The 72,089-nt window shown below is 37.6% G+C and overlaps 1 protein-coding gene across 1 annotated transcript; it reads left to right on the top strand.

Moving 5' to 3' along the window:
* Window positions 1–35,894: 35,894 nt before the first annotated feature.
* Window positions 35,895–46,086, top strand: MMP13 (matrix metallopeptidase 13). Its single transcript, XM_060157924.1, has 10 exons — window positions 35,895–36,014; window positions 36,103–36,344; window positions 37,028–37,176; window positions 37,343–37,468; window positions 39,415–39,576; window positions 41,017–41,134; window positions 42,135–42,268; window positions 43,226–43,385; window positions 45,217–45,320; window positions 45,986–46,086. Exons 1-10 carry the CDS (start codon window positions 35,895–35,897, stop codon window positions 46,084–46,086), a joined length of 1,416 nt encoding a protein of 471 aa, XP_060013907.1.
* The last annotated feature ends 26,003 nt before the right edge of the window (window positions 46,087–72,089 follow it).

Raw genomic sequence — 72,089 nt, 5'->3', positions numbered from 1 at the left:
TATAGGACTAGAAATTATGCCTGATATTTAGTAGACATACAATAAGGATTATTGATAAATTCATTTTTTCATACCACAACTATTTTTTTGAGTCCTTTCCATGTGTCAGGCTCTGTTCTAGGTGCTGGATATTCAGCAGTGAATGAAATAGGAGTGAATGAAACTGACAATAGGGAGCTCACATTCAAGTTGAAGATGAAGGATAGGGAAGAAGAGATAGGATGTGTGTGTGTGTGTGTGTGTGTGTGTGTGTGTGTGTGTGTGAACAAGATCATCAGTGAAAAATCTTACTTAGGTGCTAACATTTGAGTAAGACCTGAAAAAGTTAAAGAAGCAAGTCATGCCAATATCTTGAGGAAGAGTGTTGTGAGCAGAGGGAAAAGCAAGAGCAAAGTCCCTGAAGCAGAAGTATGCCTGCTGTATTCTAGGAACTGAAGACCTGAGTGGCAGAAAGTTAAAATTATGGTGGGGAAAACTATAGGAGATGAGATCAAAGAGATACCCATGGGCCAGATCAAGTAAGACCTTTCAGCCCATTAAATACTTTGGCTTTTATTTTACTCTAGTGAGATGGAAAGCCATTGAGGAGTTTGAACAGAAGTGTTTTGTGTTATTAACTTTTAAGGATCTCCCTGGTATGCTGTAATGAGGGAATCAGTTGAAGAGGAGGCAAGAGATAAATCTGGTAAATGAGTTAGAAGGCTATTGCAGTAATCTAGGCAAGAGAGATGACGAAGGTATTGTCCAAGGTAGTAGGAATGGCAGTGATGAGAAGCGGTCTGATTCTGGACATGTATTTGAAGATAGAGCTGAATGAATGATCTGCTTATATTAATTGCCCAAATTCCTAACCCTAAGATAGCAAATAAGCAAATTAGAAAGTTCAATGGAATTGATTCTAAATAGCCCTTGTAAATTATACTTATATTTTTTAAAATACATATTTAACACCAAAGAATTTTCTTAACAGATTGGAACCACCTTTTTGAGCATGCTGATTCTTAAGTCTCTGAACATTCAAAAGGAGAAGCATTAATTATTCACTCTCTCACTTCCTTCAGGCCTTTACCCAAATGTTAACTTCTCAGTGAAGACTTCTCCACACATCCCTCACCCTAGCTATAACCATCTCGTCCAACCTTCCATGCTGTTTTCTCCATAACAATTACCATCTAACATTACTTTTCCACTTATCTATTTTTTAATTATCTGACTTTTCTCACTAAAATGTAAGCTCCATAAGGATAAGGTTTTTTGTCTATTATATTTACTACTATATCTCCAGTACATAGAAGACTGTCTGGCTCATTGTAGGTATTTAATAAATATTTCAGAAATGAATGAGTGAATGTCAATGTAGGCAGTTGATTTTATGAGCTATTCAGGGGTAGCTGAATAACTGCCTAGAGATCGTAACCTCTTTACAAGTATCTACTGCCGATCACCTTGAATCTACTCCGATATGTGCCTCTTCCTTTCCTGTAGTCTCAAAAAGAGCTTCCCATCTTACTTTCCTGACTATTTAGTTTCATAATTTTACAGTGACAGTGGTTTTGATTCCTGGAAAAATAAAAACCTCTGGGAATCTAACCTATAGTTTTCTAAGTGTACAAACAGACACCGTGGTCAACTCTTGCTTTTTTTCTACAGCTGGGCCATATTAGAGTTAAACAAACAAAAAAGTATGCTCTTTGTTTGGAATCTGAGTAATTGGTCTGAATACTTTCCACCACAACCAGTGAAAGAAAAGACCCTGTTGAATTAAAATGTGAAAATGATTTTTAAATCATGCAAGTCTAAAAGGCAATATGATTTTTTGTATCTTTACTTGTGCTTGTTTCTTTCACCTGTTTCAGAAGTGAAATTGCTTTTTCCAAAATGAATGCTTCTGCCTGTGTGCTAGACTTCATTTCCTCCTGACCACTCGGTGATCCTCTTGGTCTCTTACCTGGATGCCACATTGCTTTTTAATTGCCTCCAGTCTCTGTTCCTCCTTCAACCAGTACTCACACTGTAGCCAAAGAGATATTTCTGACACATGACTAAGATTATGCCACCCTGTCCTTCTGTTTACTTGTATGGAAATTATCTATCTGTTGATCTCCTTGACCAGACTATGAACTCTTGGAAGGCTAGTATCACTTTATATCAGCGACTAGTATTGCACCTGTCACATAATAACGCTATTCAAAAGTCTTCTCTTGTTTCCCATTTTCTATGAAGCAAATTCACCTAAATGTTATTCAAAGTCCTTTACAATTTCACCCCATCTACCTTAAAAAAATCTCCATCTCTTACTTTATGCCCTCCGTACTGCCCAGCATATGAACAGGGTATTCTGGGAAATGAGAGACATTTTGACAAATATATTTTCAAAATGGCCACATCATAATGTCAATCATTATATATTTTTAATCACCTCTTGTCCCCATTTTTGGCCCTAGTGTCTCTAATTGAATATCCTCTAGCCTCGAACTTCACTTCATCCTGAGGCATGATGAAGCACATTTAAACATTGTCTGATAATTTCAAATGTGGAAAAATATTTGCCCTTAAGGCCAAGTCAAAAACCCTCTAGGTCAAATTGGTCTCATAAAATGACTCTGTCCATCCTGCTGGATACTTGCTGCTTCTTTAGCTCACCGTGAATGTTCACATTTGTACCTTGAGTCTTATTGTTCCATTTGCCTTACATTCCACTCCCTACTCTACTATTCCCTTTCTGGTTAGACCTGTCCAAACCCTACTCATTTTACCAACATAATCAAAGCACTACCTCCCCTATACATACTTCACTGCTCCCTCCTGGTAGCATCTTTTCCACTCCTGGCTTCCACAAAGAAGAGTTTTCCCTTACCATTCCTGGCCTCTTTCTCCTCCCTGACTTTCCCCCATAGAGTAAGTACCTGCTCAGTGGGTGACAGCTTTTGGTCCAGATGTCTGAAGTGGATAGAGTTAATCTATCAATGATCCTGAGGTTGCACATTTGGTCTCTTTTCTCGTTCCCTCTCCACTTTGACCAGTGGGAGGTAAGACCTGAAGTAAGTGTGTCTACTTTGCAGATTTAAACTTTTCCTCTGTTGGGCTGTTCCAAGGTCCAGACTGGAGGGTAAAGGAATAGCAAACTCAATTTGGCTTTCACACTAACCTTTGTCCTTCAGTCTACTTTCTGTTGCTAATAAAGTTGACATATTGCTTGTCTAGTTTTTTTTTTTTTTTTTTTACCTTATCTCTGAATTTGTTCTGAATGCTGGTGGAGAAGAATGTACTATCTATTAGGCTCCCTTCATTCTAGTCTTCTCTACATTATTCATTAATCTTTTAGAGCTAAGACCATGTCAAATTCATCTTGTATCTAATGTGTCTGGCTCAGGTATGAACACATGATAGGTGCTCAGTATGTGTTTCTTTGATTGAATTAAGCAAATGTGCAAATGGGAACCTTAAAACTGTGGTGAAGCAGAGACATGATGGGTTGTCCTGCTGAATGTAATGAGCACCAGCATTTATTTGTACAATTTCTTGTGTGCTTTTGACATTAATTAGCATAAAAGAGCCAGAGAGTTACCCTGAAGCAATCTATGTGTAATGTAGTAACTGACAGGGGCTGACAACTGATCTGTGGAGTTCTCTGCTCTAGAGAAGTATGGATCTGACACAATCTTGAAGGCCCAGGCTTTAACAACTTGTGAGAATACAAGAGATCACATTAACATTAATATTTGAGTTTTACCAGTACCTGGACCCTACCTGTCACTAGGAATCCAGCCTCCTCACCTTATTTAGCATGTTATCCAAGTGGTTGGATATCATAAGTACACAAGGATAAATCCACTTTGCATTCTTTGACCCAGTCATTTCAAAGTTACCTTAGCAACTTTCTCGGCTGCCTCTGCCTTGCATGAAAACACATGCCAGAGCAGTGCTGGGTCCTGTGCTGCATTTTGTCACCAAGGAAACAGTATAGAGAGAAGAACTTAGGCCAGAGGACTGTCTGCGCCTTGAAGAATGGCTGCACCTAGTGAAGAGGAGGAGGAATTAGAGGAAGATGACCAGTGACAGAGATCAAACTGGTAAAAGTTTCCACAGCTGGTTTGGCAGAAAAGCTCAAACATGTTAAAACTAGTTTTTTTAGCTATTTATTTATTTAAACATCTTTATTGGAGTATAATTGCTTTACAATGGTGTGTTAGCTTCTGCGTTATAACAAAGTGAATCAGTTTTACATATACATGTGTTCCCATATCTCTTCGCTCTTGCATCTCCCTCCCTCCCACCCTCCCTATCCCACCCCTTTAGGTGGTCACAAAGCACTGAGCTGATCTCCCTGTGCTCCGTGGCTGCTTCCCACTAGCTATCTATTGTACATTTGGTAGAGTATATATGTCTATGCCACGGGAAGGGAGAAGGGTAAGCTAGGATGAAGTGAGAGAGTGGCATAGCGATTTATTTTTAAGAATATCATCAGAGACTCTCATAAATAGGTAGCATATGGACGTTTATTCTGATATTATTTTTATGAGTCACTTCCTGGGTGCAGTTTTGGCCATCTGGTAGAACAAAGTTCAGGTTGCAGTGATGAGTGGGTGAGGAGGAAATAGAGGCAGTGAAATCGAGGAGATAAGTGTGACCGGACCTTGAGGAGAATAGCAGAAGTCTCCCGTCAGAAACAGAAAGGAAGTCAATATGACTGAGCAGAGAAGGGAGGGTGGGTAGAGATGAGGCTGGAGCATAATTAGGCAGGGCTTCATAAGCAGGGATAGGGGACTGCGTTTTAGTTTGAATGAGATGGAAAATAATTGGAAGATTTTAGCTAGGGAGTGAGATGATCCTGTTCAAAAACACTTACTCAAGCTATTGTTTGAAGGATAAATTTTAGGGGGAAAAGTGGAATTAGTGGGAATCCCCTGGTGGTCCAGTGGTTAGGACTCCATGCTATCACTGCGGGGGTCTGAGTTCTATCCCTGGTTGGGGAAGATCCCGCAAGCTGCACTGTGCAGAAAAAAAGAAAAAAAGTGAAATTAGTGGGAACCAGTTAGCAGGTTATAACAAAGGACTAAACAGCCAGCAGTCAGTGTGGATTTTACTACAACCATATTTTTTCCCAATTACATTAATAACCCTGAAATAAACATAAGATGTAGATTTCCCTCATATTTTAGGTTTTTCCCTTTGGAGAGAATTCCTGAATTAGAATGACTGAATCAGAAATACGATTTTCTTTTTTTCTTGAAGGTGGTTTGTAGCAGCACTGTTACCAACAGCCAAAAGATGGGCACAACCCAAATGTCCATCAGTGAATGAATGGATAAACAAACTGTGATATATACATATACTCAATGGGGTATTATGCAACCATACAAAGGAATGAAGTACTGATACATGCTACAAGGTGATGAACCTCCAAAACCTTATGCTAATTGAAGAAGCCAGACACAAAAATATAGCATATTGCATGATTTTATTTACAAGAAATATCCAGACCAGGTAAATCCATAGACAGAAAGCACACTGATGGTTGCCAAGGGCTGGTGGAAAGGAGGCATGGAGAGTGACAGCTTAAAGGATCCAGAACCTTCTTTTGGGAAGATGAAAGTGTTTTGGAACTCAGTATATGTGGCAGTTGCCCAACATTGTGAAGGCACTAAATGTCACAGAATTATACACTTTAAAGTGGTAAACTTTGTTTTATGGGATTTTATCTCAATAAAAATTAAAAAACAATTCATCTGTATATTTCTTAACTTTGAGAAACCTCATTTGCAGTGTTTTCAATAGTGCTTTCTGAAAGGGTGATAGCAAGTTACCCTGGTGCCAGCAAGATGCAAAAGCCCGAGTTTCACCCTATATGCCTGTCTGTGTGTTTGCAAAAAGCATTTCAGTTAAAAATTCCCATTTATGTGATTGTTTCTGAGTCACATTTTCTCATAAAATTGTCTCTTTTTGTCTTGTACTTATTTATCTACTGAGGTCTTATGCTTCTGTTATCATTCTGTACATGTCTTGTGAAATAAACATATTATTCCCTTTTCTCTTTTGTTTCTTATGCATATTTTTACACAGTTTGTCTGCCTTTTTAAAAAGTATACTTTTTAGGGGTTTCCCTGGTGGCGCAGTGGTTGAGAGTCCACCTGCCAATGCAGGGGACATGGGTTTGTGCCCTGGTCCGGGAGGATCCCACATGCCGCGGAGCGGCTGCGCCCGTGGGCCATGGCCGCTGAGCCTGTGCGTCCGGAGCCTGTGCTCCGCGATGGGAGAGGCCACAGCGGTGAGAGGCCCGCGTACCGCAAAAAAGAAAAAAAAAAAAGTATACTTTTTAAAAAAAATTTATGTCATCAAGCCTATTTGTCTTTTTCCACTGCGATTTCTTCTTTTACCTCTGGCTGAAAGACTCATCTTTTTTAAAAGATCTGACTAAATATTCAATTCTTTTTTTATCTAGGTTTTCTATGGTTTGATCCATAGTTTATTTTTAATAGTTAAATATTTTTATAACATTTTCTATGGGCAAATAAGAAGTTGTAATTTCTTACAAGAATGATGTAATTCTGAGCATGGTTTCTCAAAATTGAGCAATCTGCAGACCACTTTTATTTATTTATTTATTTTTTATTTGGGTATAGTTAATTTACAAAGTTGTGTTGGTTTCTGCTGTACAGCAAAGTGAATCAGTTATACACACATATATATATATATATATATATATATATATATATCCACTATTTTTTAGATTATACTTCCATACAGGTCATTACAGAGTATTGAGTAGAATTCCCTGTGCTGTACGGTAGGTTATTATTAGTTATCTATTTTATATATAGTAGTGTGTCTGTGTCAAACCCAATCTCCCAATTTATCCTCCCCCCCTTTCCCCTTGGTAACCATAATTTTGTTTTCTACATCTGTGACTCTATTTCTGTTTTGTAAATAGGTTCATTTGTACCATTTTTTGGATTCCACATTTAAGCAATAGCGTATGATATTTGTGCAGACCATTTTTAAAAGAAAAAAATTATCTTGACTCCAATGATGACAAATTATTTTTATTATGTTATTTCCTACTATGGATTAAATTATGTCAGCCCAAAATTTGTATATTGAAGTCCTAACCCTAGCACTTCTGAATGTGACCTTATTTGAACATAGGGTTGTTGTAGATGTAATTAGTTAAGACAAGGTCATACTGGAGTAGGATGAGTCCCTAATCCAATACCATGTTCCTATAGAAAGGGGACATTTGGATGCAGACATGCATGCAGGGACACCATGTGAAGACTGGAGTTATGCTGTCACAAGCCAAGGAACTACCAGAAGCTAAGAGAAGGACTTGGAACAGATTCTTCCCTAGTGACTTCAGGGGAAACATGGCCCTGCCAGCACTTTGATTTTGGACTTCTAATCTCCAGAATTGTGAGATATTAAATTTCTCTTGTTTAAGCCACCCAGTTTGTGGTACTTTGTTATGGCTACTCTAGCAAACTAATATATTTATATATGCACACTCCATAAACCTACAGTTCTTTTATAGCTACCAAAGCAAAACAAGTTTACAAAGCACATATATTTAAAATTATAAACCCAAAAAGCTTTAAATGAGCTACACTAAGTTAATGTGACAATCGGTATAATTTTGCTACAACTATATCATGGCTCCCAATATGAATATATTCCTGACTGCATATTCCTGAATGCAATTCTCCCAGCTTTTTTCTACTCCAGAACTTTCCTTTATACAATGCTCATGAAGTCATTTAATTTTCACTTGACCTATTCAGTTCTCCCCTGTTCTTGACAGTTTACAAACCTAACTGCAAATATGGGCCCGGAAATCAGGCCATAGTTCTTGGTTCCATGGTGGTCATCCAAATAACCCAGGATATGCTTATGCCGATCATTTTTTAGAAGACCATTAAAATTAAAATGCAAAATAAAAAATTCTCATGGGAACCTTGCAGATGTCTAAGAACACATGGCACAAACTACCAAGCATGAAGAGACTTCAGTTTGAGAAAAGTTTAATCCTGATAGACCCTTCCATCTGGTGAGGTTTACACTGGGAATGGCTTGCCCTACTCTTTCCTTTTCAGTTAATGAACTAGGTCATTGAGACAGAGACACTTCACCAGTGACCTCACTCTGGTTTGCTTCATGTCCTATTCCCTTCTCAGAGAATCCTGAAGATGCTGTGATTGCTCTTTCAAAGTCAGCTTACTTGCTGCCACTGGTCGCTAAAAATGTGAGCATGGTTTAATACAGTGTTCTCATGACCTAGTGCCAAGGTCTTTTTTTTTTTTTAATTTGCTGAATTTCAGTTCAGCAAAAAATATGAGTTGAAAACAAATCAATCAAAGACCAACAGGAAAGGGTGGATTTGCATAAGCATTTACTGGAAAAAAATAATCCCAACAATGTAACTCTAGACTGCTGTGGTCTTATTTCCCAAAATGCCCAGAGTAGGAACCGGAAAGCCAGCAAACCACTTCTCACGCTCTATAATTTGGAAGAGGAGAGAACTAGATTTCACAGTGTTTGGACACCTTTGCTCAACTATACTGTAAGCACATTTCTCTCCAAATGTCTGGGAAAACTAGCATTCCTCTAAAATGCAAGATTTTGCCCAAACCTGGGCCCAAAACAAGGCTTGAAGAATTTATTCAAGGTTTCTTTTAGAAATAAGTATCACAATCATTGAAACATTCTAAATTAATTTTACCAATGTTTGCTAGCGGGGTTAGCCCACATAGCACATGCTGATTCACTTCCTTGTGCAGTGCCGCATCCTGGGACCAGGTGAGAGCAGGGATGCCAGCAAGCTGGGAGCACTCAGGTAGCTCTCTTCCCAAGATGGCTTTGAAGTCAAGATGATTCAGGCAACTAAACAGTCTTCATAATGGGGATCCTGGAAAGAGTATGTGGCACAGGGAGAGAAAGCTAAATTTGAATCCTTGAAGACCTTAGACAGATTACTACACTTTTTTACCTCTTGTTTTCACATGTGTACCTTGAAGAAATTGACATACCTTATAGTGTATTGTAAAAATTAATAGAAGTAAAATATGTAAAGTACTCTGCCTCAGACACACACACACACACACACAGGCACACACACACAGGCACACACACACATTATATAATACATACACATACACACAAATTGTGTGTTGAATTGTTTGAAATTGTCGGTACTGACTACTTTTTGACCTACAAAAATGACAATTTCATATGGTTTGACGTAATATGCATATAAAGAGTTATGCGCAGTGGCTAAAAAGTAAGAAGTACTACCTCTTTGGGGTAAAGAAACCATATATCTATACTTAAAGACATGATGGAAGATACCTGACCCAACACAACACCCAACAGTGGGAGAAGAGAAAACTAAAAGGCAGTGTGATAGATGTGTACGTCCCCAGCATACGTTTATGAAAGAGCACAACAAAAGAACCAAACTAGGCAGTAGAGCCATTTTGGCATTTAGACGCTATGTTAACATCAATTCTTCAAAGGAAGCAATTTGTGAAGCTTAAAAATAGAATATGCACAACTTTCCAAGGCAAATTAAAAATGCACCTTGACATTGCCTTGATATTTATTTTTTATTTCCTTAACTAACCCTGAGGTGTTGTCTCATGTTGATGTCAGGATGTGAGTCATAATATTTTGCTCATTCAACTTTATTTGCTAGCACAATGGAATGGGCCAGCCTCTGAGACAGCCCCAATTACAATAGTTTTTCGACTTTTCAGACTTGCAATGAGCAATGTCCTATCAATTTGCCGCCCCCATGTTCAGTCTCCGGAAATGTCTTGTCACCCCCCAGGTTCTGTCTCCTGATTAATGGCTCAGATCTTGACTTTTCAACTGGGTGAACTTCCTACCCAGTGGTTGGATGGATTCCTGTGGCTTTGTCCAGTGAGGAGACAGGGTGACCACTAACAGGAACTGGGTTGAAATGGTGAGGATCCAGGTCAGGAGTGCTTTATTAATTGCAGCTACCAGGACTAGAATGAGGTCAGGAGATCAATTTAGTGTCTGTATTGAATTCTTACCCTTTAGGCTTAAAAAATGAAAAGCCCAAGAAATGTAACTTCACAGGGGCTGGGATGGGGGTGTGTGTGAACTGTCAGGAAGGAGAACTCCAGGGTGGTTTACACCCAAATTTCCATTAATTCCCTGTGTTCTCTGGAATTAGATGTTCAGGGAAACCCTCCCCAAATACAGAAATTTCATCAGGTTTCTTACCAGACAAACAGACCCAATGCATTGCTCAATGTCTGTATGGCAAAAATTATATGCTGTGGTGTATGTAAAAGAGGAAAACCCATAAGTGGAGGGCACCTCACCCCACAGTAAAGAAGTGCCGACTTCGGTGGGTAGCACCACAGTGGCTTCCAGTAACCTAAAGAAAAATATTATGTTAAACTGTTTCCCTAATGTGATACTTTCTTCAAAACAGAAACAGTGAAACATTTAACTCAATAACAATATTCCAGATCTTATAACAGGATCTTAATGAATCTTTAATTATTTTTTGCTTGTTTTTAATCTCTTTTTTACCTGTTGGTTCATTGTTGGTGATTTTACAGAGATGGGAATCTGAGTGACAAGCCCTCTTTATTTTGACTTGGAATTGTTTTCTGTCTGAAGTCTGAAGAACTCTGCCCCAGTAATTATATAGGACAGGTTTAAATAAAGGCTAATTAGGAGTGTTATGTGGAAATACCATATGTCATATGGAAATACCATATCCGTTTTGGAATGTTATTTTTGATCTGAGCAAACTTGGCTTTATACGACAAAATTTCTAGTAGTAAAGACATGATCAATCAAGAATTATGCAGTACAATTAAGTGTACACTTTGTTTCCAAGATGCCTACTGAGTGATTAGTGTAAAATGCTTTAGCGTGAATCAGCAGGTGAAAAGTACTGGAGTAACACCTTGGGAAATCACCAGTCTAAGACAGCTGTCATATTTTTCCCAGCTTTGTCCTTGGGGACTCTTACAGCAAACAAGTCATTGAATCACCATGTATATTGTTAACAACAAACAGAAAGTGATTTGTCTGGTTTTTGTGCCCTACTGGATCAAAGGTGATGATCAAGTATTATATAGAGATCTTTTAAATCTTTCAGTCTTGAGTGTTTAACTCTTTTGACTTCTAGCCTCAAGTTTCCTTTGTGAGATATCCTTCTTTTTTTCCCCCCCAAATTCTTTTTTCTTTTAGTTGACTTACGTTATAGGATAGTGGTTAAGGGCATGGGCTTTAGTGCCAGAAAGAGCTAGGTTTAAATCCTTCACCTACCATTTATTGGCTTTAAGAAGTGTGACTTTTCTGAATTTGTTTTCTTATCTGTAATAAGGGAATGATAATAATAATAATTTTTAAATGTAGTTATGTATTATTACATAAATGAAATAAGATTATTTAGCCTAGTTACTAAATAAATATTAGGTGTTATTATCATTATTCTTATTTAATTTCTATATCAATATGTATAATGCAGCACGGTTGTATAGGAACAAATTAGTCAAGAAGAAAGTTTCCTTAGTATAAAAGTGATTAATTTAAGGAAATTCTTTTGGGAATATCCCTTAAATCAATTAACTTTGACTATTGCCTCACTCTCTTTGCCCATCCTGCACTATCTTTTATATTCTAACAGGATTAGCTAACCCTAGGGAAGACTGTGAGGCAGCCTCAGAATTTTAGGGGAGTTAATGGTTTGCTTAGTACATACCATGCCCACAGCCCCCTGTCCAGGAGTGACTCGCACCTTTGTTACCATACTTTATGTTGACCATCATAACACCATCATGCCTATCGAATTTAACCAGGACCCTTGAAATCAAAGGTAACCATTCATAGGCTTGCCAGAAAATTCTATGGGAGGAACAAATCTATACTGGAGAGTATCTAAATGAATCAATCAGATTCTCTCTTAGAATTTTTGGGGGCGGAGGGGTGGGGGGGAGACTGAAAAACCTACAACCAAGAAGACGATAAGCAGACACTTTGAAGACATAAATAATCAGAAGCCATGAAATAAGGAGGATTGGGAGAGTCAGGAGTTAGTATAGGCAGTGGAGAATAAAGCAGGAACAAAGAATCAGAGAGGAGAAGTGAGGCACGAAGCCAGCTGTGTGCCCGAGTTAGTGTCTGGCTTTGGTGGGGGTATCACCAGAACTGCTGCTGGACCACTAGAATTGCCATTGAATTGGGAAAGAAGTTTGGTTCTCCATGAGGGCTGCTAGATGACTGTAAATATGTTAAAGCTAACAGGCCTCCATAAATCCCTTCAGCTGTTCCCAGGGAGTGACCACTTGGTGACCAAGTTCTGATTTCTTTCTCTCCATTTCTTCATTTCTGTTTAGCTAGTAGATAACCTGCCAGCACTGTGGGCTTCTGTATCCAAGCATCCCAGCAGCATGTTTTTCACACCTTCAGTCACCTTTCAGGTTGGCCTTGATTTTAAGACCCCATGCACTATGTACTCAAAGGTAAAGACTGGTGAGGAGAAACGTCAAGGAGAAGACCCCTGTGAGTGCATTAAAGCAAAAAAGAACATGATTTATCAACTGGAAACCAGCTTGTTTATCTCCATACATCTGCCTCATATGCCCTCTCCTAAAATGCCCTTTGCCTTTTTCTCTACTAGTCCAAGCCCCTCACCAAAGCCCTGCAGAACCTAATGAAAATTCACAGCCTCCTAGAAGTATTTTCCAGTTGAGGGATTTCTACCTGATCTGCCCTAGCTCTTGATTATTTCTGTTGTCCCATATTAGAATGTGGTAAGAGAAATACTACTGCTTTGTAAAAAGGATTCTGTTAATTGGGATTTTCCCTTGTTTTGTCTAAAAGATTAAATCTTCTATGTCTTGCATGTCTTCTAAAACTTTAACTATGATTCATGCATGACTGACGCTCAACAAATATTAGCTAATCTTCAGTAATAACAAATTACAACAACAATAACTGACATTGATGATAAGTAGGAGGACCTTCTTATATATCAGGTAAGGTGCTGCTGCTTTACTCATATTATCTCTATTCCTTATATTGTTATGAAAGAAGGATATTTTTCACTCCTAGTTTATACACAAGAAAAATGAAACTCAGAAAGTTAAATAATTTTGCCAAAGTCACACAGCTTTCAAGTCACCCCATGAAGATTACACTCAGTGCCTGTTTCCATTGTACACCAATGGTTAACTTTTTCAGGTGAGTGGACTCTATGGCTCAAGTACCACTGTTGCTTATTACCTGAAATTTGTTTTTATAGCTGTCTACTTTATTTTGAAAATAATTTGCCCTTCTGAACTAAGATTTTTCTTCCTTAAATGGCTTTTAAGGAAATAAAAATTCATTTATTTGTTATTTATATTTCTCTCTTTCTCTCTCTCTTTTGTGGTTATGGAAAATCCAGCAGTGATTCATACATACAGAATCAATTTAAAAGTTTTTATTGAAGGTATGCAGCACCATCTTCCCTGCCCCAAGGGCATGGCTCACAAACTCTTCATATCATTTATACTTTAATCCAATGTTAAGCCACAATCATTGTCTGGAGTTGAAGCCAGACAACATGACTCACACTATTTAGTGACTCTTGGTAACTTAAAATCTTACTAACTTACAAGAGATTGCAAACAGCTTCTTTAAACTGTATGTATTAATGTTAATAGTATAATAATAATATTTAGGTTACTAACATTCTAATTAAATAAGGCTACTTACAATTTAAACTGAATTTGGGTTTAGACGATTTTTCTGTTTAATCTATCCATCAACCAGGGAATTTTGAGCACTGAGTTCATAAGTATCAATAATTCATAAATAATTGCAAATAGCATGCAACCCACAGAAAACCTTATGAATTATACAGAGGTTAGGTTCACAGAAAATTCTCTTCAGACAACTAAAAAGAAATCTATAAGCCTCCTCTTGATTGATTATATCATGATCAGGGAGTTGCTTTTTTCATATTTTGTTGTATTTGTTTTCCTGAGACTCAAACAGGCGTGTACTGAAAAGGCAATTGCATTTCTATGGCAGAGCAAAGAGCAGATAAATACACTTTATAACAGGTAATCTGGTCTGAGATGGAAGAGTAGTTACAAAGCTCAACTAAGTTACCACCGTTAGTCTTCTTATATCTCTACTGCTCTAATATCTTTTTTTTTTTTTTGCGGTACGCAGGCCCCTCACCGCCGTGGCCTCTCCTGCCGCGGAGCACAGGCTCCGGACGTGTAGGCCCAGTGGCCACGGCCCACGGGCCCAGCCGCTCCGCGGCACGCGGGATCCTCCCGGACTGGGCACAAACCCGTGTCCCCTGCATCGGCAGGCGGACTCTCAACCACTACGCCACCAGGGAAACCCTGGTCTAATGTCTTTTGCCTTAAACGTCATCTCTGGATCATGGCAGTTCAGTGCAGACCAGAGCTATTCACAAGAAACTGACAAATCAGTGTGCCAGTGTTAATTTGGACAAAGGAATATCTGCTAGGTAAAAATATGACTATTAAAGAATCATATCCAATAATTTATGCATTCTTTTCCACTGAGATACCTATATGAGTAATATAATCAAGAGCATAGTTTTCTTGGTTTATTTGGAGACAGAGCAAAAGGCCCTGGGTGATCTTAAAGGACGGTTCCTTCAGATTTTATCTGTTACCCCATTCTCCCTCACAGACCAGATACTCCAGACAGAACAAGTAGATATTGCTGCAGACAAATGCGTCTATATGTCAATCCTTACTCTGTTAAAATTATATAAAAGAAACAAAAGTTATAAAACTCTATAAGAACCAAGACAATGCGAGGGTTTATTAACACTTGAGAGATTTCAATAAATGTCTGAAATTAACAAAATGATAATACTGGTGTTTCAGTACTTGTTTCATAAAATTCTGTGTTTGATACTCATTTTATTTTTTAAAAACATATTAAGAATTTATAAAAAACTTAAGAATCATTGAAATAAGTTAGTTAATGCATTTTAAATATAAATATTTATAAGAATATTCTAGGACATAAAATTCATTAGCACTTGTCAAATATGTATTATCTTTCTAAAATAAATTATCAAAATAAATTGTTAAAATAGAAAACAACTTATTTTCATAGTCTTTTGTTTCATCATTTGTAAATGAATTTTTCCTATACATGAACTAATTTCAATATTCTCATCTTCATACCTAAAATTTTGGGGAAATCCTCCACTTTGCTGTCATAGCTCAATAATTTGTCTCCATTAATTGTGTGAGCTTGGTCATGAGGAATAATAAAGTGCTGAATTTTTCAAACAATTTACATTTTAACATTTTTTGTATCATTTTCTGGGCTATCTGTTTTGATAGTGTCACTCTCACTGCTTTCTAGTGTGTTTTTTTGAATTGGAGAGAAAGGGGTAGAGTTTCAAGTGGTATCCTGTACAGTTGAATGTTATCTATCACAGGGGACCACAGAACATGGCTGAGAATGGATGCGTTTACATGGATCTCATCAGCAAGTCATTTTTTTTAAAGTGATTATATCATGACTTAGAGACTTAATGTTCTTTATTTTCAAAAAATTAATTATTTTTTTAAAAATTTATTTATTTATTTTTGGCTGCATTGGGTCTTTGTTGCTGTGCACGGGCTTTCTCTAGTTGTGTCAAGAGGGGGCTACTCTTTGTTGCAGTCCATGGGCTTCTCATTGCGGTGGCTTCTCTTCGTTGCGGAGCATGGGCTCTAGGCGCACAGGCGTCAGTAGTTGCAGCATGTGGGCTCAGTAGTTGTGGCTCGTGGGCTTTAGAGCGCAGGCTTAGTTGTGGTGCATGGGCTTAGCTGCTCTGCGGCATGTGGGATCTTCTTAGACCAGGGCTTGAACCCGGGTCCCTGCACTGGCAGTCGGATTCTTAAACACTGCGTCACCAGGGAAGCCCCAGCAAGCCATTTTTGACCACCGCTGGTTTTTGGGAACCATTTCCTGATTGACTGCCTAAATTTGGCGGGTGGGTCATCTTAATTTTTGAGATTGTGACCTATCTCCATTCCCATCAACTGACTAAATTCTATAAGATAATGAGTAATGGTGGAGAAAACTGGTTCAAAATCATTCATTTAATCTGGATATGGCAAAATACCTTGAAGCAAATGAAATATTAGGATGAATGTCTCTTATGCAATGTACTTGCCTCTTCAAACTGAAAGCACTCCACTCTGCAGTCATCCAAAAACTGGCGGGTATAGGACTTTCCAAGATGTGTAAAGTATTTATCATTGGAGGAAGAGTAGATCAAATTCTATATTTAACCTCTTGCTTGAGTGGTTTCATCAGCTTGCATATTTGTACAAGAAGGGGTCAGGATCTACTTAATCGTTTGTGTTTGTCAGTGTTTGGGAAATTTTGAAAAGAATTTTGGTTTTGGAAAAAATTGACACATATCCTCAGTGATGCTATACCAGGAATATGGCTCATTTCCTAACATCTGGATTATATTAATCCCATTAGCATTGGACTCATGGTTAAAATGGTCTGGCAGCAAGGTGATTAGATGAGTTCCCAAATTGAGGCAAACTAGCAGTGAGGGTCCTTGGGTTATGACCCATAGGGAAAATTCCTCCCATCCCTACAGTCCTGTCTAGTTCTGTTAGTATCTTTGTATTTAGGTGTCTGGAACAGACTCACTCGGATTCTTGGCCACCCTCTAGTTAAATAAGAGTCAAAGCAAAAGGACAGTGCTTGGTCCTTTGTTGTTTCAGAATAAATGCCATTTTCTTTCTAACCCACCTCCCTTCCTCCTTACCTTTTCTCCTTCCGTCTTTTTCTATTATGTTGCCCCTTTCCTTCTTTACTCTCCTTCCTTCCTTCCTTTTTCTTCTTCCTTTCTTCCTCCCTCCCTGCTTCACTCATTCTCTCCCTTCCTTTCTCACTCTATTCTTTGTTTCCTCTCTCCCTCCTTACCTTCCTTCCAATGTCAGAGGGCAAATTACAAGATCCCTGTTGCTCAGCCAATTTTAGTGATAAAGTCCTCAAAAAAAAAGAGCAAAACTTACATTCTACATTTAAGGCAACTAAACAAGGAGTGAAGCCTTTGCTTCTATCCATAAACTTTTACTTTGGACAAAAGAATGGGCTATACTTGCTCTGTCCCTGAACAGAAAAGAGTGCAAAAAGAAAATAGTGATAAATAAATCACCTGCCAACATTTTGATCCTATAAAAGAGGCTCAGTGAGGCAGAGGATCAAAGTATCCCCTTCCATACCCCCACCCTCAAGTGAAGGTCTTCAGAATCCCAAGCAGCAGAGGCCACCATATCTGTGCTAATGGCCTTTCTGTTCTGGAATCTCGATGTCTGCAGGCCCCTATCAATCCCACATCTATTATACTTGTAGATAACAAGATCTCCTCACCAAGGCAGAATTGCTTCTCACAGAGGTGATATCTCCTTCTCTTTTAGTTTTCTGAATTTAGCATGTAGTTGTTACATTTAATGGGTATAATTGTGTGCTTTATTTCTAGCACTATTTGAAAGGCTTTTATCAACTCCCCTTGAAATGAACACATGGGAAGAAGAGCTCCTGGGGAATAGACTTCAGCACATGCAAGCCTTCTTTGGTCTAAAAGCAAAAGACTAACTAGATGCTGAAACTTTAAACCTTATGAAGCAGCTAAGGTGTATGTATACGTGTGTGGGGGCTTCCTGGCATAGTGGAGTATAATTTTTTCCTAAGAAAATGAAATGACTAACTGATAATTTGACCTACAGGGAAAAAAGTGGCTTATAATTTTTTCTCTGTGCAATGTGTAATATTACTTTAGTTGGCAAGATCAGCTTTAGCAGTTTAGCATGTATTAAGAAGTAGTTGGGGGAATACATAGTATCCTAGACTATCCCAGTCAGCAGTCTGAACTTCTAATCCTAGCATTAACTTTATCTTTTGGTGTGGTTTTGAGGAAGTTTCTCAATGTCTTCGAACCTGTTTTCCAATGTAATATAAAGGGATTAGGTTAGATGACCTCTAGGTGTACTTTAGGGGTCTATATAAGTCTGTTATCCCTAAATCACATTCTTATGTATTCCAGATGAGGCTAATCTGGTCTGGAATACTTGAATATTGACTTAGTAAATCAATATTGACTTAGTAAATATTGATACTTGAATATTGACTTAGTTACTTGAATATTGACTTAGTAAATCTTCCCTAAAGGGCTTAACATATCTTAGAAGAAAATAATTTTTTAATTAAAAAATATGATGGAGAACTAATGATTTCATTTTTACCTTGTGTAATAATTTTAAATGAAAATTGAAATTTAAAATTGTTAAAATCAGTTGTTTCTTAAGAACAGTAGTGCTAAGAATTTTCCTGCAAATTTAGAGTTCAAAAACAACAAATATTGAACCTATGTTATTGGGCGGAACTGATTCTTTTTTTTTTCACAACTCACACACACACACTATATTTTATTTTTACAAGAGATAAATAAGCTGACACCAAGCATTGTAAATGGATGACCACAACAAAAGCAACAATGATTGCAATTACCAAACACGAAACACACTCATACTATGTCATAATATTGACATTCAGTCCAGTAATCCTCCACTGTAACAGCTCCTTTACTTTGCAGTGAAAATTGATTTGTATATTTTTTTGCCTCTGAGTCCTTGTGGGATTTTTTTTTTATTCAAACAGAAAGTCACAAAAATTATAATCATCCTCATCAGTCCCATGTAATTAATTTTTTTATCTTGATTTTTGTTAGCACTTTTATGAATTCATCAGTTTTCCATTAGAGTTCTGAAAATGCTTATTCATTCAGTTCAGCAGTATAGTCAGTTACCAGAAACCTGTACTTGTCAGAGTCTTTTCCATGAATTCTTTGAAGATGAAACCCTTTTATAGGAACATTTTTGAGAAAGCATCAGAGTACACCCAGAACTGTCTGTAAATAACAAAAGACTTAAAAATGACCACGGTTAAAGATTTAATGAAAGTTCATAATAATGCAATTGACAAGGAAATTTAGTTATTTCTAAGATATACATTTTAAAGTAATAACTAGAATTATGACTTATAATATTATACCAGACCATATAAGATTTTTAGAAATTTCATGTAATGTCTGAAACATTTATATTAACATATTTCCATACAAATAAATCAAAGAAAGTTTAGTATTAGTTGTTGTTTTTGTTTGTTTTTTTATACAGCAGGTTCTTATTAGTCATCAATTTTATACACATCAGTGTATACATGTCAATCCCAATCACCTAATTCAGCACACCACCATCCCCACCCCACTGTGGTTTTCCCCCCTTGGTGTCCATACATTTGTTCTCTACATCTGTGTCTCAACTACTGCCTTGCAAACCAGTTAATCTGTACCATTTTTCGAGGTTCCACATACATGTGTTAATATACAATATTTGTTTTTCTCTTTCTGACTTACTTCACTCTGTATGACAGTCTCTAGGTCCATCCACATCTCAACAAATGACTCAATTTCGTTCCTTTCTATGGCTGAGTAATATTCCATTGTATATATATACCACATCATCTTTATCCATTCATCTGTCAATGGGCATTTAGGTTGCTTCCATGACCTGGTTATTGTAAATAGTGCTTCAATGAACATTTATTATGTGTCTTTTTGAATTATGGTTTTCTCTGGGTATATGCCCAGTAGTGGGATTGCTGGATCATATGCTAATTTTATTTTTGGTTTTTCAAGGAACCTCCATAGTGTTCTCCATATTGGCTGTATCAATTTACATTCCCACCAACAGTGCAAGAGGGTTCCCTTTTCTCCACACCCTCTCCAGCATTTGTTGTTTGTAGATTTTCTGATGATGCCCATTCTAACTGGTGTGAGGTGATACCTCATTGTAGTTTTGATTTGCATTTCTCTAATAATTAGTGACGTTGAGAAGCTTTTCATGTGCTTCTTGGCCATCTGTATGTCTTCTTTAGAGGAATGTCTATTTAGGTCTTCTGCCCATTTTTGGATTGGGTTGTTTGTTTTTTAATACTGAGCTGCATGAGCTACTTATATATTTTGGAGATTAATCCTTTGTCCATAGATTCGTTTGTGAATATTTTCTCCCATTCTGAGGGGTGTCTTTTGGTCTTGTTTATGGTTTCCTTTGCTGTGCAAAAGTTTTGACATTTCATTAGGTCCCATTTATTTACTTTTGTTTTTATTTCCATTACTCTAGGAGGTGGATCAAAAAAGATCTTGCTGTGATTTATGTCATAGAGAGTTCTGCCTATGTTATACTCTAAGAGTTTTATAGTGTCTGGCCTTACATTTAGGTCTCTAATCCATTTTGAGTTTATTTTTGTGTATGGTGTTAGGGAGTGTTCTAATTTCATTCTTTACATGTAGCTGTCCACTTTTCCCAGCACCACTTATTGAAGAGACTGTCTTTTCTCCATTGTATATTCTTGCCTCCTTTGTCATAGATTAGTTGACCATAGGTGCATGGGTTTATATCTGGGCTTTCTATCTTATTCCATTGGACTATGTTTCTGTTTTTGTTCCAGTACCATGTTGTCTTGACTACTGTAGCTTTGTAGTATAGTCTGAAGTCAGGGAGTCTGATTCCTCCAGCTCCGTTTTTTTCCCTCAAGACTGCTTCGGCTATTCTGGGACTTTTCGGTCTCCATACAAATTTTAAGATGATTTGTTCTAGTTCCGTATAAAATGCCATTGGTAATTTGATAGGGATTGCATGGAGTCTGTAGATTGCTTTGGGTATTATAGTCATTTTCACAATATTGATTCTTCCAATCCAAGAATATGGTATATCTCTCCATCTGTTGTTATCATCTTTAATTTCTTTCATCAGTGTCTTACAGTTTTCTGTATACAGGCCTTTTGTTTCCCTAGGTAGGTTTATTCCTAGGTATTTTATTCTTTTTGTTGCAATGGTAAATGGGAGTGTTTCCATAATTTCTCTTTCAGATTTTTCATCATTAGTGTATAGGAATGCCAGAGATTTCTGTGCATTAATTTTGTATCCTGCTACTTTACCAAATTCATTGATTAGCTGTAGTAGTTTTCTGGGGCATTTTTAGGATTCTCTATGAATAGTATCATTTCATCTGCAAACAGTGACAGTTTTACTTCTTCTTTTCCAATTTGTATTCCTTTTATTTCTTTTTCTTCTCTGATTGCCATGACTAGGAATTCCAAAACTATGTTGAATAATACTGGTTAGAGTGGACATCTTTGTCTCATTCCTGATCTTAGAGGAAATGCTTTCAGTTTTTCACCATTGAGAACGATGTTTGCTGTGGATTTGTCGTATATGGCCTTTATTATGTTGAGGTAGTTTCCCTCTATGCCCACTTTCTGGAGAGTTTTTATCATAAATGGGTGTTGAATTTTGTCAAAAGCTTTTTCTGCATCTATTGATATGACCATATGGTTTTTATTCTTCACTTTGTTAATATGGTGTATCACATTGATTGATTTGCATATATTGAAGAATCCTTGCATCCCTGAGATAAATCCCACTTGATCGTGATGTATGATCCTTTTAATGTGTTGTTGGATTCTGTTTGCTAGTATTTTCTTGAGGATTTTTGCATCTATATTCATCAGTGATATTGGTCTGTAATTTTCTTTTTTTGTAGTATCTTTGTCTGGTTTTGGTATCAGGCTGATGGTGGCCTCATAGAATGAGGTTGGGAGTGTTCCTTCTGCAATTTTTTGGAAGAGTTTGAGATGGATGGGTGTTAGCTCTTCTCTAAATGTTTGATAGAATTCACCTGTGAAGCCACCTGGTCCTGGACTTTCGTTTGTTGGAAGTTTTTTTTTTTTTTTTTTTTTTTTTTGCGGTATGCGGGCCTCTCACTGTTGTGACCTCTCCTGTTGTGGAGCACAGGCTCCGGATGTGCAGGCTCAGTGGCCATGGCCCACAGGCCCAGCCAGTCCACAGCATGTGGGATCTTCTCAGACTGGGGCACGAACCCATGTCCCCTGCGTTGGCAGGCGGACTGTCAACCACTGCGCCACCAGGGAAGCCCTGTTGGAAGATTTTTAATCACAGTTTCAATTTCATTACTTGTGATTGGTCTGTTCATATTTTCTATTTCTTCCTGGTTCAGTCTTGGAAGGTTATACCTTTCTAAGAATTTGTCCATTTCTTCCAGGTTGTCCAGTTTATTGGCATAGAGTTGCTTGTAGTAGTCTCTTAGGATGCTTTGTATTTCTGCTGTGTCTGTTGTAACTTCTCATTTTTCATATCTAATTTTATTGATTTCAGTCCTCTCCCTCTTTTTCTTGATGAGTCTGGCTAATGGTTTATCAATTTTATTTATCTTCTCAAAGAACCTGCTTTTATTTATCTTTGTTATTGTTTCCTTGTTTCTATTTCATTTATTTCTGCTCTGATCTTTATGATTTCTTTCCTTCTGCTAACTTTGGCTTTTGTTTGTTCTTTCTGTAGTCCCTTTAGGTGTAAGGTTAGATTGTTTACTTGAGGTTTTTCTTGTTCCTTGAGGTAGGCTTGTATAGCTATAAACTTCCCTCTCAGAACTCTTTTTGCTGCATCCCATAGGTTTTGGATCATCGTGTTTTCATTGTCATTTGTCTCTAGGTATTTTTTGATTTCCTCTTTGATTTCTTCAGTGATCTCTTGGTTATTTAGTAATGTATTGTTTAACCTCCATGTATTTGTGTTTTTTACTTTTTTTCCCCCTGTAATTCATTTCTAATCTCATAGCGTTGTGGTCAGAAAAGATGCTTGATATGATTTCAATTTTCTTAAATTTACTGAGGCTTGATTTGTGACCCAAGATGTGATCTATCCTGGAGAATGTTCTGGGTGCACTTGAGAAGAAAGTGTAATCTGCTATTTTTGGATGGAATGTCCTATAAATATCAATTAAATCTATCTGGTCTATTGTGTCATTTAAAGCTTCTGTTTCCTTATGTATTTTCATTTTGGATGATCTGTCCATTGGTGTACATGAGGTGTTAAAATCCCCCACTATTATTGTGTTACTGTCGATTTCCTCTTTTATAGATGTTAGCAGTTGCCTTATGTATTCAGGTGCTCCTGAATGATGGGTGCATATTTATTTATAATTGTTATATCTTCTTCTTGGATTGATCCCTTGATCATTATGTAGTGTCCTTCCTGTCTCTTGTAACATTCTTTATTCTAAAGTGTATTTTATCTGATATGAGTATAGCTACTCCAGCTTTCTTTTGATTTCCATTTACATGGAATATCTTTTTCTATCCCCTCACTTTCAGTCTGTATGTGTCCGTATGTCTGAAGTGGGTCTCTTGTAGACAGCATATAGATGGCTCTTGTTTTTGTATCCATTCAGCAAGCCTGTGTCTTTTGGTTGGAGCATTTAATCCATTTACCTTTAAGGTAATTATTGGTATGTATGTTCCTATGACTATTTTCTTAATTGTTTAGGGTTTGTTCTTGTAGATCATTTTCTTTTCTTGTGTTTCCCACTTAGAGAAGTTTCTTTAGTATTTGTTGTAGAGCTGGTTTGGTGGTGATGAATTCTCTTAGCTTTTGTTTGTCTGTAAAGCTTTTGATTTCTCCATCAAATCTGAATGAGATCCTTGCCTGGTAGAGGAATCTTGGTTGTATGTTCTTCACTTTCATCACTTTAAGTATATCATGACACTCCCTTCTGGCTTGTAGAGTTTCTGCTGAGAAATCAGCTGTTAACCTTATGGGAGTTCCCTTGTATGTTATTTGTCCTTTTTCTCTTGCTGCTTTCAATAATTCTTCTTTTCTTTAATTTTTGCCAATTTGATTACTATGTGCCTTGGCATGTTTTTCCTTGGCTTTATCCTCTATGGGACTCTCTGTGCTTCCTGGACTTGGGTGGCTATTTCCTTTCCCATGTTAAAGAATTTTTCAACTATAATCTCTTCAAATATTTTCTTGGCTCCTTTCTCTCTCTCTTCTCCTTCTGAGACCCGTATAATGCGAATGTTGTTGCGTTTAATGTTGTCCCAGAGGTCTCTTAGGCTGTCTTCATTTCTTTTCATTCTTTGTTCTTTATTCTGTTCCACAGCAGTGAATTCCACCATTCTCTCTTCCAGGTCATTTATCCATTCTTCTGCCTCAGTTATTCTGCTATTGATTACTTCTAGTGTATCTTTCATTTCAGTTACTGTATTGTTCATCTCTGTTTGTTTGTTCTTTAATTCTTCTAGGTCTTTGTTAAACATTTCTTGCATCTTCTCAATCTTTGCCTCCATTGTTTTTCTGAGGTCCTGGATCATCTTCACTATAATTATTCTGAATTCTTTTTCTGGAAAGTTGCGTATCTCCACTTCATTTAGTTGTTTTTCTGAGGTTTTATCTTGTTCCTTCATCTGGTATATTGCCCTCTGCCTTTTCATGTTGTCTGTCTTTCTGTGAATGTGGTTATTGTTCTGCAGGCTGCAGGATTGTAGTTCTTCTTGCTTCTGCTGTCTGCCCTCTCGGAACTTATTCTTTCTCAAGTGAGGTTCTAAATTACAACTCAAGTGAAGTGAAGGATTAAGACATGAGATAATTCCAGCATGAAATCTGTAGATACTCACATTGAGCCTGTTTTTATTCGCATCTGTCCATTTATTCATTGGTTTATCTATTCAACACATTTTAATTGAGTAACAAGCCTGGGTTGAATCTCTAGGGATATAAAAATGAATAAGAAGCATTTTTACACTCAATCTCTAGTACATCAGAAAGATATTTCTCCACTAGTGAATGCCTTTTAAAGTAAAGCCTCACTGATTTAAAGCCTGCTGATATAGTTAAATATTTTATTTAGTATACATAAATCTCATCTAGCAGAATGATGCAGAAAGGAAACACTTTAATGTTTTTCTGTGCTAATGTTTAGTTTTACTTGAAAGGCAAATCCAGTTAGAGTGCAGTAGGTAATTTTCCCCAAGAATCTACGAACTTAATGGTTCTTTAATTTTTTTTACAATAATATTTTTTAAATGTTTTGCCTCCAAACTCTGGGACCACCAATTCAATCATTTAGTGCATTACTTATTGATATATAGCATAGGCTGAATGTTAATTAGTTGTACTGAATTATCTCTTGCCTGGCACTTAAATGAAATAAAACAAACATTCACACATTTTATATTAAGTGGAATTTTGTACCCTTATTTAAAATTATTAATGTCTTAAGTATTGTTTAAATATTAGCTGATTATAGTGCAATTTAGATTTTTTTTAAGTAAGGATACTTGTATCACATAAAAAGGCTGTGTCTAAAGAAATTTGAATATATCATAGTGTACCTTAGACTTCTGATTCTATAAGGAAATAAGAATCATGAAAAGTCTAGATCCAAAAGTACAACAATCTTTAAAATGTCACATTTTAATGTCTCTCTGTGTTAATCAGAATAGCAACTTACACTCCAGCTCTTTTCCCTAATACTGTGGACCATGCTGTCCAAGCAGCCTTCAAGGTTTGGAGTGATAAGACCCAACTCAAATTCACTAGAGTTTTCTGGGACACTACTGACATATAATCATCTTCAAAAGCAGAGGTAATAATGATGAAAAGACTGTCTTTATTGAGGATGTCTCATTTTTTAATACACTCCACCTGAAGTGATATGTTTTGTTCTTGTCTTGACAATTTTTCCACAATTATTTTCTGAGTTGTTTCCCTTTTAGAATATGGAGATTTATTTCCCATTTGAAGGGTCATTTGGACCACGAGCGCATGCTTTTTCTCCTGGTGAGGGTCTGGGAGATGATGTTCACTTTGATGATGATGAACTCTGGACAAATGATTCCAAAGGTAAAGGTGAATAACCTTCAGTTAGAATTGATGTAATCCTATTCACTGAACTTGTGTAATCACTGATCTCAAAGAGTGGTGAAAGTTACAGAAATCCCTCATTTGGGAGAAAATTGCTTTTTCCATCTTATGTAAATAGGTTGTCAAAACATTGAGTTTTCCATCTCATATCCCCAACAGCAATTAAGGCAATAAAACAGAATCAACCAAAATGCTTTTTGATGTCTTAGAAGGTTAAGCTGACACTGCAGGGATTGTGTGGTAACACTACAAAGTTTGAATTGACCCAGGTTTTTTCCCTCCTATGGTTGAAGAAAGTGTAACATAGTTTGCTAATTGATCATTTAAACTTCAGCGTGGTGGAAATAATTTATAGTGATTCACAAATAAAACATATTGTCATATATTCAGATATAAAACAATGACCTTTATTTCATGTTTTGCTGCTTTATGTTATATTCCTATTCTTCACTAACACTTTGACTAAATATCATATCAAGGGGTAGACAACACAGGCATTAAATATCAATCTATAATCTCTCTTCTTTCTTATTAGAAAAACAATGTGTCACTCTGTCCCCAAGTTGGCATAGAAAATATATCCTTCATAGTAAACTAATGAGCATTAGAAAAGCTTGCTGTAAAAAATTCTCTAACTTGGGCAAATATGGAATTAGGAGGGTGTGTGTTTATATCAACTACATAGTAATAGTCATGTTTGCCAAGTACTTTCTGCCAGAAGGCTTGCCTGAATCAACAAGAATTACTGTGATTGGCATGTTTATTGTTTTTATGCAAATATTGCTAAATGCTTTAAAACAACCTAAAGCTTCGAATTTGAATACCCCTAGTGTGTCTATTATTGCTTGCAGCTCAGCAATTTTTTTCATAGTGCCAAAATAAACTCTGGATAAACTCCATTATTAATTTATATTTCAATCTTTGTAGATACTGTACATTAGGCACTTACTATTTGCTGGGTCCTTTGGATATTAATAATATAAACAACAAAACTAATCTCTAGTACAGTGGTTGAATTCTTATAATGTGCTATGTGCTTTACCATTAAATACTCTCACTAATCCTGTAAGACTGGTTTCATTATCCTCACTTCACAGGTGAGGAATCTGTCTGGCTTCGGGGCCCATATCCCCTACCAGTACAGGATTCGCTATTTCTTTTACATATTCTAAACTAATTAAGTTTTTTTTTAAACATCGTTATTGGAGTATAATTGCTTTACAATGGTGTGTTAGTTTCTGCTTTAAAACAAACTGAATCAGCTATACATATACGTATGCTCCCATATCTTCTCCCTCTTGTGTCTCCCTCCCATCCTCCCTATCCCACCCCTCTAGGTGGTCACAAAGCACCGAGCTGATCTCCCTGTGCTACGTGGTGCTTCCTACTAGCTATCTATTTTACATTTGGTAGTATATATAAGTCCATGTCACTCTCTCACTTCATCCCAGCTTACGCTTACCTCTCTCTGTGTCCTCAAGTCCATTCTCTACGTGTGAGTCCTTATTCCTGTCCTGCTCCTAGGTTCTTCAGAACCTTTTTTTTTTTTTTTAGATTCCATATATATGTGTTAGCATATGGTATTTATTTTTCTCTTTCTGACTTACTTCACTCTGTATGACAGACTCTAGGTCCATCTACCTCATTATAAATAACTCAATTTTGTTCCTTTTTATGGCTGAGTAATATTCCATTGTATATATGTGCTACATCTTCTTTATCCATTCATCTGTTGATGGACACTTAGGTTGCTTCCATGTCCTGGCTATTGTAAAAAGAGATGCAATGAACATTGTGGTACATGACTGTTTTTGAATTATGGTTTTCTCAGGGTATATGCCCAGTAGTGGGATTGCTGGGTCATATGGTAGTTCTATTTTTAGTTTTTTAAGGAACCTCCATACTGTTCTCCATAGTGGCTGTATATACTTGTACAGTTTTGTGGTGTCCAAATGTTCTTTTTCACTGAAAGTAAAGTGACCATAGTTTTTCCCTTATTCATTACTGCCTAATAACACAGCAGTCAAAGTGCACAACAAAATCAGTAATGGAATCTCAGTGGCTCCAACCTGCACCACTTGGGCACTTGCTGTGTCAGGGTCACTGACGAATGTATCCTTACAGATTTTGGTTTTTGTCCTTCTTCATTAAATATGCAACAAGGGAGAGATGTAATTAATAAGGCTTAAAGAATTTGTCTAAAAAATCTTTTAAAAGAACTGATTTTGGTGTGCTTCTACTTACATCATCAACACTGTGTTCCTTCATAGACATTAACCTGTTTGCTGTTGCTGCACATGAATTTGGCCACAACTTGGGCCCCCATCACTCCAGGGACCCCAAGGTTCTGATGTACCTTATCTGATATACACCCACTTTAGCCAGAGGAAGATCTTCTCTGAGGATGATGTCAAAGGCATCTGGGCTTTCTGTGGTTTGCTGACGTTTGGTTTTCTTCTCATTCTAGAAGTATTCATTTGCCCTGCTAATTTCATAAAACAGCTTTTCTCAGTCTGTGTACTGTGGAACTCCAATGCTTCAAGAAGCAACTGAAAAGACTGTTCCAAGCTCAAATAACTGAGGGACTCATTCCAAGCTCTAGCCCTTTTCTTAGATTATCATGATGTCATGAAGCTCTAGGAAGTCCTCCAGGAAAGAAACTGGTTCACAGTTGTTTAACTCAACATCTCCTAAGTTTATTTGACCATAGACATTTCCCTCTTTTTCTCCCTCCTTCCCTCGCTACCTGTCTTCATTCCCACCATTAATATTGGTGGAACATCTCTGATATCCCATGGAATGAGGTTTCACAGCACCCCCTTTGAAAAATGCAGTCCTAAGACACATAACAGTGAGAAGTGATTTTCTCCATGAGTTTGTGGAAGTCCAGATCTGAGAGAATCGGAATTACCAGGTTGGCCGCCATTTACTTTTCACTCAAACTTTTAATCTTATTTCAAAAGGCATATTTTATAGTAATTTAGTTATCTCTGTACCTGTAGTTTAAGATTCTCCAAATCTTTTTCCCATCTCAGAAGAGAAGCTCATAATTGTATGCTGCACTTTAGCAAATGCATGGCTGGTGCAGACTAGAGAATACCATTTTATAAAATCCATCCTGTTAAAATTCATATAATTTATATTAAATTCATTCCAAATTTTGTATGAGAAAAGAAATTTCTGGGAGTTCCCTGGTGGCCTAGAGGTTAGGATTCTGGGCTTTCACTACCGTGGCCCGGGTTCAATCCCTGGTAGGGGAACTGAGATCCTGCAAGCCATGTGGTAAATCCAAAAGAAAAAAAAAACCCAGAAATTTCTATTAAAGGTGGGAGATTTATTAATTGAAATATATAATCTAATTAAAATATAACTTAACATAGAATCTAATTAATGAAGGACATGACATCTGTCTTTGGCCAGACCTAGGAGAAAATGTTCATTACCTATAGGTCCTGGGGACCGGGTAAAATAATTATTATGTTTGCTGCCAAAATACAATTTTCATTTCATTTTCTCACTCTCTGTGAAATTTTAAAATAGGGAGCTATTATTTTCCTTGTATCTGAAAATAAGTATATAATTTATACATGAAGATATACATTAAACTATACAAGAAGATACAGTAAGTCAGTGCTGATCGTGACTGGAAAATGTATTACAGTTTTCCCATTTTAATCCTTATATTGTCAACTTTATCCATCAGGACCCAACCAGGAGCCAGAAATCACTTTAGGTATTAAAACAGGATTAGAAGAGAAACAGAAACAACCCACAAATTAGCAACACCGAAAACCTCTACCAGGCCCTGGGGCTAGAGGGACACAGGGAGCAGATGATGTGACCAACCCAGCACCCTGAGTGATGAGGAGTTAGAAAGCATGGTGGGGCTGCCTGGGAGGAGCTGGAACCACAGAGGGAGGGGCTGTCTACAGCGAACTGGAGACAGCCACCACTCCTCCCAAGAGAGAGGAGAGGACAAGAAATACTGGTTTTTCTCCTGCTCTCCAGTGTCTCCCTTTGGCTGACCCTACCTAGAAACCATTTGGCAAGAGGGCCCAGGAAAAGTACTAATTAGCCGAGGAAGTGTTGAAGATTGGAAGTTAAGAACATCAACTTCACCTTAAAGCTAAGCAGTGGCCCTTTCCCCAGACACAGGGAAACACAGGTCAGTATTTGAGACTAAGAATTAGGAATAAGCCACAATATATGATCTGAAGACGTTTTCCTATCTCATTTTAATCTAGACATCAAAACTAGAATGCTAATGGTTATTTTGCTTTTGAAAAGAATCTGGAGACAATCTGAAGGAAATCAAGGGACCATGTTGGGTCATTATTTTCTTACTTTTATGTCCAAGAAAGAGATCATTCAGTGGGCAAACTCCAGAGAAATGTGATCTAGACTTCACACTTGATGCTATTATTCAGTTACGAGGAGAAAAAATTATCTTTAAGGACACGTAAGTCAAATTTGAGGCCTAACATCAGTGGAATACCTGGGAAACACCCCAAGTTGACAGTCTTCAAATTCCCCAGTTCAGCTTTTCCCACCACTCTCCTTGTTTGCTATAGTCTGGCACATGTTTTTCCTTTTCCCTGAACAGAAGCTTTCTTCCATGCTGTGCCTTTGTGCTTGCAATTCCTTCTGCCTAGACTAATACTCTGCTCCCAGGTATTTTCATGGCTGAGACTCTCTTGTCATCTGGTCTCAGTTTTAAGTGTATCTCCTTGGAGAGGCCTGCCTTAACATTCAGGTATCCCCCCAGCCCTGCCTCTATAGCTTCACTTCATTTTACATTCTTAATAATATTTCTAACTAGCCAAACTTGCTTTTTTTTTTTTTTTGCAATGTCTACTTTCTCCTTCTAATATCTAAGAGTTCTCGTCAATACTGTTTATGCAATATCCTGTATGCCTACAAGAGTGCCTGGCACAATGGTTTTGCTGGGTGCTAGGTAGGTTAGTTACTGTTAATTAATGATATATATCAGGTGCTTCCTGTGTGCCAGGCACTGTTGCAAATGCCCTCAATCCTCATATAACCTATAACACAAGTACTGTGACGATCCCATTTGTATAGTTAAGATTGAGTAACTTTTCTCCTCACTCTGCTCCAGCCACACTGGTCTCCTTGCTGCTTACCCCAATTATACCAGCACAATCTTACCTCAGGGCTATTGCACTTGCCGTTCTCTCTGCCAAGAGCATTCTTCCTCAGACAGTTCCATAGCTCATGCCTTCACTGACCTTCCCTCAGGTCTTTTCTCAAATTTCACTTCCTCAGTGAGCCCTTCCCTGTCACCATATATAAATTACAACAGTCCTCCCTGAGCCCTCAACTCTCTATCTTGCTTTACTTTTCTCCTTTTCTCTCTCTCTCTCTACTAGAGTGTTCGCTTCATGAGGACCAGGATTTTGATGTGTTTTGTTCACTGTTGTATCACTGAGATTAGGGAGCTAATAAATGGCAGAGTTGGGATTTCAGTTGGTGTAACTGATTCCAAGCCCTGTGCTCTCCATCTCTATGTGAGCTCCACAGACTTAGCTAAGGACCGGATCACTGGAGAGGTAAAAGAAACAAATACACATCCTGTAGTCCATAACTTAGAAGGATTTATTTGTAATTTAGTTTATATTCAGTCAGTTTATTACATTCTTTGCCTTAGACATGTCCCTTGCTTGGTCATAACTTTCCAACCAAAAATAAGGTCTTTCTTTGATTCATTGTTATTAACAAGAAAAAACTTTAGGGCCTTCATGTCGTGTTGGATGAATGTCCCAAGGGAATTAGTGAGCTTGGATTTCCAGGAGACACCTAAGAGATTGATATTGCTGTCCAAGAACCTAACACTGGGATGACCACCTTTTTCTCTTGCAGACCAGTGCTGAAGGGATGAAATCATCTTAGCAGCCAGGTTGAGGTAGAAGCCTTTGTTGGTAGTTCATGGTTGCAGTGAATTCCTGTCTATAATTTTCTGAAATTAACTAACTAGAGCATATAGAAAAAATTTAAATGTTAACCTCTTTAATATATAGCATTATTAAGATACATTTTGTGCATTTTGAGTTCATTCTCAATTTTATAATAGACTCAATCAAGAAAGGCAAACTATGGAAGATGGCTACCCCAAATTTATTAAAGATAACTTTCCGAGAATTGAAAATAAAATAGATGCAATGTATGACTAACCTGACAAGTTTTTCTATTCTAGAAAGTTCTGTTTTTAAAAACTTTTAAGGTTGACTGTCATCTAAATATATCAATTTAAAGGATATATATATATCCTTAAATTTTATATATATATGGGGTTATTTAAAAAATCTTGGGGTATTACAGTAAATTTTGTCTTGTAGTTTTCTCCCTATTTTCCAGTCTTTATGTAATAAGTTTATTACTTTTTTGTATTTTACTTTTTAAATCAGAAAATTTATTGCTTAAAAATATGTAACAACTTCTACTTTAGTGAATTGAGGCAGCAAGGTGAGGTTAGGCTGTTTCAAAAATAAACTTTTTGATTCATTGTTTAAATATTAGGGATTTTAAAATACACTGAAATTGCTTGTTGTTAAAACCTCAGGCCCCGTTTCTCGAGCTGGTTTTCATTTCTATTATTCACTGCCAAACCCTGTTTTTTTTCCTTTTCAGAGACATTTGGGCATGAATGGGCTAGAATGTGTGTTCTATTCCTGGTTGTTTTCTCTTACAGTATTTTGTTAAAGCTGGCAGAGGTGGACATTCAGTGACCACCCTTTTTAACAAAACACAATAAAAATTAAAATTCATTTAGGAATAGAGCCCAGGAAATTGTGTCTTGACTTTCAGATGTCATACTCGAATAAGAACTGAAAAGACTTTTATTTTTTCTTGCAGATTCTATTTATTTCTTTTGTGGATCAATCCAGTATGAATGCAGGATCTCTGACGACTATGCAATTCAAATGTTAAAAGTAAATGACCTCCTAAATTGCTGATCTTCTGCTTTGTATCTTCAGGATCTAAAATAGTGGATTATGACATGATTGTGCATAAGTAGGTTAGGTAGGGCACTCTTACACCCTAATCTAGGGTGTAAATATGATTAAGTGTTTAAATTCTAGTTTAGTTCTCTTTTTTTAAGACTACATGAGCCCATTTCATGGGGCCATGGGCAAAAAAAAAGGACAGAATGAAAGAAAATCAGAGACTAGAGCAAAGCAACCATCAGAGAGTGTTTAAAAAAATCATTACTTTATACAGTTACAGAATCAAATCATTTGCCTTTTAGAAAAATAAAGATACTACTAAGTGTCGTTGTCAACACTGATCATTTACAATGCTTTAAGCTGAAGCCAAATTTTTTATCATAAAGGTTCTTTGGTTTACACAATTTTCATAATTTCAACCCAACTCAAATGGCCCATTGTTCCTATTATTTCATTATTTCTAATCAGGAACACCCCTGTGCTTTACTCAAGAGTTGTTCATAGACATTTTAGATTCTCTTCTGGGTGATGTTTTGAACTTAGAAACTGATGATAACATATGTTTTAAAAATTCCCACATTACTTATATCTGAATCAGCAGTAGATACACATACTGCACATATCTAATTTGGTCTACAGTTTTGCTTGCTTGTTCTACAGGTTTTCAAATTTCCCAGTGATTCATAAACTTCTTAGAACCATTTGTATATACCTGTTCAGCCTGTGTGTTTAAGTGTTAACCAGAAGGCCTGGCTTTCATTTTAATAATTAACCTGAGATAAGGACTTGTGTTGACAAGCAGTTTGCCAACACATTTCCATGTGTTGACACATCCTGATCGCTGTATAAAACCAGTCCTCCATGAAAAATAGCCTATAGTCGAGAAGTCTGATGATTTTCCTAAGAAATCAATTTCTATTTTAATCTTCTGAGGAATTTTTATTTATTCCAGTAAGAAAATTGTGAAATGTGTAACAGTATGTTATCATTAAACTTTCTGTGTTTTATCTTTTGCCCTGTCTATATTCTTAAGTGAAATAAGAAACTAATAAAATATTAAAGTGGTTTGACAGTAAGCATAATTTTGAAAGTTGAAAAATGGTGACATTTATTTTTATTGTTCATTAAAAATCCTTCTCTATGGGGTAGATAATATTGCAATCACTGCAAGTAAAAGGCTCTTATCTTATCCTTCATTCCATCTTCATAGTGACTAGCATAGTATCCTGCATAGTTGATGTCCAATCAGCATTCATTATTTAATAATGAAAAGGGCTTTAAAAAATTCTAGTTTCAGGTGGTAACATTTCTATAAATATATGAAATCTATAAGTAGAGTTAGCTTATTTGATTCTTTTCACCCACTTTCAAACATTAAATAAAATGACACTTGTTTTTAAACTTCTTGTTCAAGGACTTCTTTTTTATTATCTAATGTCACCTTAAAAGACTATAAAAATGTATTGGTAAAAGCAAATGCTTTCTAATGAATCGATTTCTTATAAGCTTAATAGATGAATCAAATTTGTAGACAATTTTCACTTAATCTCAAAGTTAAATGTTATACATGGAAGAGGCTTAAATCAAATTATTATTTTCCATTGCTGATTGAGCCCAAATGTAATATTGAACTCTGGAAATAATCTATTGTAAGGATCTATTTGGCTTTATTTTGGATAAAAGCATAATAAATTTCCCTCAAGTGATTGCTTACATGTGATAGGTTTTTCTGGTTTTCTCTGAGGTACTGGCTAATTTAGATGATAGCATTTTACCCACATGTTGGGATACCCCTTCCCTACTCACCTTAATCTGTCTTCATGCTCCTCCTGTTTGTTAGTATTCTCTGACCTAAACTTCTCTCTGACTCTTAATCACTTAAATTAACTTGTGTTTTCAATCATTCAGTCAATCTGAAGATCATGGCCCATATTTCTCTATCCATTTACATCTGCAAGGGACCAAAGACGGCATTCTGAATTCATGGTATTAAATGTGTGAAGTTCTAAAGGGAATAATAGACTAGAGGCCCCTAAAGGACAGTTTTCTGGAGTTGTTGGAGCAAAGGTACTTCTATTATTCAAACTTAAAAGTGAAAATCAAGAAACTTGAAAATGGCCATAGAGACTTAGTTTTCCTGAGCACTCCCAGAGGTGTGGGAACTAAGCAGTTCTGTTTTTGAGAAAATATTTGAGAATGGATGGAGTAGAGGTCATATTCCATGGTGGTCAAAAACATGAAGTCTACTGGCCTGGATTCAAATGCTGGTAGTAGCATTTATTAACCATGTCACCTTAAACAAATATTTAACTTCTCTGTGTCTCAGATTATTCATACGTAAAGTGAAAAACAAGCCTTCCTACAATACCTACTTTACAAGACTGTTGTAAGGATTAAATGAGATAATACCTTTTAAGTCTAGCATGCAGTAATCCCTCAATATGTGTTAGCCATTATACTGTATTCCAATATACTGTATTCTAATACATTCTTCTACCTCTGCCTGAACCTGTAGGGAATTCATGCAGGGATCCATATTTGTTGAGAGGTCACACCAGTGCTTTTAAATTCCAGCTGCAGCACTCAATCCTGTGATGAGTCTCCAAGCTTGGTTCTGGTCTATTTCTGTGGCCTTCAGGTATATATAATATTTCCCTCTTAGGTTCTCTGGAGAAAATGAAGTTTAAAACTCACCAGGTTATAAACATTCTGGAAACAAGACTACATTTCTTCTTATGGAAGTAGGTGTACCATCTTGATATTCTTATCTGAAAAAGTAGAATAAGCTACTTTCCCACAAAGAGGAAAACATTTTTGCCAAGTGAAGTGAAAATTTTACTCTTCCCACAATAGCCATAAATATGCTGAGGCCGTTATTTTGCCAGATGGTTTTTGAGACCCTGCTGAAATGAGAGAAGGCCTTATTTTATATTTCCCTCAAATTCTACCAGAAACCACACTTCTTGGGAGGAAAAAAAGTCCCCATGTAAGCATGTTTACCTTTAACTGACTAGGAAGTTGAAATTTGTCCACAAATGATGACTCACCATCATAGGCCTATAAAAGTAAAGGTACTTGTCTGTGGAAAAGCAGCAGCCTCCAGGCACAACCACTCAAGATGTACCCAGGCGTCCTGGCTGCCTTCCTCTTCTTGAGTTGGACTCACTGTTGGTCCCTGCCTCTTCCCAATGATGAAGATTCTGACGATTTGTCCGAGGAAGACTTCCAGTTTGCAGAGGTAGAGTATTTTGCCAACCCCAGTGGTGTGATACATCTCATAAATGTCCTTTTCTTTTAAAAGAGGATCATTGTGGTCTCTTTCCTAGAATTACCTGAAATCATACTACTATCCTCTGAATCCTGCTGGAATCCTGAAGAAGACGGCAGCAAGCTCTGTGGTTGACAGGCTTAGAGAAATGCAGTCTTTTTTCGGCTTAGAGGTGACTGGCAGACTTGATGATAACACCTTAGACATCATGAAAAAACCAAGATGTGGGGTCCCTGATGTGGGTGAATACAATGTTTTTCCTCGAACTCTCAAATGGTCCAAAATGAACTTAACCTACAGGTAAATCATAGACTATCTTTCTTTAATATTTGTTATATTTTTCAGTATCAGATGTCTAATTTTCAGCACAAGCTACAGGTGACAGAACACGTGTGGTCCCATTATTTTACATAGGCCTTAGATATTAAACTGGAAGTTAAGTATGTCCAGGAATAACTTTAATACTGTTGATGAGAATATCTCATAGCATCTATTATGGTTACATTAACCCAGCATTATTTCTCATTGCAAATCTCAATTTATTTCTTTCAGATATGAAATCAAAATAGAAGTAAAAGTAGTTTCAAGGCAATTTGCAGAGATGCAGTAATCAGGCATATTTATTATAACAGTGCTAAAAATGGAGAGTTTCATTCTCTATGAACTTTACAGAACTATTTCATTTGTTTAGGTTACAGTGATACAGAACTTTTAGCATGCAGTATAAGTTATATTAAACATCTAAATACTTTAAGATGTCAAATGGTCAAATCTTTGGAGATACTCAAATATCTGATTGAATTTTTCATTTTATAGTCTTTGTATGGCATCATAATTAATACGTTCTTGGAAACAATGGACGTTTAGTAGAACTTTTAAAGAAGCCATTGCATTTTGAGTAGAAAAGCAGTATTCCAAGAAAATATATTCTAAAATAGCTTTCACCTTCCGAAAATTTGATGGAAACTTTCTCTGTTGAATAGAATTGTGAATTATACCCCTGATTTGACTCATTATGAAGTTGAAAAGGCATTCAAAAAAGCCTTCAAAGTTTGGTCTGATGTGACACCTCTGAATTTTATCAGAATTCAAAATGGCACTGCGGATATCATGATCTCTTTTGGAACTAAAGGTAATGATGCAGACTTTGTATATTCTGCTCCTTAATTGGCTCCATTCTTTTATTCCTTCTTTCAGTTATTCATTAATTTTTATAGAATTCAACAAAAATTCATTAAGCACCTGTGCTAGGCACTACTTCATATAATTAGAGTCTTAACTCTTGTTTTTGTGTATAGAGCATGGTGACTTCTACCCATTTGATGGACCCTCTGGTCTATTGGCTCATGCTTTTCCTCCTGGACCAAATTATGGAGGAGATGCCCATTTTGATGATGATGAAACCTGGACAAGTAGTTCCAAAGGTAGTATTTCTTATAAAGATATAATTCATGACTATCAGATTAGATTAGATCATTAACCCATTAATAAGAAGTTTAAGCATACTGTAAATTATATTTGGTATTTGATTCTATTTTCCAAGTTAACAAGTATGATAATCTTCTACTTATTAGTCTCTACAAGTGACATTTCTATAAGCTAATATGAAACATTAAAAATGAGCAAAATCTACTAAGTCTAGTGGCTCGAGGGATACTAGCTAACTTTGAAACAGGATCAGAATGCTTTCTGTCAACGAAGGTGCTGTTATTGTGGATTACCTTTGACATGTTGAAGAAGTACAGTTTATTACAAATATAAATCTAAAAACTATTAGGGCTAAATATGTAGATCGTAAATGAGTTGGATGTGAGTTGGAATAGTTTTTTCCCTTGTAGAAATATTAATGGCACAAGTCCAGTCAAATTTCTGTTCTCTATTATATGTTACTTGTTTTAGACTTGTCTGCATCACTGATTTTACAAATACCACTCTAACAAATCAATATAGTGCCTTACTTGAGAAAGCATGAGACAAAACAGATTAAATTATATTTACAAGAGCAAAATGAAACTGACTGTTGAGTGAATTTAGTCAGTAGTTGAGTCTTCAAGGCTCAAAAGGATTAGGAATATTAATTTAGGCAGAAAAGCAGGATTATCACAACTAGGACTTAATTTTGGAGCTATATGGACTCTTAGTTGTGACAATTAAAGGGTAGTCTTCAAAAACAGCTACTTTTTATTATTCATTTAAATATAAAAAGAATTATTTTTCCAAGAAGTAAAACTGGGCCTTGAATAGTCAATGTCTCAATGCATACATCTCCAATCTGTCTTTGGAAGGGAAGGTGAGAATTTATATATTTAAGGTCTGAATATTTAGCAGGTAGGAATGATTTTAGGAAGAAAGAACAACACGTAGTATTGTTAAGACATAGTCACAGTAAGCTTCAGTTTTTGGTTCCTGCATAAATTCTGGGTTTGAAAAATTTAAGTAAAATGAATGAAAACATCCATAAGTCAGGATTAATTTTTCAGCTGAAGGCCAAGAATGATACCCACTGCTAGTTATTTCAATGAAGAATTACTTGTTATTCAGATTATCATGAACTTTGATCACTCTTATGGTCTGCACAATTCACTAAGTTTGTTATACATTTTCTTCATGCATAGGCTATGAGAGCAAAGGGTATTCAAGGTCAAATTGAAACCACTGACTCCAGCTTTCATCTGTTCTTTTGATATTTTATTATTTTTTTCCAATTTAAATTACCAGTATTAGGAGGCTCAATAATTGGTGGAAAGAGTGACTAGAGGAAATAGTGTAAATACAGTGACATAGTAGTCTTCGAGAATAGAGGAAAGTTGGCCAATCATGTCCAGAGTTTCTGTTTCTTTAAATTCTAGAGTCTAGAGATATTCTGGAAAGGATCATTTGGTTGGAATTTGCTCCCAAGTAGATTCTCGGAGATCCTATTTAATGCATCCTCTATGCTTGGTCATTATAACTTTGGATGCTGCCTCTGGTTTAGATGATGTTCTAGGCAGTACTGTAGATATGTATCATCCTATATTTTTTCCCATGAGTTTCCAGTTAAAGTCATCACTGTCTACTTTCCTCACCTGACATGAGAAAACAAAGAGCAAATCAGGATTACTAGTGTCTTCACAATAAATCGTTTTTGATTACTAATCAATGTGTTGGTACTCTGTGTAGGCAGCTATAATCGAAGAGAACACCAAATTATTTATAATGATTAAATCAGTGTTTTAAATCTTCCTTTAAGACACTGAATATTAACTTTAAAAAGTGAGTTAAATAGCCAAGAAAGAGAAATGGTGACATAATAATAATAAACAAAATAATATTTATTCTGTGAATTGGTCGTTGGAGGACTTTTTTTCTCAGTTTCTTTGTTTTCTTACAGGTTACAACTTGTTTCTTGTTGCTGCCCATGAGTTTGGCCATTCCTTAGGTCTTGACCACTCCAAGGACCCAGGGGCACTCATGTTTCCCATATATACCTACACTGGCAAAAGCCACTTTATACTTCCTGATGATGATGTACAAGGGATCCAGTCTCTCTATGGTAACTATTAATTCATCCGTTTAACAGCAGAAGAGGTATATACATTTATTTTCTAAATTATTAGTGAATTTACCATTACCAATATTGCTGTCCTGGTTTTGTTATTAAAACCTGGAGAAACACGCTCATTTTTTCTTTCCAAATCAAACTACCTGCTCAAGTAGAAAATATTCCATTCTCCAAAGTTTTTGCAGAATGTAACTCCCCATGTTTGTATTTTATACATTGTAAGGTACATTTGATATCCTCACAATACTTCTGACATCAGAAAGAAATATTTTATTCACCATTTAACCAATGAAGAAACTAAGCCTGTAGAGTTTAAATAGTGTATCGATAGCAGCACAGCTGGGTGAAACACAGCTGGATAGTAACACAGCTTTTGGGATAGCTTTCACCCAGCTTATACAGGGAGAAAGTGAGATTTTAACCAGCGTTTACAAAATCTGGGTATTCTTTCAACTACTCCTGTTTGCCACAGTAGAATCCATTCAAGTGGCCTGTGTTAGTTTTTAACCAACATCTACAGTGACCATTTGTAAGAATCTGTTCCTTTTTTTTCTTCCAAATTTTCAATAATATTTACAAAATAATTAAACTTCAACCCAAACAAGCAAAAGTACCTACCATAAATAGAAGTAAAACCACAGTACACAGTCATCAGTGTAAATACTTCTAGAACACAGAGCTCAGAAAACTAGCTCAGGCCACCTCAACCTATTATTTTCCCTTCTGGATTTAAATCTACTACAGCAGCTAGTGTAGGCACAGGCAAGAATTTTGCAATTTTTACTATTTCTACAATATCTTGACTGAGGAACTTAATGATAGAACTAATAGGACCTATTTAGAGAAAAATAAGTTTAGAATTATTTTATTTACTGCACCTCTTCTGCACTCATGTGAGCTGGTGGAACAGTTCCCAACATGCGGCCGGTCATACCAGAATGGCTGAAGACCTAGCTTTTCACTGAGATGCAGCTGTGATGTGGTCAACTGGTAAAGCAACATGAGCTGATGTTGACAGCTGATAAAATAGGCAAGAGAAAGAGCCCAAATGAGGGCTGCCACAGAGACAACATGCCGCCAGAAATGGCTTTGAGAAGAATGTGTTTCTCAAGCGAAGTCCGTCAATAGGTTGTGCAAAGCATGGGGAAAGTTTCCTCAAAGTCTTTTCTCCCCACCCCCCGCCACCCCATTTCTATCACCAACCTCAAGAAAGCTAAATTTGTAGCTGAGATGATTCTCAAGGGTCTTGAAAGATGAAAACAGAAGGAGAAGTCCTGTAGGCAAGAACTTGGTAACCATGGAGGAAGGAAGTAGGATTACAGGTTCTTTGGAGAATTATGTAGTGGTGGCAGGACTTACTGCCCTTTCTGCTCTCCATTGGCAGAATCAGGTCATCCTCAGTAACTTCCTTCACTCATTTCATGACTGCAGGTCCAGGAGATGAAGACCCCAACCCTAAACATCCCAAAACGCCAGACAAATGTGATCCTTCCTTATCCCTTGATGCCATTACCAGTCTCCGAGGAGAAACAATGATCTTTAAAGACAGGTACTCTTCGTATTATTTTATAAAACCTGCATGTAACAAACATTTGTGAGGCCATGTCTTCAAATTGCCAAAACATGTGGTCAAACTTCCAAAGAAAGGTGAAGTTAGTGAAAGTAATAGAACTTTGGGTAGTTTATTTACATATATGAGAGGAAGTAAATAACTGATGGATAAATGTTTTACTTTTCAATGGATAATCTTGGCATTGTATAGCTTCCTTTTACATCTTTGGTTGTAGTTTTTCTTATAAAGACATATTTACAAAGTAAATATAGAAATACAATTTATTTATTTTAAAATGCAGTTATTGAAATCAATTACCATGTTAGTAAGCTGTTACTCATAATTCCACATGAGTTCCTTTTGATATGGAAAAACTTTGGTTCTGGTAACATATGTTGGAATTTAAGAGAGGAAGCACTGTACAACCTAAATCTATAGGTGATGAAAAATGAAATACTAATTTTTAATTTTGATATTGTTTTAATATCCTTATTTGTTCATTTGTTCATCTATTCAATGAATTAATTGTTCCCTCATCTGTGATCCTATAGCATTCCTACCTCCTCTACTATAGCTCTAATTTCATTGGGCTCCAGTATTTTCTCATATATCAGTTTCCCCAGGCCATGAGATCTTGGGAGCATAGTTTGTGTCACTCATGTTTTCTTTCCAGAGCCCAACACAGTGCCTGGCACATTTGCTTGCCACTTAAAAGATATGCAAAATTGAACAAAGCATGGTCCCAGCCCACAAATGACTTGGAGGCTTCACAAAGGCTCTGTGAGATTTTAGACTTCAATAATTTAGGATAGAGTTAAGATAGCAACAGCTTGTTTAACTGGCACTTAAGGGAAGTGGAAATCTTTCACCCTCACGGGTGCTAGGGAGTGGTTGTGTCTAACTTACCTGTACTGATGTGGAGAAAGGTGGCTAGCAGGATAGACATATTGCACTTGAAAAAATGATGGCAAACTCTGCATTTTTACTTTTGTGTTAGATTCTTCTGGCGTCTGCATCCTCAGCAGGTTGACGCAGAGCTGTTTTTAACAAAATCCTTTTGGCCAGAACTTCCCAACCGTATTGATGCTGCATATGAGCACCCTTCCCATGACCTTATCTTCATCTTTAGAGGTAATCTTTCCACCAGTGGGACCTCCCACATGTCCAGAGCAGGCAGTGATGAACTTGATGTTACCAGAGACTTAATAAAATGATTGTTGTCAAAAATACACCTAAATTAAGAATCAAGTATAACAAAATGGGAACCAGAAAGCACCTGAAACCTTTCTACCAAGTGTCCCCAAATTTGACAAGTAAAAAGTCTACATTATTACTTATCATATCCACTCTTTATTTCACACCAATCATGTCAGTTTTTTTTCTTATTTCCTCTTAAAAATTATTTACTAAGCAAATGTAATAATAATGTACATTTTTAAAAATTGAAAAAAATTATCCATAATTCCCCCTTCTGAAAAGTGAACTTATTTTATTTTATCACTTTATTTTCTAGTCTTTCACCATATGAAATACATATTTTAAATATTTATATTCATAATGTATATACATTTTAATATTCTACTTGACATAGGTTCCCAAATTGCTATTCCAGCTTTGTGATCATAATTTATAATGGCTACATAGCATTTTACTGACATTGTTTCTATTGTTTGACTATTATAATAAAGCTATAATGAAGTCACTTTTTAGAGAAGAAAATAATTTTCTACTGGTATAAAATTTGAGTTTTCAAATTAATTTCCTATTCCTACTGTGCTGCTTATTCATACAGAAATCTTAATGTATTTTTCACCCAGTTCCAAACTTAATATTCAGAGGTAACAAATTGTCAAACTAATCATGATATTTGGTGGGCTATACTTACAGTTAGGAAACTGGCATCTTAAATCCTTTTTTTTGTTTGTTTGAAGAATGTGCATATTTCTGTGTTTCATAAACATGGTGACCACAAACACTGACTAATTTATTTCTAAATGTGTAAAATGAGTCTTTCTTTGTTAAATATCTACATATGTGAGTTTTAATAGATTCCCTTGAATAATAAAACAATTCTTTTACTTATTCTAGGCAGAAAATTTTGGGCTCTTAATGGTTATGATATTCTGGAAGGTTATCCCAGAAAAATATCCGACCTGGGATTTCCAAAAGAGGTTAAAAAGATAAGTGCGGCCGTTCACTTTGAGGATACAGAGAAGACGCTCTTCTTCTCAGGAAACCAAGTCTGGAGGTATGGCAGCCATATTTACTGACCCATCATCTTATATCATAGAGGCAAAGTGAGTCTCGAAAATCCCTTGCTACTTAAAATTATCTCATGAAGTATTGTAAATGTCATACCCGTCATTCATTCTCTTCCATACCAGCTCCAGCAGGTAGCTCTTAACACAGGTATTTAAAAGTCTCAAGCCCTCTTGAAAATACACATATAATTCTTGCCCTTTCTGGGCCACTCTTCTCTTTCTTAGGCATTTGTTGTACTACAACCATGGCAAAACTCTCTCTCTTATTTTGACATCTTAATTCCTTGTAATCTTTCTCCTGGATTCTCTTTCTTGTCATCCTCTCCTAATTTACATGGAGCTCCATCTTCTGTGGCCAGAGAGGACACAAGAATAGGTACAGGAAAAGACTGAGCAAGAGAAGGCCACAATTTCTAGTCTGTTGATTCATCGGAGAGGTTGGCCAGGAAGGTTCTAGGCTTGTAGTTTGTGAAGCCAGCTCCTTCTGAAGAACAAGTAGAACAGGAATATTGAAAACACATGTAGAGCTCAAGGCAGCATTGACATTGGCAATATTTATGAGCCCAAATCCATGTCTATATTCAGGGATGATTATCTCATAGGTACACAATAGTTGAAATATTTTAAATGGTAACTTTACTCCCACCATACACACGCACACACACACACACACATATATATATATACACTCATTATATATATATATATATATACACTCATGCATGCATGTGTACACACACATACACACTCTTACATATCATCTTTACGTTTTGGCTTCTTTATTTCTGATAATGACACTTACCACTTTAAATATTACTGCCAGGTTCTACCTGCACTAGTGTTCCAGTCCCTTTACCTTATATGAGGTCTATGGCTCAGTCAAAATGGATTGCTTATCATATCTCAAATGCACTGTGCTTTTATCTCCCCATAACCTTCCCTTATGCAATTTTCTTTGCTAGAGGTCTTTCCCTACATCTCTGTCTTTTGAAATTCCATCCATTGTTTAAAGTTAACTTGAAAGTCTTTCTTGATCACCCCATTCAAAATTATCTCCCTTCTCATGTAACTCCCATGACATCTCATGTTTACTCTCTCATGATGTTTAACCCCTATTGCCTAATGTTGCAGTTTTGTGTGTATATGTCTTAGCTTTCTTGATGGTGCAGTGGTTCTTACTTTTTATCTATTGAAACATACCTCAAAAATATAAAAAACTTTCATCAATAACAGTAAGAATATTACATCACAGGAGGCTGTTCTCTTAGGTTAATTTCAGAGTGTGTTTGGTTGGCTAGGGTGTGAGTATGTGCAGGGGAAGAAGAGTATGGAATATAAAGTTATGAGAGGGGAAAGCTGTGCTCTCCTTCCTAGTTTTATTTCCACTGTATGCCTCTATAACTTTTTAGTGCAGAAATTGAACCTTAAATAGTTTGGCATCCGTTACTGCACTTAGCAAGTTGTCTTACACATAGTGGGAGCTCAACAGATAATCGTTCAATGCATAAACATATATTTCACTCTAAGAACACTTTCCTAATAATATACTTTTATAGCAGCTATACAAATTTTGAAATGGAAATGAGCTTATAACTGTCTTTACAAAGATGGTCTTTAGGCAAGTCAAAATACCTCACCAGGTATCCACTGTATACTCAGTATTATAATTCCTAATTTTAAAAAGCTACTGGTTGTTTCAAATGGACTTAAAAATTTGAAACTTTTGTCAATTTTGAAAGCTGCCATTATACCCATTGTATTATTTCTAAAGTAATTTACCTACGACCTACTCAAGAGTTTCTTTTTCTTATTAAATAGCTATGATGAAACTAACCATATGATGCATAAAGACTACCCCAGACTAATAGAAGAGGACTTCCCAGGAATTGGTGATAAAGTAGATGCTGTCTTCGAGAAAAATGGTAACTAGTTCCATTGAACTGACCTTAATGGAGGGCTTCTGTAGCCCCTTGAAATAATTTCCTTATAAAGGAATTTTACACAGAATTTAGATGTGCTGATAAATGTCTGACAGTTAAGGGATTACTCATTCTTGTGTGACTACTGACACAGACAGCAAACAAAAATTAATATGCTTAGAATAAATGAGAATTTTACTTAATGACTGCTAATTCTATGAATAAAAGATGCCAAATCTTAAACACTACCTTAAATTTAAAGATATTAAGATGCAAAAAGTATAGTTCAAATCAGGGGTGGAGTGGGGAGTAATTTATATATGAAGACCAATAATCATAGCTATATAATGATTTTTTGCTTGAATTATGGAAAGAGATGTTATCTCTAACTTACAAAAAATAACGAATATCAATAATTCAACCATCAAAACTGGAACTCCTGCCAATACAGCAATTAATTCGAGGTGACAGTTTAAGAGAGCTGGAGACATTTATACCTTTCCCCCTCTTTAAATTATAAGCAATATATTAAAACATTAGTGGTATTTATAAAGATAAACACTGGAATGTTAAAAAAAGTGAAGCTAACAGATTGGGCTTTTAAAAGTAGCTAGAGTAAAACATTATTTTCAAACTCTGAAATTTTCTTTTTGGTCTTTTTCTTTTAGGTTATATCTATTTTTTCAATGGGCCCATACAGTTTGAATACAGCATCTGGAGTAACCGTATTGTTCGAGTCATGCCAACAAATTCCCTATTGTGGTGTTAAATGTTTTAAAAATATTGTTATTTAAATCCTGGAGACCATTCGGGGTAATGCTTCCAGACATTTTTGAGGGGGGCCATGGGGGAGGGAGAGATATCAGGGGAAAGCTTAGTTCTGTGAACAAGCTTCAGTAAGTTATCTTTGAATATTTAGTATCTATACAGCTATGCGTGGGGCTGGAACCACAATGAATTTTAAAGTCATGAAATTCATTATCTCTAAGGGTCACCTAATTCTTGTGTACTATACAGAAGCAGTAGTTGACAATATTCAACATCAAAAATGGGATATATGATCTGTCAAAGAGAGTTAGCTTAATATATTTATAAGGAAACTTTGCAAAGACATAAAAGTAAATCACATTTATATAATTAATGAATCATCTTTACCAAATAGTATAAAGTCATATGAAAATGCAATTTTGGGGGAGCATATGACAGCCATACACAAACAACAATAAACCAAAGGGAAATGTCTGTAATAAATATATTATAGACAACTTTCCAAAGAAATAACTTGGGTTTTTCACTAAAAATATTTGGATGTATGTGCCCCTCTTCATTCAGAAATATCAGAGTCACTAAAGATATGAGACAAAGACTAATAGTGAGGACAGCAGATGTGGCCTTTGTATTGTGTTTAGTTTTCACTATTGGCAATGACTCAAGGACTACTCTCAAAGAAGATAAATATTTCTTTTCATGTTTATAGAAGACAAAGAGAGATGATCTCTCTTTGTATTAAAATATTTCAGGTCTTTCAAAAATATCAAAGTATACTAAAATTGTTAACAAAATGATCCAAGGCCACAGAGTCACTTTTTCATAAATCATCTGATTATTTAAGGCTAAAAGTAGTGTTTTAACCCTATTTTATCTAAACAATTGTTTTAATTGTCCAGTTTACCTTGGATATATAAGCTATTTTTGAAAGAAATAGACTAAAATTTATCATAAATTGGAAGTATATATGTTAAAATAGAGATAACCAAAATAAAGGAAATATTCTACTGGATTGTGGTCCTCTTGAAAAATGAAACTATGCCTTTTTTCTCCTTTTTTTTTTCTTTACTCCCTCGGAACTTTTTACAGTGCTTGGCACTTGGTACTTATTGACTATATGAATGGTCATCAAGGGAAGAACCTTTGTGTTGAGAGATCATGTTCCTAAAAACTCAGGCAAAGAAAAGAAAGTGTATTATATATGTGAAAAGTATTAGGAAGTGTTTATATTGTTTATAATAAAAAGTTATTTTCAACAGACATTGTCATACGGTATATTTTTGTCTTTTGGTATAATTTTAAGCTTTTCCTCACACAAAGAATGTCCATTTAAATTATTCCTTTTTCTTGCTAACCTCTTTGTTGGGTTGTTTCTTATAAGAACACTAAATTCAAATTTAGTATTAATTGTACCCGGCTTTTTTAACTCAAGTTCTGGTTGAGTTTGGTCAGCCTCGTGCTGATGAGCCCCATTTACTGGGCCAGCTTCCTTAGATGGAGCCCACAGGCTCCTCAGAATCTTCTCTGCTGAGAGTATTACTTGGTAATGAAGTGGAGAAAGCAGTAGATCTAGAGTTAGGAAAACTGAGTCCTAACACCAACTCTGCCATGAACTCGGGCATGTTACTTCAGGCAGCTCATTTAATCTGTGTGGGCTTTACTTTGCTGATGTTTAAAATGAAAGGAATAGCAGCTTTGGGGAAATATGAGGAAGCAGGGAACTCTAATGGGGAAGACAAACACTACCTAGGAAACTCAGGGCCTCTGAGCTTAAACATTAGATCTTTTGTGTTTTCTTAAACAGTGTTCATCCCCAAACATTTAATAAGTATCTGTTCTATGTCAGGCACCTAAGACATTGAGATAAACTAGAAAAACTTGATCTCTACCCCTGAAGAGCTTCTATCCTACTATGAAAACAAAGCAATTAAAATTGAGTAAATAAAGTGCTTTTCCAGGGGAGAAATGACCACCAGTTATGGGTGCAGAGAAGACTGCTCTTACCTTCCTCCCAGTGCACCCCCAAAGTCAGTCTATGCACTTTTCATCTTCCTTGACAATTTAATAGGATTACTGATTTCTAAGTTTTGCTATTGGTGTAGAACATCATCTACCCATCCATCGAATAAATATATAAGGTATAATAAGTATTAATTTCTGTCCTGTGTCAGGAACTTAAGTAGATGCTGGGAGTACAGTGAAAACCAAAACCTCATTGCTTTCTTGGAGCTCGCAGTGTAGTTGGGGAGACAGACATTAATCAGATAAGTATAAATTACAACTGTGATAAATGCTATAAGGTAAGGAAACTTGCTCTGAGATCCTCTCATAAGAGGGATTTTACCTACTGTATATATTGGGGGGAGGGAAACAGGAGGGTTTTTCAAGAAGGGCAACACAAAGGAAGAGATAGATACCCAAGCTGACATAAAAAATGAGTACAAGGCAGTGAAGGGAATCAGGGAAAGAGTTCCAGGCCCATGCCTTCAGACTAGAATGGATCTGTTGGAGCTCAGTAGAGTTACAGAGAGGGTTTTTTTCGCCTGCACCACACAGCTTGCGGGATCTCGTTTCCCCGACCAGGGATTGAACCAGATCTCAGCAGTGAAAGCTCAGAATCCTAACCACTAGACAAGGGAACTCCCTTACAGATAGTTTTATGATGATGTTGGCAGAGTATGGATAGGTAAAACGTACCAGGAAACCCCCTAAATCCAACCATGTTCCTCCTATCTTTCACTATGCCAAATATAAATCAGAGAATCTCTCTATGATCAATAACAACAAAAAAAGTATTCATTTTTAAAGACTGTTAGCACAAAATAACTGTCTATGCTAAAAATAAGCATAGGTCATTGCAGGAGTTGGCATGTGAATATCTACTTCTTGGTAATTGAGACAGTTGATGGAAATATTAACTTTTTTGAGCATATGGGTGTCTACATTATTCTGAAACAAGGTGGGGTGCTGTTTCCATCAGAGCACTGGGGAGGCCCTTCCCCAGTGAAGGCCTTGGTCCCGCCTGGCGCCCAGTGGGTCAGTGCATGGTACTGGTGTGGTAAAAGGCCACTCACCAACCCCACCCCTCGTCTTAAGTGGATGACTTAACTCTGAGGGAAACCCCAGGTAGATGGTGTCTAACTCCTCTCTGCATAAGAATGGTTGCTTTGGAACAATACTTCTCAATGTGTGTTCTGTAAGCCAGCAGCATCAGTGCCACCTGGGAACTTGCTAGAAATGCACATTCTGTGCTCCCCCAGAGCCAAGGAATGAGATCTGTGTTTTAACAAGGCTTCTAGTCCCTCAGGTCCCAGAGTCCCTCAGAAAATCTCTTGTTCTGAGAGAGATGACATTGGTGTTCCCAGGGGTCAAAGCTTCCTGCTAAGATCTTGGGGAACACTGTATTCTACACTCCTTCCAGAAGATTCATAGTATATACTAGCATATTAAAGGCTACAAATAATCCTGTGTCAAAGAAACTATTTAACCTATTGAACAAGGTTTTCCAAACATATCTGAACATGGAACATCATTTACTTTCTTTTACTCTCTTTTTAAAAGAGATGTTTAACTTGATTTCAGAAAAATTTTCATTTGCTTTATTATTTGCTTGCATGGTCTCTCTCATGGATGGCTAGATAGATAAACCAATAGATAAGAGATATATAGTCAGGATTTTTCCCAACTCCCATCTCTGCTCCAGCCTCAATTTCAAATGCCCAATCTGATTGGTGTTACTTGGATCAGTGTCCTTCCACTGTGGCCAGAGTACCAAATTCAAATTACACCAAATGTCTATCTGGAGTTTACCAGTGGGGGCAGGGGTACTATTTAAAAAGAACTCAATATGAGTTGAGTGGTTGGGCTTAATAGGTTATGCTATAAAATATGTTACAGTTAAAATACAAATAGCCTGTTCACACAGATATTCATGTATGATGTGAAGAGACCAAGTTAGAGTGCATTTGCCCAACACACTGCACTCAAGTCGAATTGTAGATAGTAACAGCCTCTTCATCAAATAATAAGGGTGAAAAGTTTGAAAACCCCCTCGAAGTGAACCAGTAGTTTAAATGTTTTGAAATAGGAGCAATTGACGAGATCCCATGCTGGTGAAACAAATTTTGCCCTGGAAATTATCCTGGGAGAACTTTCACGTTAAATTCAAAATAGAGTCCTCAATCCCTGCATCCTCATATCAGAATAAAAATGCCAAGATATATATAGCAGGCCTCACAAAAAGATAGCCACCATACTTTCCTACTAAATTTAAGTCCCAGTTACAGGAAATACCTTGGTATTTAAGGATTCATCATAAGGTTGTGAGATTCAAAATACTTCCATTAGGTGGCAGCAGCCATACTGTTTTGAAAATGATGAATCGATTTAATTACAAAACAAAACTAATACTTCGCTCTTTAATGTAAGGATGAGGAATCTGGCCAAATTGCTGATGGTTTAATCCCTGACTTTATGCCGTTGACTTTCAAATAAGGTTTAACAGCTTAGGAATTCAAGAATAGCTTGCTCTAGTTTCCTTATGTGTCCCTGTCACTCATCTCAACTCTAAAATTTTCCTTCACGGGAGGTGAGAGTCAGGAAGGTGTGTCACACCAAGCCACCAAGACCTGCTGCAGGCCCCTTGGAGCTGGGGTTTGTGCGTCACCACAGACCTCTGGGTGACAGGCTCCAACATGAACCACAAAATACACAATGTACCCAGAGAATGGAATCACACTAAAAAGAAACCAAACTAGCTGGCAGCAAGAGGGAAGAAAATCCCAAATTACCAGTCCAATTACCTGGAGACAATGTTAAGCATAGAGGAAGAGAATGCTTAAGCTTTCCAAATGTTCTTTCTCACATGGTTTAGTTTTTCTAAATTTTTTGGACTTTTATACCTGCCTGATATTCTAGAGCTTGCGAAATGCTGATTTAGGATTTCTTGGCTTTGTTCTACCTCACTGCTCACAAGGTACTCAAATGGGACTACAGCTATTCTATTAATGACCTCTGGAAGATCAAAGATATGGTAGGTTTACACCAACAGCATGGTCATTTTGGTAAGAGTTTATCATGGTATCTTATTGGACTTAAATGGTCAAAATTATGCCCTAAAATTAGATGCTGTGAGAAAGAAAATTTCTCTTCCATATATTTAAAATTTGTTATAACCCAGTCCAGAAGTAATCATTCAATAATGTCCCCACACATCAACAGAGCAAGGAAGGATTATAAGTACTTGATATCTGGTGAGTCTGTGAGACTCTTAAATCTTGGTTGAAATGGTAATGGACTCACATTATTCAAAATTGGCTTGTTATATTTTACAATTCTTTACAAGTGAAGACATTACTCTTTTTCACTTCCATGGCTTTATGCTGGATTAAAGGACATCATCCAAGTGTCCTTAGCTATGGCCTCATCTGTTATGCCAAAAAGATTTAAAATTAGTAACTAACAGTGTATTTTGGGTTATTTGTTTTTTAATGTTTACATATACCAGTAGGCTTCCTTTTCTCGACAACCCTCCCTTTCCTTTAACAGACTCGGCACTAAAGGCTAGCACAGTACAAGTCGCAAGCAAAACAGTTCACAGAACCGTTCTAATTCTATCTGAAAAGGACTATTGCTTTCTGTGGTTAAAGGTGTGGGCTTTCTGTGTTTTATCCTCTAGCTAGTCTGTGCCTCAGCTTAATGAGTGCCAAGTGGCTTGTGACTTTGCTTCCAAAGCAACACGAGGAAAAAGGAAATCTGTGAGTTCTAAGAACCTCTGAGTATATGGGGCACAGTGTGTATGCTTATGCTGGCTCTGTTTCTGGAAAACTCTGGTTCGGATCATTTTGAGCTGAACAGAGGGCTGAGAAACAGCACCTATGCCTCCAGCCAAGCCCACCTTTCTGAATTCACTTATCAGGATTTATCCCATAATAAATAAGATACCTCCTAAGTAGTTGTATTCCCAATTTCATAAGGAATGTCCAAACTGATTAATGGTGTGAATAACAGAGATAAAATAAAGGCCAAGAAACCAGGGTAATAAGGGAATGAAATAATGGGCAGTATTATTTTGCAGTAGTGGTAATAGAAGCAGAACACTTGTACAACAAAGTTACCCAGGGATTATGTGGAATTAACTGGAATATGAACGAAGAACTCAGAGCTATTTTACTAGAATTGCCTTATACCCTCTGTATATGTAATATGCTTCTGCTTGATATTTACATTTAAGTTCAAAACATTTCCTGAAACATTTCAATGTGGCAAATTTGGGGGCTGGGGGCACGTGGCAATATTGTATATCCTGTGTTTACTTAAGATGAAAATAACTAGAGGAACCAATTAGATCATCTGATTCATTTTTTATTTTTATGAATGAGAATGAGGCCAAGAGAAAGGAAATGATCTCTCTAAGACCATACAATAGTGTTGGAGGCTGGACCATAAAAATCATCCAGATCTCGGGTGGCCTCGGCCTGCAGTGCCTTGAAGCAGGGTTTCGGTTCCCATCTAGTGATTGAGGTCAGGTTGTGGCGGTGAGAGCACTGAATCCTAGCCACTAGACCAGTGGTCAGTGACAAGGCCCTGGCCCTATGATTTTACAGAAAAAGAATTCCCACAAAGACGGAAAGTAGTGAAACAAGTAAAGTATTTATTTGGAAAAAAAAGAAGTACAGTACGTGTGGATAGACACACGGGTGGGCTCAGAGAAAGAGTCGTGCCCTCTTGGCAGTTTGAATCACTTATATGGGGCATTTCTTCCATGTTTCCTTTGACCAATCATTTTGATTTGCCTGGTTCAGAGTCCATATTTGGTGTATCTCAGGATCTTCCCACGTGTGCACGCGCATCTCTTAGCCAAGATGGATGCTACTGAAGAGGCCTATGGGTAGACTTAGCCACTTAACATGACTCCCTTTTTGACCTCCAAGGAGCCTTTCTGCTCATGTGTAGTCAGGGAGGTCTCCTAACTTCGAGAATGAGGGATATGTGGTCTCTTATCTTCTATCTGGGCAGGGGCCAGCCTTCTCTCTTAATTGTCCTGTTATTCCCATCTCAGAGTATCGGTCCACAGGGAACGAACTCAAACCATTTACCCTGAGGGCCTATGTATCACCTGCCTCAATCCTACTTTTCTCCTTCTAGCTTATTAATTCCTCTACTACTTCCACAGTCCACTATGTGTTTAGATATTCATTATTTATCAAGGGTCATGAAATACATTTAATTCTACCATAAGGGTACCACTAATCTGACGATGCAAGGGGAGCTGAGTCCATGTGTCTATATTATCTTGGATAACAGTCAGGCCCCCCCAGGCTTTCAGCCTTTGCTGGCCACCCTCTCCCCACAGCTCAGGTCTCTGATTGACCTTAGTCAGGAGAGATTAAAAGGGCTCTGGCTCAGTTGTCTGAGATTCAGTAAGAAATTTTCTTTGCCAGGACAACTTTGGTTTTGCATCCAGTTTTGACAACTCAATTTCTGTGATTTTCCCAAGACTGAGTCCCTACCTTTGTTACAAACTGTCTCCTCCTTTAGTCCCTATGCCAGAATCCCTGTTTCTTAATACTCTGTGCCCAAAGGATACTGCCTTCTTTTCACCAGATCTTACCGGTTCAAGTTCTGGTCCTTGCCTCAGCCCAGAGGCTGGGCCCCACCGCTATTTTTTTTTTTAATTAATTAATTTTTTTTTGGCTGCATTGGGTCTTCGTAGCTGCGCACAGGCTTTCTCTACTTGTGGCGAGAGGGGACTACTCTTTGTTGTGGTGCTCAGGCTTCTTATTGCGGGGGCTTCTCTTGTTGAGGAGCACAGGCTCTAGGCATGTTGGCTCAGTAGTTGTGGCTCACGGGCTGTAGAGCTTAGGCTCAGTAGTTGTGGTGCATGGGTTTAGTTGCTCCACGGCATGTGGGATCTTCCCGGATCAGGGCTGGAACCCGGATCCCCTGCATTGGCAGGCGGATTCTTAACCACTGAGCCACCAGGGAATCCCCCCGCCCCACACTGCTTATTGATGAGGGGCTGGTCTCTTCCTTCAGTGAAGACAGAAATATTGACAAATACATACAACTATCTCAATTTTCTTCAGTCCATCCCAAACATCTTATATATTTCCCCCCCTCTCACTCTTAGCCATCCAATTGACTTCTTCAGGAAAAAAAAAAGTACAACTACAAAGATCGCTCCTTCATAGCACCTGAGCACCCACTCCATAGCCCCTCTGGATACCATCAGCACAAAAGCTAGTCACAGCTCTCTGTCGGGAAGAAAGTAATTTTCCTCTACCCTTCTAGGTTCTTCTGGCTGGTGTAAGAATTAAATTGATGTGAGACAGATTAAAAGAAAATCAAACAAAAGTTTAATAACAGGTACACATGGGAGAGACCCAGGAGAACTGAGTAACCTGTCAAAATGGCTGAAACCCTCACCTTAAGCACGATCTTCAGATGAAGACAAAAGAGGGTGTTGGGGACAGTGGTCTGGGACATCAAAGGGGAGAAAGCAATTCACATGGAGATGGAAAAGCAAATGTTTGGTAAGCAAATGTTTGCTGGCCCATGCAGAGACAGTGGGGCACAGAGAAGAATTTTAACAAGCCACTTGACTTTGCGGGGTGCCTCCCTGTGTGCACCTAGTTCATACTATAGTTACCTATGGTGGCAGCTCCTTTCCTGGAACAGGTCCTCTATCTACCTTCTTTCAGGCAGTTAGGGGAAGGTCAAAGTTTCTTCCTGAGTCTTTCGGGCCTTGATTGTTGAAACAATCCATATGCATAGGAAATAATCCATATGCCAAAGAGACATTTTGGGGTGCGAATTTTGCTGTAATCCGAAAGAATTCATGTAGAGCCCTTAGCAGACTCCTAGGCCTGTAGCAAGTGCTCAAGAAATAGCAGCTGCTACTTCAACAATGCTGAAGATGGTGGTAGGGGTGGGTCGTGGGACGGTAGAGGTGTGGAATGACGGGTCTAACTAAATCAGAGACAGGAAGCACATCCTCAAAACCAGTAGCTGAAGTCATTCTTGTTTTTTGTCTTTTTAAAAAAATACAGTATTATTTATCTTCCCTCTGTTAAACCCCGAGTCAACCACTTTCCCCAGACTGCCTGGGGGCTTATAGGAAAAGAACATACAATACAGGGCAGATGAAACATGGGAGAAAGAACTATGGGAGAGGAGATGGCTCCTTCACATGGCACAGAGGATGAGAAAGGTCACCATCAGACAAAAGAGCCCCTTGCCTCTAAGAGGACGAAGCCCTTCACTGTTGCTTCAGAGAAGGGTTCCTGGCATAACAAATAATGAGGCTCCCAAACACAGTCCCAATTCCAGCCCCAGAGCTAACCACCCCTAACTTGGCAACCCAGACCCAGTGAACGTGGCTTCTGTGTCAATGTCCCTTGAAATGGTGTTGGTTTGGAAGCCATGGCTAGGAAGGACTGAGGTCAGGATACCTGAGCAGCCAAGCTACTGGGGCTCCCATCAGTCACTTCCACACCACTGCAGACAGTGATGGGCGCAGTGGCTGACAAAGGAGGGGGTTGGAGATGGACTTAGTGCAGGCACACATTTTCAGGGGTTGAGGGGCTGTGGCCAGAGAGCTGTTCTCAGTGCAGAGAAGACGGTGGAGGGGGGAGGCAATAGTGAAAATGAAGTCATTTTTTCAGGTTTACAGCTGTAATCCTCAAGTACTTCCTTGTTCATGCAAACTAAATGTTACTTCTCTTCAGTTTAGTCAAATGACTAAGTGCTTGTATGTCTGCTATTTTTCTTGAGAATATGGAATTCTTTTTTTTTAAAGATTTTTTTTGTTGTTGTGGATCATTTTTAAAGTCTTTATTGATTTTGTTATAATATTGCTTCGGTTTTATGTTTTGGTTTTCTGGCCGGGAGACATGTGGGATCTTAGCTCCTCAATCAGGGATTGAACCTGCACCCCCTGCATTGGAAGGCTAAGTCGTAACCACTGGACTGCCAGGGAAGCCCAGAGAATATGGAATTCTGCTATTAAAATTCCTAGAAGGAGCTCTCTGGAATTGAAAATAAAAAAATATCAGTCATCCATTTCTTTACAGCTAATGAGTCCTGCCTCCCTTTCTTTGGTTCTGGGCCAACAGAGGAGTCTTCTTATGTGGGTGGTAGCATCAAAAGACCTTTCTGCTCTTTGCGAAGATCATGTAGTCAACTACTGTACTATCTATACTAACAGTAGATATCAACATGTGAATACAGTAGTTTAGAAAAAAGGAAAGAATACCTAATAAAGGATTTATTATTATTTGTCCGTGAAATACATTTTAAGGTTTATTGGAGGAAATAGATTTTCTTTACTAAATGTCTTATTTAGGTTAGTTTTAAAATTTATCCATATTTCCCCAGTATGCACAAAGCCTAGAGGAAAGACCCAGAGGCTTCTAAATTGCAAGGAAGATTAGCCAGTCATCAAGGATTTCTCCCAAGGAAAGGTAAGGTCTAGGTGGGATGACAGAGACACTGCACTCTGGGGTATAGCTCATCTGAGACTAAAGTCCTGCTGGATCCTCAGAATGAGCATGGACAGAAATTGTTATATGCAGCCCTTTCTTAAACCTATTTCTTCCGATATGTTATACAACTTAACCGTGTCACATGGCCAAATCAGCTGAAGCACAAGATAGTCAATTTTTCCAACGATGTGCCTGACTTTATTTCTGCATCAGTAGCTGAATCAACGCTGAGTATTCATATTGCAGCTGAAAAAGCCACATCCTCTGGGCCTAAACTTAGTGTTTTAAAGCTATATGGAGTGGATGTACTCATTCCATAGACAGTACATCGACATGGCCACACCCTTAGGTTACAGCATTACAGATGTGTCTCACGCTCCCTGGAGGATATGCTGACGTATCTCTGCCCATCTTCAACCCCAGCTGACAGCTGATGCTATCAACTCCCAGTCCCTCCTCCTTGGGAAAAGAAAGAAAATGGATTAAGGTGTCCCCTTTGGCAAGTTCCCTTTGGTGGTATAATCATTGATGATTCTTTACTTAGTGAAGAAGAATTAAGACTTTGGGCCTGGGGGGCAAAACACACCCTATAAAAGCATGTTTTTTTTACCAGCTGAATGCCTGTTACTGAACAGGAAATCATGATAATCAGAGTTGAGTCAAGCTTGAGAAGGCTTTTGTTATATGCCCTCGAGTAGAATTCTCCCAGCTGAAGCTCTCAAAGAGACTGGCAAGCTTACCATTGATAAGGTTGTCTTCCAAATTTCTTAGAATAAAATTTAACTGTTAGAGTTTTCATTCATCACTTCCTCATTCATTAAACAAAGTAGTTTTGAGTATATTGCAGCCTAATTTTGCTAACTGAGGCTGTTGGCATATTTCTCAGGGAGGAAGTGAAGTTAGGTTTAGGTGTAAAACTGGGCCATGGCACCTAGGCAACAAGTTTCAGTAATAAGTGCCAGGACATGAAACTGAGTCCCCCTAAAACCAAGTTCCCCTGTGAGTTTATGATTAATCTCTCTATCCAAAACTTTATTCATGTTCTTGTCCGACCCCTGTGATGCTCAGGATTGAGGAGTATCAAAAGAAAAGGGGGATTGAAACCAAGCAGAACCCTGCAGGGCCTTCCTGGGTACAAAACCCCTCCATATTCCCCATTTGTTTTTTGTAGAAAGAGGTTTTAGTCTCCTAGGCCTTCCCTGATTTACAAAGAGCAGACTCAAGCAGTTAATGATTAGAACAATAGAGTCACAGGACTCCTAGATCTCCCTGAAGGGATATAGATAACAATCTGATGCATATCTTTGAAATGTTCTGCAGAAACTAGGACCCCAGTGGAGGATGGTGACTACATGCTGAACACAAGCACAGAGACCTCAGATGGAACCAGAAGGTTGATGATTGAGATTCCCGAAATATCACACTCTTACCTCACAACCAACCAAACAGAAGAAGGTCCACAAACTGATCAGGCATCCTATGACCCTCTCCTCTAACATTGTCTTTATTTTAATCTTATTTTATATTGCAGTATAGTTGGTTAACAATGTTGTGTTAGTTTCAGATGCACAGCAAAGTGATTCAGTTATACATATACATGTATCTGTTCTTTTTAAAATTCTTTTCCCATTTAGGTTATTACAGAATATTGAGCAGAGTTCCCTGTGCTATATAGTAGGTCCTTTTTGGTTATCTATTTTAAATATAGCAATGTGTACATGTCAATCCCAATCTCCCAATCTATCCCTCCCCATACTCCACCCTTCCTCCCTGGTAACCATAAATTCATTCTCTAAGTCTATAAGTCTGTGTCTGTTTTGTAAATAAGTTCATTTGTATCTTTTTTTGTTTTTAGATTCTGCATATAAGTGATATCATATGATATTTGTCTTTCTCTGTCTGACTTACTTCACTTAGTATGATAATCTCCAGGTCCATCTCTGTTGCTGCAAATGGCATTATTTCATTCTTTTTAATGGCTGAGAATATTCCATTGTATATATATATCACATCTTCTTTACCCATTCATCTATCCTAAAAGCCATCCAGGGAGTTTGGGTCTTTTGAGCATGAGCTGCCCATTCTCCTTTCCTGGAACCCTGAAAATAACCCTTACTTTGCTGCAGATACCTGCTGTCAGAATTTGGCTCTCTGCACTGTGGGCACAGGAAACTTGGCTTGATAACAGACACATTTAGTCAAACATGTGAATTGATTTGTAGGTTAAAATTACAAAGCGTCAGGTTGTATATAATTTTACAAATAGGGATTAAGCAACTTTCATGGCAGAGTAGGTAAATACCTGACCACTGGGAACGTAACTGGTGGACAAGGGGAGAGTAGATTGGGAAATAGTGAGTCTTACAAATTGATAAGTTTTCCCTTCCACTCTCAATGAAAGTGCAAAAAGTTCCAGTGATTTTCCCTATGTAGCTGCTCTCTGGTATAATTTTACTGTAATACCCAATCACTGAATTAAGAAAAGTAAGACAAGTGTTCATTTTATTTTTGTGGCATAGAGCAATTTCTGTCTTCACCTGCAACAAAGGACAAGAACTTCAATGTGTCATGGGGTGGTGGTCCCCATGGGCGGTAGTTCCCATAGGCCTGGCTATGTGAGGAGGTGACTGGATGACATCACTTTCAGACCAGGGCCTGTTGTACAGCCTTGAATGAATCTGGCAGTCGTTTTGCTTCAGATGTAGTCATGTTGACTACAAAGCTCCCTGAGTTCATGGTCTTATTCTGACTCAGAAACATCGTTGTGTATGAAATGCAAGATTTGAGAGAATCTGCAGATATTAGGTTGGAAAAGAGTGAAGAGAAACATAGAGAAGAGGCACTGGGCAGAAGCCAAGAGGCAGGAAAAGTTGTGAATGGGAAGAGACCATCATGCAGAGAGCAAAGTTCCTTGACAGCAAGAGTAGAAGTGGAAATGGTGATAGAAAGTGACTGATCCACCTGATGGATGCCTGTTGGATACACTACCTCCTCCATGAAGTCTCACCTTGTCATGCTAGGCAAAGTCATCTGCCTTCTGAACTCAGCACCTAGCCCCTCTATTTTGGCCTTATTGCACTTTGTATCTCTCTCAGGGTTCTTTGAGTTTGAGAAATATAGAATGCAACTCTGGCTAAGCATTCTGAGTAGTTCACAGAATTGAAAGAAAAGCTAAACTCCTAGATATCAGAAAGGACAGATTCCAGCCCAGTCCTGATATCTCAAGAGGAGGAATCCAGACTTTCTCTGGGCAGTTCCATTGAAATGATTCTACTTCACTGCTTCCATTTTATGTCAGTCCGCTCAAGAGTCAGTTTCCAGGAAGAGAGAGTTGTGTTCTCTCAGCTCAAGACTGCTGGCTACCCTTGGTAGGGGCGAGTGGCAATGGGCCAGAACTGGACTGACAGTTCCATAGCACAATCATCCCATGGGTTAGAGAAGAGAGAATCAAAGTAAAGGAGGATGCATTTTACTAAAAGAAAGAAGAGAGGATATTGTGCAGGCAAACAAACAAAACAAAACCAAAACAGGTGTGCAGTACACACCCTTCTCTATTTTACAATTCTTTGCAGAGTTGTCTTTGTCACCTACTAAATGGGGCAAGTAATATATTTTCCTCTTCCAGGCAGGGTCCATCCATTAATTTTATTTGATCCTTTAATATTCCGAATATTATTATCAATGTCTAACATTTATTGAGCAAACACAGTGATACTGTGTTGGGTGTCTTATATGCATTATCTCATCTGATTTTCTCAGCAGATGTATACAGTAGTTGTTTTATTAAACTCACTTAACAGACAGGAAAACCATGACTTGAAGAGATTAAGAACTTTCCTAAAAACACATCCTGTAAGAAATAGAAAAGGGTTTAAAATTCAGTTTGTGTGACCCCAAAACTCAGGCTTTTAACCACTCTGATATATTGACTCCACATTATATGAGATAATTGATGCATATTTTAATTAATTAATTAATTAATTGATGGCTGTGTTGGGTCTTAGTTGTTGTGCTCTGGCTTTCTCTAGTTGTGGTGAGCAGGGGCTACTCTTCCTTGCAATGCGCAGACTTCTCATTGCTGTGGCTTCTCTTGTTGCAGAGCACCAACTCTAGCGCGTGGGCTTCAGTAGTTGTGGCTCGCAGGCTCTAGAGCGCAGACTCAATAGTTGTTGCACACTCAGTAGTTATTTGCTCCACAGCATGTGGGATCTTTCCAGACCAGGGCTCGAACCCGTGTACCCTGCTTTGGTAGGTAGATTCTTAACCCCTGTGCCATCAGGGAAGTCCTGATGCATATTTTTAATAAAAGTATTTTTCCACGCTTGTACAAAATATCTTTTAATAATTTATGCAGCCCAGGACACAGCACCTCAATCTAAGACTTAAAAAAGCTGGAAAAGACTTAGAGAAAAGCTATTGAGAGGCAGCATGGTAGTGAAGAAATGGCTGATGAATGAAAGTCTCAAAAAAATTATGACTGTCATGTGAAAAACTCCAAAGTACCTGGTCAGGCCAAGCCCAGTGTCCACGGACTAAGCGACAGCCGAGGTAGGGAAAAATAAATGAGACTTTCTATGAGGACTTTTTGTAGATTGAAAGGCTCTGAGTAAAGAGAAGACTTGGTTATTTTTACTCTAACCTATAGAAAATATTGAAATGTAAGAAGTAAAACCAACAAGTTTTAAATAAATTTATAGTTCACACAAAGGCTAAGGTGTTCTCTGGCTGCCCCTAGTCTTGTAGGCTGTTTGTGGAGTTCTCTAGCACTCCGCTGGATACTGCTGACTGGGCTGGAGAGAATTTTAACTTGCCTCACTTTGGTAATCCTCATGTTTTTAGAATGTGACTTCTCTGCAGAGAAGTGAAACTACAGGTACACCTTGTTTTATTTTGCTTCCCAGATATTATGTTTTTCACAAATTGAGGATTTGTGGCAGCCCTGCATTAAGCAAGTCTTTCAGCATCATTTTTCCAACAGCATTTGCTCACTTCATGTCTCTGTGTCACATTTGGGTAATTCTTGAAATATTTCAGATTTTTCATTATTTTCATATTTGTTATTGTGATCTGTGATCAGTGATGTCATTGCTATGACTCGCTGAAGGCCGAGATGATGGTTAGCATTTTTTAGCAATCAAATATTTTAAAGTTAAGTATGTACATTGTTTTCTCAGACATAATGCTATTGCACACTTAAGAGACTACAGTATAGTGTAAGCATAACTTTTATATGCACTGGGAGACTAAAAAATTTGTGCGGCTCACTTTATTGCAGTGGTCTGGAACCGCAACCACAATTATCTCTGAGGTATATGTCCGTACCAGGCCTTTCAAGATAGCTACTGCTGGACATGTCCACTGTAGGGACAAATTTGTTTCAAAGAGATCTCAAGTGAGTCATTCGTGTTCCTAGAATGCAGGCCTGGGGACAGGAAAAAGACATCATGGGCAAAACTGGTCTGAAATGAATGGAATACAAATACTTTTGGGAATCCAAGTGGCCAAATCCTGTGCACTGGCCATCACAACAAAGATTCATGGTCTTACACTGGAGGCCAAAGTCATCTAGTAGTCATTGGCTTTTGTTCCTGGAGGAGAGAGAGGGGTCTGGTCAATTCCTCCTTATTTAGCAATGTGTCACTCCCTTGCATAAAACCCAGCAATGGTTCCAGTTAGCTCTCAGGAAATAATTCCAACTGCTCAGTGTGGCTTACAGACATCACCTGGTCTGATCCCATGCCCCCACCTGACCCTCTAGCCTTGTCTCTCATTTCTGTGACCCTCCATTCCCTTATGTCCCCTCCCACCTTTCCACTGCCCTCCCTGATTCAACCATCGTTCTTTCCTTGAAGACACCAAACCCTTTTTCCTTTCTGGCCTTAGAATATGTGTTTACTTCCTCTTCAACTTTCAGATCTAATTTTTTTTTTTCGGACCTCTCACTGTTGTGGCCTCTCCCGTTACGGAGCACAGGCTCCGGATGCGCAGGCTCCGCGGCCATGGCTTACGGGCCTAGCCGCTCCGCAGCGTGTGGGATCTTCCCGGACCGGGACACGAACTCGTGTCCCAGGCATCGGCAGATGGACCCAACCACTGCACCACCGGGGAAGCCTTCAGATCTAATTTTAAATGTCATTTCATCTGGGAAGCCTCCCCTGACCCTAGGTCTGGGTTAAGGACATGAGCCTCCTTTTTGCATTATAATTGTGTGGGGTTTTTTTCTGTATTCTCCCCTAAGACTCTAAGCCCAGTTATGGCAGGAAATGAAAGCCTTATTCATATATATATATATATATATATATATATATATATATATATGTATATATATACACACACACATACATATACATACACTTATATACGCATATATATGGATACACACATATTATACACAGACAAACTGAGAGGAAAGAGGTAATGAGGTAATGTGACTTATCTTACACCTCACGATCTAGTTCCCTGCAGTTATGTTCATTCAAATACCAAGCACAGGAAAACCCTGGGTTACATGATAGTGGGAGTTCCTGGTGAGGATACCTTTGCCTGCAGACATGAGGAAGATAGACAGAAGCTCCACGGGCACACAGCCAGTGCCACCCTTTAAGCAGGGCAAGAAGTGCTCCCAAACTGGGTCCCATACTTTAGAGTGTCTTGCATATCAAAAACTCTAAATAGAGGCTTTTTTTCCCCTGTTTTATATCTTAAGAAGGTTTTTCTGAAATTTTGCTACCACCCTGAGTGAACAATGTTATGGGAGGAGGATACACAACTTGCATTGGCCCTTCAAGTCAGTACAGGCAAGACTGAGGGTGTGGCAGTGTATATATGTCAGTGATGGGAGGGTCAGGTGAGAAGGATGTCTCCCCCAAATCACATGAAGTGGGTGTCTTTGCAGATGAAGCTCCCCAGACATCTTTTCTCCTTAGCTCCTCTGGGGAGGTGCTTGGAACTACCTGGAAATCTTGAATCAGAAAAGTAAAGCATTGGTGAGGGCGCTTGACCAGGAAGTTCTGGCAAGAGCCCAGCTTCTGCCCTGCCCCAGGAGATGTGCACTATCAGGTTCACAGGCTGCTGAGGGATGGGGGCTGGATGGGGAGTGAAGGTGGAGAGAGTGTGGGGAGAGGTGCGAGTCCACAGCTTCTTTGGCCTCTAGTCTAGATATTTAGACATGTAGTAAGTGGATCTCTACTTGGATCCTTCCTCCTTGGTCCCCCACCAATATTTGGAGTAGACCTGTGCACAGTCTTGCTTCATTAGCTATGAAGGCTCTTGTGTGCTTCTCCTTGGAAGTGGGCATGGTTACTCCTTACTTTAACTTTCTATTCAAGGAGTGACTCAACTTTTAATGTGTGCTTATATTGATTCTCCTTCTGTCTGACCCAGCTGGTTGGCCAGTCACTACTTGGTATGGAGCCCCTCTGTTGAGCAGACCTTTTATGTCCGTGGCTCAGAGACCATCTGCCAACCCATAAGTGTCTTGGGTGAAGCATCCTTCTCTGAGCTAATCATCTGTTGGCCACAGAGACAGGTCACATTTTACACAGAAGTGTGGTGATTTGGGGATGAGGAAACCACTTGGCACTGGCTCTGAAGAAGCTGTGAGCAGAGTAGGCACTCAGAGCTCCATGCCCCATACATGCTCTTTCCCATATCCCACACTGCTACCCAGATCACTGAATGCTACTTTTTTTTGAATTTTATTTTATTTTATTTTTTATACAGCAGGTTCTTATTAATTACCTGTTTTATACATATTAGTGTGTATATGTCAATCCCAATCTCCCAATTCATCCCACCACCACCACTTCTGCCGTTTTCCCCCGTTGGTGTCCATACATTTATTCTCTACATCTGTCTCTATTTCTGCTTTGCAAACCGGTTCATCTGTACCATTTTTCTAGACTGAATGCTACTTTTGTATTAATTTTTAAGTCATTCATGCAGTTATTCTCATTCCCACCTAAAGTACGTCAGCTACAAAAATGTATGAGGATCTAAATTAAATCATTCTGACTCTTCTGCAAAAGAGGAAGAGAGAATAAGAACTCTTCAAACGTAAGTGCATGACTTAGAGTTTTTCAAGTTATTTAAAAAGATGTGATCTGTTCTTTCAATGTAAATTTACCCTGGTTTCAGAAATGTCTTGTATGTCTGGGAATGGTTCCATTTCCTCTACAAAGGTCAGTAATAGTCACCATAAAATTAAGACTGGGAAAAAAAGAAACTGCATCTATATCTGGAAAACAAATCAATTCCTTTCCATTACACAACAGTTTGGGCAATTTTAGTGATTATTTTTGCATAATTTATACACAAGTTTAGTTATAGAATTTATATAATTTCCTCATTAAGCTGGCCCAAACACTATGCAGTCCAGTATTTTGGTCACATATACTTAACCATCCCTCATAATGTTATGTGGCTCCTACCACTCTGAGTGTTGTGCTCTCCTTAAAAGTAAATCAGTAAGTTGACCTCAATCTTTCTTCATGCCTGACATTGGCTCTTTACTGGCCTTCCCTCTCCATAAGTGCAGCAGGAGTGGATAAAGAGCGCCCCCAGGACCCTTTCGAGTCGTGGCTCCTGGCACTCACACCCAGTCCTAGAAAATGTGAATGTGGATGTCACTGGCTTCTCCACAGATGAACTGTCTAAAAGTCTTGTCCCATCCTGGGAAAAGAGGGGGAAATAGATGAGAAAAGGTGAAATTTAAGTCTACTATCCCAAAGAATGCAAGTTCTCAGAATCAAGGAGAGTTTCAAACATGGATTCTCAACTCTGATTATTCATTGGAGCCAATTGCCATGTTTAAAAGACTCACACTCTACCATCAACCTTAGAATTCTAATGCCGAAGTCATGGGTAGGGATTGGCTTATGTACATGTTTCTAACAGTAATTTTGATGCTCAAGCAGGATTCAAAACCAGTGCTTTGAATGAGATGTTTACAATTTGCTTTTATTTACCCCTCCACAAATGAGCAAGAGATTCATTTCACTGAATGACAGACTACACACATTGGTGCTATTCCAGTTTTGGGAGGAGAGAAGTTTGGTTCCAATAATAATCTCCTCAATCCACCATAGGCCTTAAAAGAAGAGTGTACAGAATCATCTAAGCAAAATCACATAGCAAGAAAGTCTGCCTGACTTTGGATATTTACTTCCCTTTCAACATGTTTGTGATTCAATATAGCTTCCGTTTCTCACGTGTTGAGTTTGATTTGGGAGGAGCATCATTATCAGGTATCCTTGGTACACTATTATATGAGGGATTACAACCAAATGCTTGAAAAAGTCAAAAAAAATGGAATATTACTCAGCAACTAAAAAGACAAACCACTTTTGATACATGTAACAAAATGGATAAATCTTAAAAAGTGAGAGAAGACAAAAGGTACTGCATGATTCATTTCTACAATATTTTAGAAAAAAACAAAAGCACAGAGATACAAATCAGCTCCATGGTTACCAGGGACTGAGTGTGGGAGAGGGAGGTTTTATGCAAAAGAGGAAAATAATTTTCTTGAGGTAATATGAAATAGTTTATGTCTTTTATTCTAATACATTATGTTTATTAGAGGACAATATGACCCAGACTTTTAATTAATTTATTTATCTATCTATCCATTTATTTATTTACTTATTTACTTACATCTTTATTAGAATATAATTGCTTTACATTGTTGTGTTAGTTGCTGCTGTATAACAAAGTGAATCAGCTATACGTATACATATATTCCCATAACCCCTCCCTCTTGTGTCTCCCTCCCACCTTCCACATCCCATCCCACTAGGTGGTCAGAGAACACCAAGCTGATCTCTCTGTGCTATGTGGCTGCTTCCCACTAGCTTTCTATTTTACATTTCATTATGTAAATATGTCAATGACACTCTCCAACTTTGTCTCAGCTTACCCTTCCTCCTCCCTGTGTCCTCAAGTCCATTCCCTACGTTTGCATCTTTATTCCTGTCCTGCCCCTAGGTACTTCAAAACCATTTTTTTTCTTTTAGATTCCATATATATGTGTTAGCATACAGTATTTGTTTTTCTCTTTCTGACTTACTTAACTCTATATGACAGACACTATTTCCATCCACATCACTACAAATCATTCACTTTTGTTTCTTTTTATAGCTGAGTATTATTCCATTGTATATTTGTGCCACATCTTCTTTATCCATTCATCTGTTGATGGAAACTTAGGTTGCTTCCATGTCCTGTCTATTGTAAACAGTGCTGCAGTGAACATTGTGGTACATGACTCTTTTTGAATTATGTTTTCTCAGGGTATATGTCCAGTAATGGGACTGCTGGGTCACATGGTATTTCTATTGTTAGTTTTTGTTGTTTTTTTTTTAATCTTTATTGGATTATAATTGCTTTGCAATGATGTGTTAGTTTCTGCTTTATATCTGTTGTTAGTTTTTTAAGGAACCTCCATACTGTTCTCCATAGTGGCTGTATCAATTTACAGTCCCACCAAGAGTGCAAGAAGGTACTCTTTTCTCCACACCCTCTCCAGCATTTATGGTTTGTAGATTTTTTGATGATGGCCATTCTGACTGGTGTGAGGTGATACCTCATTGTAGTTTTGATTTGCATTTCTCTAATGATTAGTGATGTTGAGTAGCCTTTCATGTGTTTGTTGGCAATCTGTATATCCATCTGTGGAGAAACGTCTATTTAGGTCTTCGGCCCATTTTTGGATTGGGTTGTTTGATTTTTTGATGTTGAGCTGCATGAGCTGCTTGTATTTTTGGAGATTAATCCTTTGTCATTTGTTTCGTATGCAAATATTTTCTCCAATTCTGAGGGTTGTCTTTTCGTCTTGTTTATGGTTTCCTTTGCTATGCAAAAGCTTTTAAGTTTCATTAGGTCCCATTTGTTTATTTTTGTTTGTATTTCCATTTATCTAGGAGGTGGGTCAAAAAGGATCTTGCTGTGATTTATGTTATAGAGTGTTCGGCCTAGGTTATACCCTAAGAGTTTGATAGTTTCTGGCCTTACATTTCGGCTTTAATCCATTTTGAGTTTATTTTTGTGTATGGTGTTAGGGAGTGTTCTAATTTCATTTATTTACATGTAGCTGTCCAGTTTTTCCAGCAGCACTTGTTGAAGAAGCTGTCTTTTCTCCATTGTATACTCTGGCCTCCTTTATAAAAGAAAAGATGACTGTATGTTTATGGGTTTATCTCTGAGCTTTCTATCCTCTTCCATTGATCTATCTTTCTGTTTTTGTGCCAGTACCATACTGCCTTGATTACTGTAGTTTTGTAGTGTAGTCTGAAGTCCAGGAGACTGATTCCTCCAGCTCCGTTTATCTTTCTCAAGATTGCTTCAGCTATTTGGGGTCTTTTGTGTTTCCACACAAATTGTGAAATTTTTTGTCCTAGTTCTGTGAAACATGCCATTGGTAGCTTGATAGGGATTGCAGTGAAGGTGTACATTGCTTTGTGTAGAATAGTCATTTTCACAATGTTGATTCTTCCAATCCAAGAACATGGTATTTCTCTCCATCTCTTTGTATCATCTTTAATTACTTTCATCAGTGTCTTATAGTTTTCTGCATACAGGTCTTTTGTCTCCTTAAGTAGGTTTATTCCTAGGTATTTTAATCTTTTTGTTGCAATGGTAAATGGGAGAGTTTCCTTAATTTCTCTTTCAGATTTTTAATCCTTAGTGTATAGAAATGTAAGCGATTTCTGTGCATTAATTTTGTATCCTACTGCTTTACCAAATTCATTGATTATTTCTAGTAGTTTTCTGGTAGCATCTTTAGGATTCTCTACGTATAGTATCATTTCATCTGCAAACAGTGACAACTTTACTTCTTCTTTTCTGATTTGGATTCCTTTTATTTCTTTTTCATCCCTGATTGCTGTGGCTAAAACTTCCAAAACTATATTGAATAATAGAGGTGAGAGTGGACAATCTTGTCTTGTTCCTGACCTTAGAGGAAATGGTTTCACTTTTTCACCATTGAAAATGATGTTGGCTGTTGGTTTGTAATATATGGCCTTTATTATTTTTAGGTAAGTTCCTTCTATGCCTACTTTCTGGAGGGTTTTTAAGATAAATGGGTGTTGAATTTTGTCAAAAGCTTTCTCTGCATCTATTTAGATGATCATATGGATTTTCTTCTTCAATTTGTTAATATTGTTTATCACATTGATTGATTTGTGTGTATTGAAGAATCGTTGCATTTATGGGATAAACCCCACTTGGTCATGGTGTGTGATCCTTTTCATGTGCTGCTGGATTCTGTTTGCTAGTATTTTGTTGAGGATTTTTCATCTATGTTCATCAGTGATATTGGCCTGTAGTTTTCTTTCTTTGTGACATCTTTTTCTGGTGCTGGTATCAGGGTGATGGTGGCCTCGTAGAATGAGTTAGGGAGTATTCCTCCCTCTGCTATATTATGGAAGAGTTTGAGAAGGATAGGTATTAGCTCTTCTCTAAATGTTTGATAGAATTCGCCTGTGAAGGCATCTGGTTCTGTGCTTTTGTTTGTTGGAAGATTTTTAATCACAGTCTCAATTTCAGTGCTTGTGATTTGTCTGTTCATATTTTCTATTCCTGGTTCAGTCTCAGAATGTTGTGTTTTTCGAAGAATTTGTGCATTTCTTCCAGGTTGTCCATTTTATTGGCATAGAGTTGCTTATAGTAATCTGTAATGAACCTCTGTATTTCTTCAGTGCCAGTTGTTACTTCTCCTTTTTCATGTCTAATCCTATTGATTTGAGTCTTCTCCCTTTTTTTCTTGATGAGTCTGGCTAATGGTTTATCAATTTTGTTTATCTTCTCAAAGAACCAGCTTTTAGTTTTGTTGATCTTTGCTATTGTTTCCTTCATTTCTTTTTCATTTATTTCTGATGTGATATTTATGATTTCTTTCCTTCTACTAACTTTGGGGTTTTTTTTTGTTCTTTCTCTAATTGCTTTAGGTATAAGGTTAGGTTTTTTATTTGAGATATTTCTTGTTTCTTGAGGTGGGATTGTATTGCTAGAAGCTTCCCTCCTAGAACTTATTTTGCTGCATCCCTTAGGTTTTGGGTCACTGTGGTTTCATTGTCATTTGTTTCTAGGTATTTTTTGATTTCCTCTTTGATTTCTTCAGTGATCTCTTGGTTATTTACTAGCATATTGTTTAGCACCCATTTGTTTGTATTTTTCACATGTTTTTTTTCCCTGTAACTGATTTCTAATCTCATAATGTTGTGGTCAAAAAAGATGGTTGATATGATTTCAGTTTTCTTAAATTTACCAAGGCTTGATCTGTGACCCAAGGTGTGATCTATCCTGGAGAATGTTCTGGGTGCACTTGAGAAGAAAGTATATTTTGCTGTTTTTGGGTGGAATGTCCTATAAATATTAATTAAGTCTATCTGGTCTATTGTATCATTTAAACCTTGTGTTTCCTCGTTTATTTTCTGTCTGATGATCTGTCCATTGGTGTAAGTGGGGTGTTAAAATCCCTAGTATAGTTGTGTTACTGTCGAAATCTCCTTTTATGGCTGTTAGCATTTGCCTTATGTATTGAGGTGCTCTGATGTTGGGTGCATAAATATTTACAATTGTCATATCTTCTTCTTGGATTGATCCCTTGATCATTATGTAGTATCCTTCTTTGTCTCTTGTAATAGTCTTTATTTTAAAGTGTATTTTGTCTGATATGAGAATTGCTACTCCAGCTTTCTTTTGATTTCCATTAGCATGGAATTTGTTTTTCCATCCCCTCACTTTCAGTCTGTACGTGTCCCTAGGTCTGAAGTGGGACTCTTGTAGAGAGCATACATATGGGTCTTGTTTTTGTATCCATTCAGTCAGTCTATGTCTTTTGGTTGGAGCATTTAATCCATTTACATTTAAGGTAACTATCAATATGTATGTTCTTATTACCATTTTCTTAATTGTTTTGGGCTTATTATTGTAGGTCTGTTCCTTCTCTTGTGTTTCCTGCCTAGAGAAGTTCGTTTAGCATTTGTTGTAAAGCTGGTTTGGTGGTACTGAAATCTCTTAGCCTTTGCTTGTCTGTAAAGGTTTTAATTTCTCCATCGAATCTAAATGAGATCTTTGCTGTGTAGAGTAATCTTGGTTGTAGATTCTTCCTTTTCATCATGTTAAATATGTCCTGCCACTCCCCTTTGGCTTGTGGAGTTTCTGCTGAAATATCAGTTGTAAACCTTATGGGGATTCCCTTGTATGTAATTTGTTGTTTTTCCCTTGCTGCTTTTAATATTTTTTCTTTGTATTTAATTTTTGATAGTTTGGTTAAATGTGTCTTGGCATGTTTCTCCTCAGATTTATCCTGTATGGGACTCTTTGTACTTCCTGGAGTTGATTAATTATTTCCTTTCCCATATTAGGGAAGTTTTCAATGATAATCACTTCAAATATTATCTCAGTCCCTTTCTTTCTCTCTTCTTCTTCTGGGACCCCTATAATTCGAATGTTGGTGAGTTTAATGTTGTCCCAGAGGTCTCTGAAATTGTCCTCAATTCTTTTCATTCTTTTTTCTTTATTCTGCTCTGCAACAGTTATTTCCCCTATTTTATTTTCCAGGTCACTTATCCATTCTTCTGCCCCAGTTATTCTGCTTTTGGTTCCTTTTAGAGATTTTTTGAATTCATTTAATGTGTTGTTCATCATTGTTTGTTTGCTCTTTAGTTCTTCTAGGTCCTTTTAATCATACCTTGTATTTTCTCCATTCTATTTCCAAGATTTTGGATCATCTTTACTATCATTACTCTGAATTCTTTTTCTTGTAGACTGCCTATTTCCTCTTCATTTTTTTGGTCTGGTGGGTTTTTACTTTGCTCCTTCATCTGCTGTGTGTTTCTCTGTCTTCTCATTTTGTGTAACTTACTGCATTTGGGGTCTCCTTTTCGCATGCTTCAGGTTCATAGTTCCTGATGTATTTGGTGTCTGCTTCCAGTGGGTAAGGTTGGTTCAGTGGGTTGTGTAAGGCTTCTTGGTGGAGGGGACTGGTGCCTGTGTTCTGGTGGATGAGGCTGGATATTGTCTTTCTGGTGGACAGGACCATGTCCGGTGGTGTGTTTTGGGGTGTCTGTGACCTTATTATTTTAGGCAGCCTCTCTGCTAATGGATGGTGTTGTGTTCCTGTCTTGCTAGTTGTTTGGCATAGGGTATCCTGCACTGTAACTTGCTGGTCATTGAGTGGAGCTGGGTCTTAGCATTGAGATGGAGATCTCTATGAGAGGTTTTGGTTTAGCTGTTTGATATTACATGTAGCTGGGAGATCTCTGGTGGACCAATGTCCTGAACTTGGCTATCCCACCTCAGAGGCTTAGGCCTGACACCCAGCCGGAGGACCAAGACCCTGTGAGGCACACAGCTCAGAAGAAAAGGGAGAAAACAAAGAAAGAAAAAAATAAAATAAAGTTATTAAAAATATTATTAAAAATAACAAAATTAAAAAGTATTTTAAAAAACAGAAAAAAATAAATAAAGAAAAGAGCAACCAATCCAAAAAACAAATCCACCAATGATAACAAAC

This window comes from Lagenorhynchus albirostris, chromosome 9, assembly GCF_949774975.1.
Source record: "Lagenorhynchus albirostris chromosome 9, mLagAlb1.1, whole genome shotgun sequence".
Taxonomy (NCBI): domain Eukaryota; kingdom Metazoa; phylum Chordata; class Mammalia; order Artiodactyla; family Delphinidae; genus Lagenorhynchus; species Lagenorhynchus albirostris.
The sequence above is the reverse complement of the archived record's forward strand: the minus strand, read 5'-3'. Positions and strand labels throughout refer to the sequence as shown.

Coding starts and splice junctions, on each gene's coding strand:
- MMP13 (XM_060157924.1), top strand. CDS start 35,895: ATGTACCCAGGCGTCCTGGCTGCCTTCCTCTTCTTGAGTTGGACTCAC. Junction 41,135..42,134: donor ACAATGATCTTTAAAGACAG/GTACTCTTCGTA, acceptor CTTTTGTGTTAG/ATTCTTCTGGCGTCTGCATC. Junction 42,269..43,225: donor CCTTATCTTCATCTTTAGAG/GTAATCTTTCCA, acceptor TACTTATTCTAG/GCAGAAAATTTTGGGCTCTT.